Source organism: Dipodomys merriami, unplaced genomic scaffold (assembly GCF_024711535.1).
Source record: "Dipodomys merriami isolate MVZ:Mamm:240054 unplaced genomic scaffold, mDipMer1.0.p SCAF_9, whole genome shotgun sequence".
Lineage (NCBI taxonomy): Eukaryota > Metazoa > Chordata > Mammalia > Rodentia > Heteromyidae > Dipodomys > Dipodomys merriami.
The window spans coordinates 52,604,010-52,676,098 of record NW_027206512.1 but is presented as its reverse complement, the minus strand read 5'-3'; the positions used below and the strand labels follow the sequence as shown (position 1 = coordinate 52,676,098).

At 39.6% G+C, this 72,089-nt stretch overlaps 1 protein-coding gene across 1 annotated transcript; it reads right to left on the bottom strand.

Moving 5' to 3' along the window:
• Window positions 1-19,729: 19,729 nt before the first annotated feature.
• On the bottom strand, window positions 19,730-65,218 carry Dhx15 (DEAH-box helicase 15). The gene is made up of 14 exons (XM_070012699.1): window positions 64,961-65,218; window positions 57,855-58,290; window positions 53,348-53,541; window positions 45,164-45,323; window positions 43,575-43,793; window positions 37,644-37,811; window positions 31,790-31,876; window positions 30,765-30,914; window positions 30,096-30,204; window positions 29,425-29,616; window positions 26,564-26,686; window positions 24,324-24,514; window positions 21,739-21,908; window positions 19,730-20,892 (listed from the first exon to the last, which is right to left on the bottom strand). Exons 1-14 carry the CDS (start codon window positions 65,029-65,031, stop codon window positions 20,775-20,777), a joined length of 2,388 nt encoding a protein of 795 aa, XP_069868800.1. The 5' UTR covers window positions 65,032-65,218; the 3' UTR covers window positions 19,730-20,774.
• Window positions 65,219-72,089: the final 6,871 nt, after the last annotated feature.

Below are 72,089 nucleotides of genomic sequence, written 5' to 3'. Positions count from 1 at the left end.
TGACGTAGTATCACAGCCATGGGGGCCAATATTTGGTTCCCACCAGTCTTGGATCATGAGAGGATGATCAGAGCTAGATCTTGGCATGCAGTGTGCATTTGCTAGTGAACTTCCTGTGGCCACCATCACGAGTGTGTGTACGTGCACACATGGTCAAGATCGGCTTAGCCTGCTCTGTCCACACAGCTGCCAGCTCCGGTTCTGTGCGAGGTTAGCGAGGGTAACGGGACCAGCGGCTGGTCCACAGCTGGACAGGCCTCAGGGACCAGCCTGGAGTGGACACGCACCCGCTTTCAGTGCAGGAGCCCGCGGTTTATGCGGCCCCATGCCACCAGAGGGCAGACTGGAGAACAGCAGCAAGGAGGGGGCTACAGCCACCTAGAATCAAAGCTGACCCTCCCGACCAGAGACTAGCTAGGACATGGCTGCAAGAAGGACACCAGGAGGCTCTCTGAGGGCAGAGCACAGAAACACTGCAGCCCCTGTCGCTTGTCTCCTGGAATACTGAATCTTGAAATGAAGCCACTTCGGAGGGGAAAACCAGGAAGCCCTCAGGGGGTGACATGGGGCTGAGCTGAGCTCTAGCAACCCACGGCTCACCGAGCCACAGCAGCCATGCTCCCACATTCCCTGACACTGACCCCACATTCACGAAATAGCTATCAAGGCTGGGAAGGTGGCCTAGTGGTAGAGTGCTTGCCTAGCATGCATGAGGCCCTGGGATTGATTTCTCAGTATCACATAGACAGAAAAAGCCAGAAGTGGCGCTGTGACTCACGGAGTAGAGCACTAGCTTTGAGCAAAAGAAGCTCAGGGACAACGCCCAGGTCCTGAGTTCAAGACCCAGGACTCACAAAAAATTAAAAATAATGTTTAAAATAGCTATTAAATTGGAAGTCATTTGTTGTTCTTGTCGTTTTGTTTTTGTTTGTTTTGCCAGTCCTGGAGCTTGAATTCAGGGCCTGGGCACTGTCCTTGAACCTCTCTGTGCTTAAGGCTACCACTTGAGCCACAGCACCACTTCTGGCTTTTCCTCCTCCTCCCCCTCCCCCTCCCCCTCCCCCTCCTCCTCCTCCTCCTCCTCCTCCTCCTCCTCCTCCTCCTCCTCTTCCTCCTCCTCCATCTTCTTCTTCTTTTTTTGTGGTACTGAGGAATCGAAACCAGGGCTTCATGCATGCTAGGCAAGCACTCTACCACCAAGCCACATTCCCAGCCCCACTGGAAGTCATTTTGTTAAGCAGCAATAGACATCGGGTAGGCAGGCAGATTGAGGAAGGAGGGAGGGAAGAAGGGAGGGAGAAAAGGAGGTACCATCTTTGTATATGTCTGCCCTCTGCAGACATATACATATACATGGTAAGAGAACCAAGACTTAAGAGTTGAGTGTGGACAAATGAAGAAACTCATCCAGGCAGGTGCCAGTGGCACCTGTAATCCTAGCTACTCAGACTGAGATCATGGTTCAAAGCCAGCCTGGATAGGAAAGTCCATGAGACTCTTAGCTCCAGAAAACCACAAGTGAGTGGTGCTTGACTCAGAGTGGTAGAGTGCTAGCCTTGACCAGAAAAGCTCAGGGACAGCACCCAGGCCCTGAGTTCAAGCCCCACGACCCATCAAAAAGAAAAGAAACTCATCCAAAGTCACACAAGAACTCTGCCTATCTGTCACCAATATCACTGATGATAAAAGGAAGGAAAAACAAAGATCAACAAAAAAAGCTGAAGCTAAACCAGGCAGTAGGGCGACTGGAAGGTGGGGATATGAAAGAATGCATTCTGGCTTAAAATGTGCAATGAAAGAATTGAGAATGTTCAGTGGAAATGTGCTTTCCTGCCTTCAGTTGTGCCACTGCTATAGAGCTGAATAAAAAAAAGAAAGAGGAAATATTTTCACAACATTAAGACCCTTTTCCTGGATGATGGCAAGGCTCACGGGCCAGCTGAGCCCTTGACATTTGTCCTTCCTACTAAGTGCCAGGCATTGCTTTCGGTGGCCCACCTGTCAGCTAACCACAGGCCTGGCCCCTTGCATTTGTAAGGGCTTTTGAGTTGAGAAAGTGCACTCAGCCACGTGCTCTCACTTCATCATGAGAGCAGATGCTTTTCCCGGGGAGCAAACGAAGCTAAATTAATCAAGAAATGATTAATATTTATCAGGCATCACCTATGCGCTTCAGAAACATGAGTCTTCCCTGCTTCCCTCCCCACTTCCCTTTGCTTTCTCACTTACTAGTTCGTATAGAATGGTTTTTATCTATTTCGATCATGAGTCTACAAGCTTCCTTTGCTTTCCTAGTGCAGAGCTTGGGGCAGACCAGGTGAAAGATTCTGGGGAGATGGATGGATGGGATGGGTGGGGGAGTGCATTATGTATGTCCATTATGTAGGTATGTATAGGTAGATGGATGGGTGTGTAGGTGAATGGGTAGGCAGGTAGACTGGCAGAGGAACAGATGGTTGGATGGATGAAGGGTGAATAGAAAGATGGCTAAGTGAATAAGGTATAGATGGATTGATAGGCAGGTGGGTGAGTGGGTAAATGAATGGATGGTGCATGATTAGACAGGCTGGATAGGGAAGTGGATGGATGGGTGGATGTGAAGGTAGATTGACAGATGGAGGAATAGAGATGTGCTGTCTAGATGGATACATGGATGGGTGAACAGGTGGATAGATGAGTGCACAAGCACGGTGTGGATGGATGGATGAGGGTGAATAGATGCAGAGGCGATTGGTAACAGGTAGGGAAGTAGGCAAATGGATGGATGGATGGTAAGTAGATCAATGGATGGATAGATGGATGAAAGCAGTGAAGAGGAATTAAGTCCTCTGAAATCACCTAGTCCTTGTTACACTGACTCCCTGCTTATGGTGGAGACTTATTAGTTATTTCTGTCATGTTGCAGGATATGACCTGGCTTATGTAAAGGGGTGCTCACGTAGCAGACACAAGGTGACTGGAGTGGTAGGTACGAGGGATGCTGAAGAGCTGGAGGAGTGTGAAGATGAGAATGACGAAGGCAGCAAACACGAAGGAAGCAAAAGATGCTGTTAATAATCACTGGACACTCAAGGTGCCTGCAGCCTCCTTAGGAAGTCAATTGTGGACAACAAAGTCTGCCCTGTCTTTTGGTAGTCAGTATGTGGTGTGGTATGGATGCAGCAGGCAGGGAGAAAAGAAAGCTCTGGATGGAGATGGGCAGCTGGACTGGACCTGTTTGGGGGGGAGGGGGCGAGGGAGGCAGTGAGGAAGAGAGGGGGAAAGAGCACACCAGTCAGCCTGTTTGAGAGGGCTGGAGGGACTGGCAGGCCTGGCCTGAACCTAACACACAGTGAACCTTCACTCACTCAATTAAAAACAAAAATCCGAAGGGTTGAGTACTGGGGGGGGGGGGGGGGGGTGTCGTGGGAGGGGAGTGGTTATGCAAAGTGCTTGGTCTCTTCCTCTTCCACCATTTGAAGACACGGAGAGAAAGACATCCTCTAGAGACCAGAGCAGCCAGGCCTCGACTGGAGACTCATCAGCCTTCACACCAGTGGGGATTTCTAAACAGCCAGAGGCTCTATGGTATGTAATAGCACCCCAAACGGACTAAGGCACTCATTTTGCTACTTGGAGTGTGTACTGTTATTCTCATGTCATAGATGAAGGAAAGCAGACATGAGAGGAAAGCCCACCCACCTCCTGCCCCCTGCCCCCTGCCATCACTGAGAAACCATTGGTCAGCCATAGTTCCTTGGGGGGGATTACGAAGTGCACACAGATTCAACACAGGTTGAAAACCATCAGAACTGCCTCAAGGCAATGTGTAGGTACGCAGTGCAAAGTGGGGTGTCAGTTGCTGAGAAAGGAATGACCTAGGGTAGCCTCCTAGGAGGGAGATGATGGGTTTTATAGGGCAGAGAAGCAGCAGCTGAGAGATGTGCAGGACTTAACGCACGCTGGAAGGAAATGGCGTTGCATTGGATTGCAGAGGAAACGGCACAGGTAGGTACCTGGAGGCTAGCAGGATGGAATCTGCATAGCAGGCCCTCAGTGGTCAGCGTGAAGCTGAGCTGTTGTCCACTTTGGAGTCCCCAGCAGCAGAGCCTGAGACAAAAATTCAGGGCAAGTGTTTCGCTTGAGTAAGTGGGAAGCAACCTGTTAATGCGGGCCAGGGGAGCAGCAGACTGCCGGGGACTCCGTGGAACTCAATGGAGCTGAGGCGTCTCCACAGCCCCAGGCCCACAGAGTCCCACCAGAGCCACCATTTGCTGCTACTCCGTCACCCCCAAACCTGTGAGATGTCAACTGGGAAGTCTGGAGAAGAATCAAAGATGTTTATTCAACAGTGAACTTTTTCTTTCTTCTTCTGTCAGTCTTGGAGCTTGATCTGAGTTTCATGATCAAGGCTTAGCACTCTGCCACTTGAGTCATCTCTCCACTCCGGGCCTTTTGCTGGTTAAGTGAAGATAAGCTTTTCTCAGGTTTTGGTCAGTCCAGGCTGACTTTGAATAGAGAGCCTCAGATCTCAGCCTCCTGAATAGTTGGGATTGCAAATGTGAGAGCCACCAGTGCCTGGCTAGGAACTAATGTTTCAAAAGCTAGAGTGCAGGGTACTTTTCAGTGGTCATACCACAAAGGCAGAGAATGTCTTCAGATAATGTCAGCAGCTCATTCCCATCCTCAGGTGGAAAATTAGGATGCTACCTCTCGCACACAGTCCAACTCTGAGCCACTTGGAAAGCCAGAACCATTTGCTCAGAGCCTTTGGCTCCCCTTTGCCCTTTGCCCAACACAGTAGCTCAAACCCCTACTATTAAGTTTTAAAAGCAACTAGCCTTGAATCAGCAGTCGAACAAATAGCGATTTCTTGTTGACAACCTGCCGTGCGTTGGAGCATTCCATGATTTAAGCAGAGTGTCCTTGTTTTCTCTAAAGATTCAAGGAAGACATCCACCGGCAACCCCAAGCACACAGGTGAAGTGGGAACGTCACTTAGGAAGCGCTTAACTCAGAGGATCCTTACACGCAAGATCCTTCCTTCCTTCCTTCCTTCCTTCCCTCTTATGAGGGTTTAATGGGTCCCTACTTTGGGACTTTTGAGAGCCCCTGCTCTCATCTGTAAATAGGAACAGTTTTGTTACAATATGAGGCTAGGATCAGTGCCACAAAGAAAATTAAAGCAGAGAAATGGGTCCTCTGATGAGTTTTCCCTCAGACAGACATTTCTTAGTAGGAGACCCTGAAGCAGATGCTGAGAAGGGGATGGAGGGGGTCACGTGGGAGAGAAGGGCATTTCGGGAAGGCATCCTCATAGTGATTTGCAGCTTCTGCCCAGAGCAGGAAATGGGTCAAATCACCACAAACTCAGGAGGCTTAAACACCACAAACTTACTACCTTACAGCTCTGGAGGTCAGAGGCCCATTCCAGGCTAAACCATGTCATCAGACCTATGGTCCTCTAGTTTTTAGGGGGAAATGCTCCCTTGCCTTTTCCAGCTTCTAGAAGCTATTTGCACTCCTTGGATTGATCGTGGCTCCTTCCCTTAGCTCCCCTCCTGTTCTTCGGAAGACCTATTGGGACTGCTGAACAATCCAGGATAATTTTCATCTGAATATCCTTAATCACCTGCAAAATCCCTTTAGAATCCTTTAGGAATGGAAGACAATCTAACAAGCTTGGGACTGTATGACCTATAGTCACCCATAAACACACTCAGGTGGCCAGTGAGGGGAGAACTCATTCGTTAGTGACCAACAGGCAGAACTACAGTATGCATCAGGTGTGACTGACAGGTAGCTGACAAGTGGGAGGTCTGAAACAGGAAGACCAAAAAATGTGTCTATAGGTCAGAGCAAGGCATGTGGGAGACAAATATGCTAAGGAAATATGCAAATGGATGTGAAGGGTGACTGCCAATTGTTAGATTAACGGCATATTTTTAAAACGCCCCTATCAGCTGCAAACTAGGAAATGGTCAGGGGCTGTGGCTTTAAAACTTTCTTGTGACAACTAAGCAAGTCCAGGGATGGAAAGAGCTTTAATGAGACTGGCAGAGCATTCACCGTTAATATGGGGGTGCACACGTGTTAATTCACTATGGAATCCCTCTCCTTCCACACATTTGAAAAAATTTCATTGAAAAACCTGAAGTCTTTACCAGCTTAACAGAAGGAACCTGACTTTCATATTAGAAAACTTCTTATCTGCAAATAGTTTCAAGCTTATTAGTAACGACAGAAATGGAAATAAGGCCAATGAGCTATTAACTTGGCAAAAGAGAGACCATGTACTAACAGCAATTGCTGGCTGAGTAGCAGGGGCCAGCTACTGGGAAGAGCGACATTTGAACAGCCACCGTGTCACCTTGTGTACTGCCCAGAAAATATGCAAGAATGGACAGCCAGCCCTGAGCTGCTTTCAGGGCAAGGGAGAGTTGAAGAAAACGGTGTCCATCCCAGGAAATGGCTGGGAAGGATAGAGGGTGAACTGTGGACATGGAGTAGGTAGAAGAGCAGCCAAGCACCGGTGACCCTCCCTGTACTCCAGCTACTCAGAAGGCTGAGAAAAATGATCACCAAGTTCAAAGCCAGCTCAGGCAAGGAAGTCAGTAAGACTTTTGTTTCCAATTAACCAGCAAAAAGCTGAGTGGAGGTATGGTTCAAGTGACAGAGAGCACCAGCCTTGAGGGGAAAAGCCAAATGAGAATATGAGGCACTGACTTCAAGCTCTAATACCAGCAAAAAAAGAAAAATAATAACAAAGATGTACTTATAAAAGAATGAAACTTAAGGCATCAAGTTGAAGAAAATCGTTAAGTGCAAAACATGCAAAATGTTCATTTAGGACCCATAAACAGACACAAAACAGTTACCTGAGAACAAGCCAGCTTTCAGGCCAGAGCCCCATACCCATTTACCCTGTAAATAGCAGTTGACACGAACACAGCCAGGCCCATCTGCGTATGCACTGTCAGAGACACTGTATTTGAACAAATGACAGTATGCCATTTACTAAAGGCTATGTATGATTAAACCTCTATACCTGAAGTTAAAAAAAATAAGAAAATATAAGCTGCGTCATCAGACAGAGCCCTGGGAAGTCATGTTTCCTGTGTTCACAACCATTCAAATGAGCAGATAGCTTGGCAGTAGGTTGTAATCCTAACTACTCAGGAGGCTGAGATCTGAAATTTACTGTTCAAAGCCAGCCTGGGCAAGAAAACCTGCAAGACTCTTACTCAAAGTAGTAGAACACAACAGCTCAAGAGACCATGCCCAGGTCCTCAGTTTAAGTCCCAGGACCAACACACACACACACACACACACACACACACACTAAGTCCCAGGACCAACACATAACACACACACACACACACACACACACACACACACACACACACACACACACACACACACACACACACACACACACACACACACACACACACACACACACACACACACACACAGGTTTAAGCAACTGCTGATGTCTCATTCTATGTCTTCACACATAAATAAAGGTGGAGCCAGGTGCCAGTGGCTCAAGCCTGTAATCCAACTAGCTACTCAGGAAGTTGAGATCTGAGGGTTGTGGTTCAAAGCCAAGCCAGGCAGGAACGTCTGTTAGACTCTTATCTCCAGTTAACCACCAGAAAACCAGAAATGGAGTTGTGGCTCAAGTAGTAGAGCACTAGCCTTGAGCGCCCAGACTCAAGATCCACAATAACAACAACAACAACAAAAAAGTGGATTAATACAGCTACTAAAAAAATGAAGATGGACTTACAAGAGATATTCTAAAATGTGGTCAACTCTAGGCAATAATTTGTAGTAAATGCAAACATGTAATTGGCTTTCCTTTTTTTTCAATTTGAAAGGTGTAGTACTCTGACAACTCACTATTTTAGGCCAATGAGAGCTTCTTCTTTGTGGAGGGGACTCGGCCTGGGAGCTATCCTCAGTTGTTGTTCCCTGCTCCCCCCACCCCTTCGGTCAAAGATCCACTCCTGGGTGTCTGTGTGGGTGATTGGGGTTAAGAGTCTCATGGATTTCCTGCCCAAGCTGGTTCTTGCTCTATGATAGTCAGATCTCAACCTCCTCAGTAAATAGGATTCCAGCCACTGTACCCTGAGAGCTTTTTTTATCTTTCAGAAAAGACATTGTAATATAAATCAGGACAATGAGTCAAGCAATAAAGCAAAGAGCTCCCTCTGGTAAAATTAAGTCCAGCCAACACTTCCATACAACAGGACTGAGCTAACATCCAAACTGCTAAAAATAGGGTGACTACCCAGTTAGGACTTTATGATGAGACTGAGAGGAACAGGACGGTTTTGGAAGGTCAAAGTCACTGAGAAAGGTCAAGCAGAAACAAACTGCATCTTCTATTTTCCATACAGAAAGACTAATTATATGAGCAAGTAAACTGAAGCAGGGAACTACTCTAATCCAAGACCTGCATTTAAATAAAAATGAAGTAAGGTTTGTCATAGTACCAATGTGTATGTAGCGCGCGGAGAGCTCTCTGAATTTCTTATCTCTTATCAGCTGGCTGTGTAACCTGGGACATCCAGAACCTCCCAGCCTTTTTTTTGGGGGGGGGGAGGGATGTGGGGGGAAATCAATTGTGGGGCTTGAACTCAGGGCTTGGGTGCTGTCCCTAGTTTTTTGCTCAAGGCTAGCCCCTATCACTTTGAGCCACAGCACTACTTCTGGGTTTGGGGGGTTAGTTGGAGATAAGAGCCCTATGGACTTTGCTGCCCAGGCTAGCTTTGAACCAGGATCCTCAGATCTCAGTCTCCTGAGTAGCTAGGATTACAAGTGTGAGCCACCAGTGCCTGGCCAGTCCAACTTTCTATATCGTGCAGTAGGAACAATCCACAGGATTCTCCTCAATGAGCTCATGTGTATAGACAGGTCTCACCACAGGCCAGGGAACAGAGAAGGTACAAGCTAAATACATCACCACCTTTCACTACTACTGCTATTACTGAAAATCAAGCTCAACTCAAACATAACAAGGAAACATTCTGGCTTGGTTTTAAGAAATCTATTTCATTTTAAATACAATCCACAACTATATGTTCACCTTAAGCCACACTGCCATATCAGAGTTCTGTAATTATTCCCTGGGTGTCAGTCAGGACAAGCAGAGGTATATGGTAATAAAGAGCCCCAAACCTTAGATTTCTACAAGCTTGGTCGACTTCTTGATCATCTCCATCTTGATTCAGCTAGAAGCTCTGCTCTGTGGAATGTGACCTGTCAAAGGGCGAGGGGACATGGTGACTCAATACTTGGGCTCAGTCCTCATGGTGTCAACTACTCATCTGGTCACTCTAAACTTTTTAAGGGGTAAGTGTAAACCTATCATATGTTCAAAGCAGAACTACTTGAGGAATAGTAATTGTGTTCACCACGGGGATCATGGAGTTTACATAGCATTGGTCAGTGATTACCAAACTCACCCCTCACCAAACCAGAATGGAAATTAACTCATTACATGTGATCATTGGAATACATCAGCAAGCAAACAGAAAACCCAATACGAAGTTTGCACAACGCTGCACAGTACACTAACCCTAAACATGGATCTGCCAGCTCCCTGCAAACTTGAACATAAGGAACCAAAGGAAATAACATAACATAAATATAGCACCCCACTCCTGGGCTGGATACTTAACATCAGCACCTCATGCCCTTGGCTGGGCTCACTGTAGCACATGGATATTAACTATATGTCAGACAAATGTAGAGGTAAGACAAAATTTAAAGTGTTTTTCTCCCAGAGTCCTTGCCTTAAAGAAATGATGTTCAATTGAAAAAGCAAAAATAGGATTTTTTTCAGTATTAGAAACTAATCAAGTGATTAATCCATTAGCCAATGCCCTTAGCTAAGGTAACAGGAAAAGATGTTCTTTTGTAACTATTACCAAGGTTTATCTTGATAATCTTAAGCCACTGGCACAGTAAAAAACAAAACAAAACACAACAAAACAAAAAAGCAACAAAAACCAGTTGTTTGAGCGGATCTTGCCTGTAATCCTAGCTACTCAGGAAGCTAAGATCTTAAGATCTTGGTTGGAAGCCAGCCTTGGCAGGACCATCTGTGAGACTCTTATCTCCAATTAACCACCCCTCCCCCCTCAAAAAACAAAGCCCAAAGTGGAACTATGGTTCCAGTGGGTAGAGCACTAGCTTTGAACAAAAAAGCTCATCAGAACAGCTCCCAGGCCTTGAATTCAAGCACAAAATAAAAAGTTGTTTATTTGGAAAAATCAGAAAATCAACTGGGATTAATATAAAACAAATATCAGCGGGAATACGCTGCACAGGAAGAAGGCCTCGCTTGGAATAGGGAGACAAAAAACTGGGTGACCTTGAACAAAACTTGGGTTATCGCTGGGTCTTGGCTGTCTTTGAAAATGAGAGTTTGATTTTTTTTTTTTGGGGGGGGGGGTCCCAGTCGTGGGGCCTGAACTCGGCCTGGGCGCTGTCCCTCAGCTCTTCAGCTCAAGGCTAGCCCTTTACCATTGAGCCACAGCGCCACTTCCGGCTTTTTTTCTTTTTGCTTATGTGGTGCTGAGGAATTGAACCCAGGGCCTCATGCATGCAAGGCAAGCGCTCTACCACTGAGCCACCTTCCCAGCCCCTGAAAATGAGAGTTTGAAATCAATGACTCTGGAGATCTTTTCCCAGTGCTTTCTCTGATTTTATGATAGTTATTCCAATTGCAAAAAAAAAAAAAAAAAAAAACACAAAGTATCATTTTAAGAGTCAAGGAGTCAGATCCTTATTTTGAATTTTAAAGTGCCAGATGACCTCAAAGGTTAAAACTCTTCTCTTTCAAAATAAATAAATAAATAAATAAATAAATAAATAAAGTTGACTCATCAGAGGATAAAATCTATCACTACTGCAAACCAAAGTGGATTTTCAACCTACTAGAAAATCTGAATTGACAATGCATACAAAAATTAGCTCAAATGGCTGCAACCCTCCTCTGAGTACTATAGCAAATACTTAGTGGTTTGTTTATTGCTTATGCTGTGTAAGAGGCAACCAGGCTAAAAGCACCAATGTGATACAGCCAGAAACTAGAAGCCTCACTCAACAGGGCAAGTCATTTTCAAGTGAAACTAACTCAGCTAAAAAATAAATCCTTAACTGGAATCAGTTAACATACAAGATCTGGGAGGTGAATCATTCGGGAATAAATTAGCCTTCTGTCAATTAAGAATCTGCAAATTCCTATTGTTTTACAACCACTCCAGGGGAAATTTCTCCATGTATACATAAAGTGAGGCATTTTTCCAGTAACTTTTGATGTAGAGTGGAACTTCAGGGAAAAAATATCACTTATGAAATCCATCTTATATAATGGAAACACTTTAACTGTGGTACTCACATTTGACTGTGGATCCCTTCCACATGCTTATCTAAACAGAAGCAATGCAATTAAACTGCTTTCACTCAAAATGGTGTCAGAAGGCAACTGCCCTATTTACTAGCCACTGATAAGTTATGACAACACTATTTCACAGCCTGTCATTGGATTTCTTTTAACCCCCAGCGCCAGGTTCAGGATTTCCTCAACACCAAGGGCTTATCTCAAATGCTTTAATACTCAAACAGTGAAAAATCAGGGTTGCAATGCCATAGTCTGAAAGCAGATGACTTAGAAATGAGTGGAAGTGATGAACAGCCATTTAGCTGTTTTCCTTAGTTCCTGTTTTCTAATAAACAGTAACATCTGAAACACCCCCCACAAAGAAACCAGATAAAAAAAAATTCCTATAGGAAATCCAATCACTACGGGAAACAAATAGTAACATTTTAAAAACAGACCACAAAGAAATCAAACAGATAGGGGCTGGGAAGGTGGCTCAGTGGTAGAGCGCTTGCCTTGCATGACTGAGGCCCTGAGTTCGATTCCTCAGCACCACATAAGCAAAAAGAAAAAAGCCGGAAGTGGCGCTGTGGCTCAAGTGGCAGGGCGCTAGCCTTGAGCTGAAGAGCTGAGGGACAGCGCCCAGGCCCAGAGTTCAGGCCCCACGACCGGACCGAAAAAAAAAAAAAAAAAAAAAAAGAAATCAAACAGATAAAAAAATTCCTGTAGGGCCGGGCGCTGGTGGCTCACGCCTGTAATCCTAGCTACTCAGGAGGCTGAGATCTGAGGATCTCGGTTCAAAGCCAGCCCGGGCAAGAAAGACCGTGAGACTCCTATCTCCAATAAACCACAAGAAAACCGGAAGTGGCGCTGTAGCTCAAGTGGTAGAGCGCTCGCCTTGAGCTGAAGAGCTGAGGGACAACGCCCAGGCCCAGAGTTCAAGCCCCACGACCGACAAAAAAAAAAAAAATTCCTGTAGGAAATCCAATCACTATGGTAAACTTTTAGATTACTACTAGGTCTTTATATAATTACTAACTGGATAAAGAGTTGGCAGATGAAGCTTATTCCTAAAAATTATTCTCTAGATCTAATAGAAAAGCTGCACATTTTAATTGGAAGGACAGCAAACGAGGCACCTTATGTATGCCATTATTTCTTTCTTCCTTGGAACTTGGAAAAAGGATACTACAAAAGAAAAGTAATTGCTGTAAGCCAGAGTTTACCATCTGTCAGCTTAAGTACCTCCAGCTGATTTAGCTGTCCTGAAGCCCCCTCAGGAGACTACAAAGGAAGGTCAGAACAAATAAGTTTTGCCCTGGAATCCTAACTGAATCCTTAGAAAGTACACCATGTCTTAAGCTCTCCTTGCAGACAAACATTTCAGCTGTGTTTTTATAATCAGATACTGCCTTCAGTGCAGCAGTTACCTATAAACATGATCAGACAGCACATTCTATTCATAATGTGGATGTGATCAGCATCCTTACAAGCATGGCCTGCCCTGCAGGTGTCCACTCAGGGAAAGTGATTTCCTCCAATCATACTCATAGCAGTGTCCACACATAACCCTTTCCAGTCTTCAGCTAAGAATCTGAAGAGTTAGGGATTACTGTGACCTCTAGGAGTAAGCCACAATAAATGTTTCCAAGTTCACATAAAGACCTTTATTCAGGGTCCATGAGCTATCCATATTTAGTTCTATCTATTGGTAACAGTGGAAAAGTAAAAGCTGCCACTTACAGGTAACCCTCTAGAGACCAGATTATTGGTTGTGTAATACTTCATTCACTAAAGCCAACCACTTTGGCAATAACTATTAAAATCAATCATCTTTCTATTCAGTTCAGGAAGTCAAAACCTACCTTCTTTCTCACTGCTATATAGAGAGCTAGGTCTTAAAGCCCAGATTAGCTGGTCTACCTGTTATACTGAGAATAACATTTCATTATATGCACTTTTAGACAATCCAGTCTCTTGCTTAATGGTCTGCTTGTGTGTGTTTATGTGTGTGCGTGTGAGAGATCTATGAAGGTAAGTGTTGTCACCACTAGTAAGAGGACAGCTGTGAAAGCCAAGCACAAAATCGTAGCAATCAGATTTCAAAGAGACTTGCTGAAAAGTTACCATGTACTGGGCCTGCTGCTTTACTAGGGACCTTGCAAATGACATGGCCCCAATCCCAGTAAAAAAAAAAAAAAACAAAAAAAAAACAAACTCAGTCTAAAAAGAACCCCAAATATTTCTGACCAGATTCCAGTAGAGAGATGGGAAAATAGATCATCAAGACTGTTCCAAGTCAAAGGGTAAAAAGGCTTTAAGTAAGCAGAGAATATAAAGTTCACTCTGGAAAGGTTTCCAGCATACCAAATGAATTCCTTTTGGATGATGTTTTTAAAATACAAACCAGTGGTTCTACAAAGAACAACTGTACTGAAGCTGGGTGTGGTGGCACATACCTGTAATTCCAGCTACTCCAGAGGTAAGGCAGAGTACCCTGTTTTGAGTCACTCAAGAACAAAATACAAAAATGCCAGCTTAAGAGGTAGAGCACTTGCCTAGGGTACTCAACCTAACACAAAACACAACACAACACACAGGTTCACACAAAAAATGTACAATAAGAAAGCAGGCCACCACGAAAAAAGATCTGGTCAGACCCTTTCAGAGGTGGATCCAAGATACATGAAAATGTCTACACACTCATTTTCCTGGGACCATACCACCAGTGTCAGAAACAGCTGTACGTCCTTTCCCGTGATGAGGACTAGTGCAGCACCTGGGCACCAGCTTCCTGGAGCTAGCAGCTCAAGGCTCAGGTATCCAAGCTCCTCAGGTGACAGGCTAAGGGGACTTGGCAGCAGGTAGTTGAGAAGTCAGCGTTGAGAGCTGAGAGCAACGCCGACTGGCTTTCCCATTCAGTGCCCAGGGTGGGGTAGCTGGAATAACAGTGAGCGAGGGTGCTGGCAAACTGAAGAATTCCACTACAAGGTGTCCTGCTGAAATTCCAGCAGGTCTGTCCATGCCAGAATTATGTATTGTTTTGAAATCTTTATGTAAGCATGCTCCATTTTAAAATAATGGCTCCATTTGGCTTGCAATACCCCCCAAGGGCCATATAAAACACAGAGAGGCAGGTTGCACCTGGTGCTTGTGAATGCCTGCCCGTTACTTCTATCTTGAACCTCCATAGCTGGCTGACTAGAAACCCAAGAGCTAGATGCATGCAACTTCAAATTCACAACACTCTTGCTATGCTTCTCTGCAAGAACCTCCCTCACTGCCACTCTCCTCTCTGAGCAGCAACTGAGATGTCAGTAGATTCACCCATGTTAGGCATCACATGCACCTATAAACCAACTGTTTGAAGACCATTTTGCTCTGCATTGACGCCCTCCTCTTGGCAAGCTATCCTTTGTACTGAAAGCAAACCTATTCTTACCTACCATCATGGCCTCCCAGAGCTCTGCTCAAACCCAGTGCCCTCACCTGTCCTTATTCCTCACAGGATGGGGATCCAGCTCTAACCCCACCTGGGCCCCACTACCCTCTTAACACACCCTCAAAAGGAATCCTGATCCAAAAAGACAGGCCATCCAAGACAACACTCCTCCCTCCTGCCCCTCCCCCAAAAAGAACAGTAATAAAAAGAAACTATTGATAAAGTTGGAGTTGGCAGCAGTCTAGAAAAAACACTTGCAAAAACTATCTAGAGGGGCTGGGAAGGTGGCTCAGTGGTAGAGTGCTTGCCTTGGATGCTTGGGGCCCTGGGTTTGATTCCTCTGCACCACATAAGCAGAAAAAAAAAGCCGGAAGTGGCGCTGTGGCTCAAGTGGTAGAGTGCTAGCATTGAGCTGAAGAGCTGAGGGACAGTGCCCAGGCCCAGCGTTCAGGCCCCACAACCAGACACCCCCCCCCAAAAAAAACATCTAGAATACATTAAAAAAAAAGAACTCTTACATTCAACAATGACACAAGTTATAAAGTTAACTAACCAGTCACTTGACCTAAGAGAAACAAGCACATTCATTAGTTATTAGTGAAATGCAAACTGAAACCACAGTGATACACTAAAATATGAAATAAAAATAGGTAGCTATAAAATGCTGGCAAGAATGCAGCTGAAACCCTTCAATATTGCTGGTGTAGAACAAAATGGAACAGCACTCTGAAAATATGCTGGGCAGTTTTTATAAAGGTCATGCATGCATTTAACATGTAATCCAGAAATCCCAATTCAGTTACTGAAAGAAAAAAAAACAAAAAGACCAAAAAAAAAAAAAAAAAAAAAAACCAAACCCTACCTGCACACAAAAAGCTTTATTCCTAACCACCAAATTTAGAAAGTTTATTTCTAACTGGGAAATAAATGCATACATGTAGCATTTGGGCAACAGAATAGTACTTAGCAAGATTTAAACAGAGCATGTGTGGATCCCTGCAACACAGATCTTAAGAAATAACCCACTATACCTGGAAGATTTCATTTATTGTCACCTGGAAAAGGTAAAATTCAAAGAAAAATAGCAGTCCCAAAGTACCTAAGACTAGAGGAAAGGTAACTACCTATACAAAGAGATAGGTAGAGACGGTTTGAGTATACTCAAAATATTGTATTGTGATCATACAACTACTTACGCATATCAAACTGTCTATCTAAATTAGAACAGTTCACTCTATGTAAATTATATCCAATCAAGCAGGTCTTAAATTTCTAATAAGATCTGTTCTGATGGCTCATCTTGTGTGGGCAGCTTCAAGGTTGTGAGTTATCTCATCAGCACCTATCCTCCATTTCTGACTTCTGGTATGTTCTCTCTATTTTTCTGACCACTTCATCACACTTTACTTCAAACTACAGTTCTTTCTACACATCTTTTAAATCCTAACCTGACTGTAATTGGAAAAATCTATTTTTAAGAGCTGTCTTTTGTACAATGCCCTTCAGAGTTGGTGCTTTAAAAAAAAGAGTAATAACTTATACCACTAAAATTCTAAGCTCCACTAAGAAATTTTATCAAGTAAACTACTTATGGTATATGTCATTTTCCCATGTTATTTCTGATTCAAATTCAACTCTCCATGATCTATTTAACAAATGACCAGTCTTCAATACAAGCATCCTAAAAGGGAATAAATATCCCTGTAGCAATTTAAAAAGACAACTGCCGAACACTCAACTCTCAGGTTCAAGGTGGTCTTTGAACATAACTAATGGCAGAGGTGCCTACAAAGAGCTGACTTGCTACTCTGTCCTAAGTGAGCAATTATGCAAAGCTCAAAGTTTCCCTAAGCCAGCCAGCCAATGTTACCAACAGAATTAAGTCACTGACCACTTGTGCAACGCTTACCAATAGGTCGCTTTATTCATGGGTACAGTATAGACCAGTAAGAATTCCTGAAAAGAATCCCTTAGTATTAAAAAAAAAACAAAAGCCTGTAACTTTCACATTTACCAAACCTACCAGCTTTCCTTTCAAATCTAGTAAACAAAAGTTGCATCTGAATATGTAGTGTTTTACTATAATTCTAAGACTGTTCAAAAACATTTGCCTTTCTTAAAAATGTAAGCTAGGGCTGGGATGCAGCTCAGTGGCAAAGCGCTTGCCTAGCAAGTGCAACGTCCTGGGTTCGATCCCCAGTACCAAAAAAGAAAAGACAAAAAAAAATACAGTTAAAAAAAAAAAAAACCCAAACAAAAAATGTAAGCTAATGGGCTGGGAAGGTGGCTCAGTGGTAGAGTGCTTGCCTTGCATGCATGAGGCTCTGGGTTCAATTCCCCAGCACCACATAAGCAAAAAGAAAAAAGCCAGAAGTGGTGCTGTGGCTCAAGTGGTAGAGCGCTAGCCTTGAGCTGAAGAGCTGAGGGACAGCGCCCAGGCCCAGAGTTCAGGCCCCATGACCGGACCAAAAAAAAAAAAAAAAAAAAAAGTAAGCTAATCATCCATGGGCCATTTAAACTGTTGAAGTTCCCAAAGACCAACTAAGGTGCCTAAAGACTGCCAAGGCTCTTCCCGGTCTCCTCACAAGGCTTAAAACTCCTATGCATTAAGACGTCCTAGATTTATATAGGAAGATTAATACAGGTGCAGTGTGGTTGCTTGAAAGGTTAAAGTAATTTTATGTTGTATTGATAGAAGTGATGGCAGGCAACGAAAATGCTGGCAAGAATGTGGAAAAAGAGGAACCCTATTGCATTGCTGGTAAGAATGTACACTAATACACACACTAATACAATCATTTTGGAAAACAGTCTGGAGGTTACCTCAGAAAGCTTAATATATAGACCTCCCCCATGATCCAGCCATACCACTCCTAGGCATCCACACTGAACAACAGGAATAAGGATACATGGACACATGCACCTCCAAGTTCACTGTAGCACTATTCACAATAACTAAGATATGGAAACAACCCAATTGCCCCACTACAGATGAATGGATCCAAAAATTGTGGTGCCTACATACAATGGAACATTATGCAGCCATTAGAAAGGCCAAAATAATGGCATTTGCAGGGAAACGGAACTAGAAAAAATAATTTGGGGCAAGGTATGCCAATAGCACATGGTCTCCCTGATATGTGGATGTTAAATTCAAAATGCAAAGAGATAGATGAAGTAAATAGGACTCAAGAAACAAAGAACCTCTACTTAATTTGTTGTTGTATCATTTCTAAATGACTGCGTGTTCTTGACCACATGTACGGTACATATACGTGCACGTCTGAGGAAAGGTAGGAGGAGGGCACAGAATCAGAGGGCAACGGGAACATATACAACAGAGAGGCCCATCAGCTGCACTAGACATTGATGAAAATGAACTAAGCAACTCAAGGGCAGCAATGGGAGAGAGAGAATGAGAGGCAAAGAGGAAACAGCTGACACTAAGCAATAGGAAAGAAATGTACATGTGGAAGATGTGGAAGAAATAGTTGTATTGTCAAAGCTCATAGAATTCACAAACTTTATAGACCTTGATAATGACAATTTGCCTTTTATAGGTTAAAATGTGTTTGTGACTGTAAGTATCACTATCTCACTATACTGTGAAATTTGTATAATTTATGTAAAACTTATTGTCAAACAAAACTATTTTAAAAAAAGTGACGCAGGCATGGTCTTCGGGATATACAAGTCCAATTGCATTTGCTAGTGTAGACCACTACACTTTAGAGAACACCAGGCATGTAACGTTTATAACATCCACAATCCATGTTAGAGGAAGGGGAAGGAGGAAAGGAAACAGGCTACTCAGCCCAAATACAAACTACTGAGAACTAAATGGCAATTAGCAGCCTTATTTTATTATGTTCTAAAATAAAAATGGAGAATCAAGGCATCACAAATAGTTTTAGTTAGTATTTCCTATGGAGCTATGTGTGGCATTCTGCAGTTTTCCTAAAAACAAAAACAAAAAAAAAAACCCACCTGAGTAGAAGGACGATCACCCCAATTGTTTTTAAGTGCTTGTTAGTATCTTATAAACCTAAAATTCTAGGATCTCTGAGTTAAATACTCTACAAAAAAAAAAAGGTTGGGTATGGAATGCTTCCGGTTTGGGTTTGATTCTGGCTAAGCAGACTTACTGTAAGGTGTTTTATCTCACTTAACTCATCCCTCTTCATTTCCTCAACTTTCACAGGGTCATTGGTTCTACTTGCTGATGTCTCTTGTGGAACATGGAAGAAAGGGAAAGAACATGGGAGATCTAAGAGCTAAGGAAGGAGACCCTATCAGATTACCTTTGAAAAGACTTTGAGTGTCAGTGTTGAATGGAATATTAGAATGCAATTTTCTTATGCCACAAAAAGATTAATAAGTCATGGCTATATTCTCAAGGAAAACTGTAATTCTTACCCAATTTAGTGCCTAATCTCTAAGATAAAGGATTAGAAGACATACGTTTGTCAAAAACGTGCAAGAAATGCTCAAGGAAATGCCCAAGTTTGGTTGAGCATGGCCCTAGCCAATCTGGAAGCTATGTGGTGACACCACGGTGGGGAGCAGGAGCCTGGTTTGTTCAGCCACTTCCGGTCATCTATTCTCAATGTGAGAACAGTTATAAATAAAAAATAAAAACAGTACGTGAGTCCCAACAAATGACAAACCAGTATTTCAAAGGAACCTCAAGTTTTACCCTGGTATATAAATACTCCTATGGGAAGAAAATGAAGCCATGTACAAATGCAATGCTTTCAACCACGAGGAACACTAAAAAGCCTACATTGGCACTCTCTCCCTATGTCACATATGAAACTTTCCCAACAACACATATGTAACAAATTTCTTTTCGCATTAAATTTTTTAAAGAACAAAAGGGGAGGCTCGGACATTAAAAATTACAGTAGTTAGCCTTTAAATGGAAACAATTTATTATAGCATCTTAGATGGGCCACAAACATCTTGTCTTTTGGTTCCAAAGGGTCAATGCTTATTAAAGGAAATAAAGGTTAAATTCTCAGTTCAACACACTGTACAAATTACTTCATGTATTGCATAAAACTTCCAACACTGGAAATACAGTAAAACTGGTTAAGATCTAAAATACAACTGTGCCTTCCTATCTAATACAAATAAACATGTTCAGAGGTGAGTGCTTAAATTGTCCATCTGAGTATAAAACATGACAAAAATGTAACAAATCAGCCACATAAACTGAACTTTAAGACAAAGGGACAGCAACTCATTCATTATTCTGTTTTTTGAAATCCAATTTCAAAAAATATTACACATTTACCCCACTAGGTCACGTACTGATTAACAAAGTGCTACAATATGCTCTGAAATACGCTTTAATGACTACTTTATCTACAGAGTACTCCTTGGAAAAGATGCTAAATACATACTAACGGTATAATTATAATAAAAAAGGAAAAAGCCCCACACTTGGGAAGAGAACCAACTATATTCATGGAGACTGGAATAAAGATACCAAAGGGCTTTGGCCAAATTTAGTATAAATAGACTTTATTGAAGTCAGTGCCTCTGTACTGAGACAGAAGATGTGTCTACATAAGCACAAGTTGTAACATTTCACAACTTCTAAAAGGAATGTCAACAATTACAACGATCATGCATACCATGGTCGATAATCACATTTTAGAAGCATTTTCAACCATTTCTAAAGAAATGCTCATAACATTGTTATATATAGAACTACTTTCAATAAACTGCAAAACATTGATCGACTTTTCCAGTATGAGCTACAGTGTCAACACAAAAGGGAGGCATAAATGTTTAATTTATGAAATCAGAATGGAATATTTACTGTAAAGAAAAATTAAAAAGCTTTCAAATAAAGGCCATTATTGAACCAACATGAAGAGCACAACTTGAACTTTTGAGTTCACTCATCTTTTAAAGCTGTCCTCTGAATAACTTCAGTTCTAAGTATTGAGTTCAGTACTGTGAATATTCCTTGGATTGAAGTTTGGCAATAATGCGGTCCAACTGTCTCTTTGCTTCACACTGTGGGAAATTGCTCATGTCATAATATTGAGGGGCAATTTTCACCAACCTGTCCAGGAGGAGGGAATAAAACCACCAAGTTAACATTTAATTCAACTATTAAAGCTGCCAATAGGTTAGGCATTAATCAATACTATCCTGGTGAACAAAGGCCATCTATAATGATCAAAATTACAAATGCTGAATTTTCTGTTTAATTTACCATAAGTTTGAAGAACCTCAAAATATATTCTTTTAAAAATGTGAAGATGGCAACAAGCAAGGCTATTGATTTCACTTTAGCACAGTATCTTGACCTGACTGACTCTTCAAGGTTATGGTAATAAGACAAGAAGATTGCATCTTCTCATTTTCAATGTTTTAATGAATATGACTATAACTCTACATCCTGAAGAATATATGACCACAATCTTTTAGAAAGTTTAGCTATACAAGTTTTCTCAACAAAACATTTCAGATAAAATGGTAATGTTCTACACAATTTAACTGTCAAAAGTCATATATCAGCGTAGGAAAGACGCCAAATACTAAGCAAGCGACACCACCTGACATAAGTGCATCCAGTGCCATTTCCTATCCTGAGTTGCAGAATGGGTTCTGGCAAAACTAAAGACTCTGATGGGAGCACTACTTTGCCACAGTAACACTCCCACTGTCGTCTCACTACAGGAAAGACTGTATTACAAGATAATCATGCCATCAGGTATATGTGTGCATGTATATTTATGTGTGTGTATGTATGTACACACATATATATGCATATACACACTCATGTATCCATCCCTAACTGAGGAGAAAACCAAGTTATCCAGTTTGCAAAGAGAGGCCATGACTCAGGCTACAAAGCCAGATTCTATTCTGACCAAACACTAACAAAATCTGAAAGTGCACTTACCATTCTGGCTTGATATCTGTACATGTCCGGATGTAATTCTTTGTTGTTAGAACAAACTCATTATAAAGCACCCATTCAGGTTTGTGGTCAAGAACAGTAGAGGGATGCAACTGAACCACCTGGTTATCTTTCACAGTTAAGTAATGTCCTGTTCGTTCTAGATGTGCCACCTGAAATCAACACCAGGAAATTCAGCTTCATGTTTTGCTGTTTATTCTATGGCTATTCCTATTTCTCATCAATAAAACCAGAGATCAGCCTTGTATAATCTTTAGGCCAACTCAACTCACAGCCTGTATTTATAAGGTCTGTGAGCACATCATAGCTTATACATTTTTAAATGTTTAGAGGAAAAAATAATCAATAGAAACATTCTTGTTAAGTATAGAAACAAAGATCCATGACATTCATTTTCAGCACTCCTATGTTCTACTGGACACAAAGCATCTATTTGTCTCTGGATGCTGTTCCACTACTAGGCCACACAGAGCTGAGCAACTGAGACAAAGATCTACTATGTCTGCACAGCCTAATATTTACTATATGGTTTTTCTTGTGCCAAGAAGTAATAAATGAACAATGACCAGATTTATATGTAAGGTAAAGTAAAAAGAACAAAAGAAAACAGTAGCTCACGAAGAGAGTAAGAATGGAAGGAGAGAGGTGTTGTTACATGTTATCTTTGTGTGTGTGTGTGTGTGTGTGTGTGTGTGTGTTAGAACGTAGGACCTAGGCACTGTGTGTGTGTGTGTGTTAGAACGTAGGACCTAGGCACTGTCCCTTGCTCAAAGCTGGCAATCAACCACTTAAGCCAGATTTACTTTCAGCTTTTTGATGGCTAATTTGATAAAAGATTCTCATGGATTTTCCTGCTCTGGCTGGCTTTGAACCATGATCTCAAGATACTGACCTGCTGAATAGCTACAATTAGAAGCATGAGTCATGAGCACTTGGTCCTTCACGTGCTTCATAATCCAACATTTTGATGGGTGAGATCATTTAGCTAAATATAGCACCAGCCTAAGTTGGCCCTTTTCAATTTTACTACTTCATGTATGAACAAGTTCATGAGCCAGGTGCCAGTGGCTCATACCTGTAATCCTAGGTATTCAGGAGGTTGAAATTTGAGAATTGTGGTCCAAAGAAGACTGGGAAGCAAAGTCTGTTGAACTCTCCTCTCCAACTAACTATCAAAAAGCCAGAAGTCAAACTGTGCCTCAAGTGGTAGACTACTAACTGTGAAAAAATTTTGAAGAAGCTCAGGAGCAGTGTCCAGGTCCTGAGTTCAAGCCCTAGGACTGGTACCAAAAAAAAAAAAAAAAAAAAGCTGTTCATAAGTAGAACAAACTGGGGGGGGGGGGGGCGGGGGGGGGGGAGATGGGATGGGAAGGGGAGAAACAAAGGAGGAGGCAACAATGCTTGATAAGAAATGTACTCATATTACCCATGAACGGTACTTTCACAACAAAAAAATAAAAGTGGAACAAACTCAAAATCACACAATCATTCTGTAAACATTAGGCACTTACTAGGTGCTAGCTACTACAAAAACATTGTTTAGGACAGTTTTTCCTAAAAAGAGAATGACTATTAACATAAACTTGAATATTATTTTATCCAACTTTTTTCACATTAAAAATTAGAAGCATATAAAAAAACAACTAATATATGCTAGTACAGATTTAATAATAATTAAGAAAAAATTCAACTACATCATTCACCTAACTCTTTTATCGTGTTAAGTACTCTATGACTTTTGATTTACACATTTCACAGGATTTCTTTTGATTTTGGACTCTGGCATTTTAGGCATTTAGGTGCATTCTATATCCACTGAGCACAAGTGGCCATAAGACTTAACACATTGGTCAAAGATGGAGAATATGAACATGCAAGCAAGAGACAGGAGAAATAATTAAAAATCAACCCCACTTAAGCAATTATTGCCAGGAGACTGAGATTTTTTTTCAAACATTTGTTTTGTACTGCTTAAATGTACATGGTACTTACCTTTTATTTGTTATAACACACACTTTAAGAAAACAACACACTTCAAGAAAATAAAGCCTTTTCTGTCACCATCTTTATCTCAAAAACACATTTTTCTCTTATGTAGTAGCCCCAAGGGTCTTGGTTATTACTACCATCTATTTATTATTTTTATATAGAAATGCTCAATGGTACGGCACTAACTAGCCTTGAGCAAAAAAGTTTAGACAGCAGCCAGGCCCTGAGTTCAAATTCCAAAACTGGCGCACACATACACACAAAGTAAAGAGCTGAATTTACATTTGTATCTACCAAAGTTTCCATCTAGTATTTGGCATAACAAATATTATAATAATTTTTAAGGTAATTCTGAAAATTATTTCCAACCCAACTGGACAACTAACCTTGCCATCTACTACACTAATTTATTCTCTAGACATAGATTTCTGACTAATTTCTTTGAAGGGACTAGGGCTGACAAAATTTCTGATTTTTATAGGTGCTCTAAAATTTACTTTTAAGTGAACCAAAGGCCTTTAACAGAAATAAAATTATATACAAACATTTAATTATGCATTCCTAAATTGTCCACATACCTGCATAAAATAGCCAGTAACCAAAGCTTTTCTTATATTAATATAATAGTCCCTGCTTGTGAAGTCAGTACTTCGACGAGGCAAGTTAAATCTGTCCATAATTCGCGATAGCTGCTGGCGTACATTGTCTGCAGACATCAGGGACCTGTAGTTAATGAAGTTGTCATAACACCACTGAACCGATTCATGATCTAAAAAGTTGGAGGGGAGGAAAAGAGAGGGACAATGAATCATCCACACAGGACTATTTTCTAATTTAAGAGGAAAATTGTTAAGCTAAATAATCCAGAAAGGGAATTGCCCACATCATTTTCTTTTAAAAAATGAACTCTAATGTTACTAAATTTCTTAAAAAGCTGTATTGTAGCTCAAAATCAGAAACAGTACTAATGTGTTTTTGGGTATTGGATTGCAAAGTGATTATGTCTGAACCAACTTCTCTTATTTATCCATTAATATTCACACAGGTGTTTCCATCAGATGGCTTAATAGACAGGAAGACTGATAAAATGCCATGTCTTACAAGCTCATTTTCAGACAAATTACAGCCTTAAGATTAAGATAATCAATGTCATCATAAGGTTGTAAACATGAATTTCAAGTGACTATTGTTCTTTAATTATGCCCCAGTTACAGCGCCATAAGCCCAAAGAGACTAAATTTTGATATACTAGTGATACAAGTTTATAAAGATGCCTGGAACTTGTATCTATGTTTAATAAACAGGCCTATGGATAGCACTTCAAAGTAACTTCATTACATGTATTATCAAAGGACAGTATTTTCTACTGAAGAGTTCACAAATACACAACAACTGCTACCCATCAAAACTGTAGTGTCAAGAATAAGAAATTCTACAGTAAGACCTCTCTGAAAGACACTAGTGTTGGAAAACAGAATCATGTACACACATATCCTTTGACAAATAAAACCAAAAGGATTTACTAAAAGCGAAGGGGAAAGTAAGCATAAAATGTAGAACCATGTTACTCTTTCTCCAGCTTCTACAACATACACTAACATGGCATAGTATTCCTCCTTGGTCCTACCATTTTGTTATTGGATAAATAACCTTTGTCTTGATAGGTATGTAGAGAAACAATACACACAGGAAATTTTTTTGGTGCGAGTACTAAGTGTGAGGATTTATTGTTGTTGGTAACTCAACACTTGCTTTTTATAGAGACCATACACAAATACTTACTTAATGGGTCCTGGGTATGAATCATCCACTAAATACACTCCCACCCAGCCAAAGATTACTTTTCTTTGCCAGTTTTAACAGAATTAACACCTACAAACAGCAATGCTAGCAATGTTTTTGAGCCAACGGTAGAGTTAAACTGTTCCCCTTTAATGTCTACAGACCACTTGTGGTCTGAAAAAGAAATGTCATTTAAATCTGTCATTTACCGTGTATTTACAATACATGTGTATGTGTGTATGTACGTTATGAACACACACACACACACACACACACACACACACACACACACACACACACACACACACTTTTGATAGCTTTTGTGTAAAGTTATTTCTAGTAAAAATGTTAAAAATAGCCAAGTGACCATGGCCTGTATCTGTAATCCTAACTAGCCAGGCAACAAGCTGAGATATCAAGGACCATAATATGAGGCCGGGGCAGAGAACCTGGCTAGATTCCATCTCCAAAATAACTAGCAATTGAGTCTAACATTCATTTCCTGCAAGGGAATAAAAGGCATCTCATTCTCTCTATTTCTATTCTAACGCTATTATTTTAAAAGAAATCCTTGTTGAAACTTAAATAAGAACATCAGAAAGCAGAACTGGACGTGTGCTCAAATGGTAGTGCCAGATAAGCATGCACCAAGCAAAGTTCAAACCTCAGTGCCTCCCAAAGAGTATTATATTAGCAATACAGAACTATTCACTAAAAATATAAAATGTATCAAAATAAAAGTATTAAACCATTTGTATTTTATTATACAAATTATACAAAAGTTTATACAAATCTTTCAGTTTTTCATCACCTGCATTTTTCAGGTTTTTTCCTCCCTTGATTATAAACCTGAACATGTTTTTTAAAAGATTGACAATTTCTATTTTGAATGCTAGTCAGGAATTTTTATAAAGTACCACTGGGTTTCTAATGTAGAGTTGTCACTGATAATAAATGAAAGTGGGATGAGGAAACATCTTATGCGCTGGAAGTGACATTTAGACAAAAGAGTTCTTGCAATCCAATTTAGACTTACTTTGTTTAAAAGCGTGGTAGACATTCAGCAGTGTCAGATGATCTCCATCTATGTGGGCAAATCTCATCTTGGCCTCATCTGCAGCTTTCTTGGCCTCCGTGGGGCGAACAAAACACTGTGGGACTAAACAAGGTTGGTATGGGCCCAACACAAACGCCCATATCGATGAGTCACGCATTCACAGATAGAGGAACAAGGCCTAGCTAGGTCAGTTCACAGAGCATAGGGCAGGGCAGGATGGCCTCCAACTGCATCTTGGACTGTTTACTACCTTGATTTGGTACATCAACACCTAACCACATCTGTAAGACAAGAGGGTTTCAAAGCTACAGAGTACCTGATTATTTTAACTAGATCTAAAAGTAGGCATATCAAAACAGCTATTCTGAAGGCCATCAAGTTACTAGAAAGCTCAACTTATTTCAAAAACCAGTGCTGATAGCTCTACCAATAACCAGAATTATGGTGTCAACAGCCTGTTAATCGTAATTTTTTAGAAGGACATTCATTTAACCCACAGAATGGCCGTGAAAGACAGGAAGCAATACTTGCCCACTGCAGATCTACAACAACTATGCATTGTACTGCCACAATTCTATCAGATATTTTCCCTAATTCTGCGGCTATTACCAACTGGCGGGTATCACTATTAGCACCGGTGAGCAGAAGCATATGTGAACATAAAAAATATAAAATAATCTTGGGTTTGATGATAGCAGTAGTGGTGGAAGGTTAAACCGCCTTAAGAATTAAGAAAATCCCAAAGGCTGAGATATTCAGCCTATCATTGCAGCATTTTAATAAAAGGATCAACAAATGAAGCCCCCAAACCAAAAAAAGAGGTATGAATCCTCAAAAGCAAAACCCAGTATTTTAAAAAGTCGACAATTAGTCCAAAACAATCATTATTTCAAGGGTCAAAGTTTTAACTACAGTATTTGTTTAGATCCCCAGTATTAATTCACATAAATCTTTAAGTTGTTACAAAGTGTGCACTACATTTTTCAAATACAACTTTCCTTAATTAACTTTAGCAATTCCATAGTCATAAAAAGCAGTATGAAAAGAAATACTTAACAAGCTCGGGTCTTTGCAACACATTTTTAAAGTTCTTAAAACTTTTATCAATAAAAAAAATCAAAGTATCATTTCATAAGAGATAATGGGAGTAATCAACAAGGAGATCAAATACAGTATGAATTACTCTTTCCCATACAGTTTCCCCTTTAAAAAGATGTCAAGATAGCCAAATAAAGACAATGGAACATGATCACAGTGAATATGAAGTCTTGCTTACTGTAACTGAAGCAAGGTAATTCATAAAAATACAGAAACTTCTTACAACTGTGGGTATGAAGTGAATTCACCACTAGAATTAAGTGGGAGTGCATAAGTAGTGCCCTATAGGCTTCTGATTTGTGTCTCAAAACTTTAGAAACGAAGTGGCAAACAAAGCTTTACAAGCTCAGAAAATCGTTTTTGTTCCATGACTTCTCCCTAACAACATTTTCCAACAAATGGACTGTCTTAAAAAACACTGAACCTAAGTTCATATTGATGTTTTAAAACAACCAGTTAAACTTTTGTTTGCATCACTCCTATTACAAATAAGACGAAATTGTGCAGTTGGAAGGTTCAGATCTAATCACAAGACAAATTTAAAGGACTAAGATTCTAAACTCAAACAACAGTATTATAGTGGATATGTGATAAGAGAAACTAAATATAGCAATAAAACCCGAGCAGGTAACAGACAAGTATACAATCTGTTACTTCTTGCCCCATTCTTTCCCTATAAACTCAAATCTTGGGAGAAGTACAACTGGGAGAATCTGACAAAACATGTAAGAAAGGCAGACAACAACCTACCACCACCTCCGCAAGTAAGACTACAATTTAAGTAAAATGATTCAATACTGCCCTGCCCATCTGCTCTGAGTCTGATCAGTCATAACTCGGCAAGAAAACATTTGAGCTACTTAAGTAAAAGTCATACCGTTTGAATATATCATATAGCTAAACTGAACCATAATTTTATATTTAAAAAATTTTATCCTGTGATTCCATCAATCCAGAATTACTTGTGGCATTAAGTGATAAAGAATCATAAACCACTCTGCAATTAGAAGTCAGCTCTTTTCCAATATGGAAACTAGAAACATATAATTTTTGCTTGTCAGTAGTAACTTGTCCGGTTTTAGCCTTAAAAATCATCATTCATTTGTTAACAAGATTTCCTGTCCATTTTGGTAAGTCTTCCTAATTTGGTAATTCTATTCCTTTGTGAATTAAGCTTTCTGCTACTAAATATAGAACTCAGCTTACATTCTTATTTTCTTTAACGAACTATGCTTCTGTCACTGTGAGAGTAACAAAATCAGATTTGATGTTAATCCTAAATCTAAACTCCTATTTATTTGAAATTAAATTTAAAGTCATGTTCATCTGACTATCAGTGAAATACACACATATATGCATGTATAGAGGCTCAATCTAAATGTATCACAGGCTCACTGCAGAGTGCCAAGTACTAAAACAAAATTCTTGTAGTTTCAATAAACCTCTAAGTAGAGTCATAGACCTACCAAAGAATTCAGTTACAACTGTATTAAACTTATGCTTATTGCAATTTTATTTGCTCAAGAGAGCTAATGTTTCACTGTTTTGTGCACAAAGACTACTTTTGTAACTACTATTGGTATTTACGAAACTATTTACAAGGTATTTAGGAAACACAGTAAGTTCCTTAAGACCATCTGTAAAATCCACTATTTTACTAAATATTAAAAAACACAAACAAAAAAGAAGTCCACCCAAACTCTGAAGTGCTGGGCTTTTTTCAGTTCCTTTCCCTCTATTACCTGACAACATAGCAGTAATAGATAGGACCTCATTAGAACAGTTGTAGTCACAACTTGCAATAACCATTTTAGCGAGCTGTGGATCGAGGGGAAACTCTGCCATCATGGATCCCAATTCAGTCAGATCTCCATCATCATTTAGAGCAGCCAGATAATTCAAAAGTTCTAGGGCTCTCATCAGAGTTTCAGGAGCTAGGTGGAAAAGACAAGTTGCCTTAAGCAAACAAAAATGTGACAAAGTGCAAACTAAACACTCATTTTTCAGTGGACACAAGCCAAAACTCCAACTGTCATCTAATGCAGTTGTACAGATACAGCAAACACAATGATTCACACAAAATAGCAAAATACTGTTTTCATTCTAAAAATACTATGTAAATATTTTGCAATATTTTTTCCAACTATGTTCCCAACAAGACAACAGGGAAATGCCATCTCTCACAGTTTTGTTACCAAATGATAATTCAACTAACCTAGAATTATTTCTGAAGGGAAAAAAAGATGATTTCCTCATGTAATAGTTGGTATCCTTCTGAATATTATCACTTAAGACCTATCGCAATGCACACTTGAAGAAAACGATAAGGTATATTTAATACATATACTGAATTAGCTGCAAGGGAACGCTTTTGGCTTAAACATCTGATAAAATGTATTGTTAAGAGGCATACCTGGTGGATCCATAAAATCAAAATGCACCAAATCATCAATACCAAGTTTCTTCAATTGTAACACAACAGATCCTAAATTAGAACGCAGAATCTCAGGATAGGTGTTATCCTAGCAAACACAAAAAACATGTTTGTCAGAGAATCTGCAAGTTTGTGTTCTACACCCTGTAAGCTACATGTTTTGACATTGCTTCAACTTCATTGCCTGAGAAGTCACTGTGTAACTAGACTAGAGAAGGCAGACAGACACATTCTTCCTGCTGTCTTTGTTTTTTATTTTTTGGGTCCGGTCATGGGGCCTGAAGTCTGGGCCTGGGCGCTGTCCCTCAGCTCTTCAGCTCAAGGCTAGCGCTCTACCACTTGAGCCACAGCGCCACTTCCGGCTTTTTACTTACGTGGTGCTGAGGAATCGAACCCAGGGCCTCGAGCATGCAAGGCAAGTGCTCTACCACTGAGCCACCTTCCCAGCCCCCTGCTGTCTTTGTATCTCAGTGCCTTGTACACCTCAACTCAACACTGTATAAGCATTTTGAAGATTATACCACACAACCCCCACACAGGGAAAAACTAAGGATTTATGGTTCTAAAAGGGTGAAGCAAAGGAATTCAACTTTCTTCTGATTAATACTCAATCTACCAAACAATGTTAGGTACAGCAATATCCCTTACCTGCATTTCTGTTTTATAAGCTTTTTCTGTGTACAGTCTGAAGCATTTTCCGGGTCTGGTTCGTCCAGCTCGACCAGCCCTTTGTTGAGCTGAAGCTTTACTAATAGCTGTCACCAGCAGAGACTCAACCCTGATTCGAGGATTGTATACCTATTGGAATGTGGAAAAAGATTCTTTCTTCATCTAAATACAAAGGTGGATCAACAGAAACACCCAAACTCACGGTTGATGCTAAATAAACAAAGTGTATTGGTCACCATGAATCAGCCACCATAACAGAACTCACTATCTCAAGGAAGAGATTTTCTTCCAGGCATTCTCCTATCACCATTCCTAAGACTTAACATGAAAAGACAGCATGGAAGATAGCTTACATAATCTTTAATGCTCCTCATTTAAAAATAACTTCCTTTCTACCATGCTCGTTAGTGAGCAGTATCACCTAACAGAGCCTTCAATTTCAACATCTATGAGTGGACATCAAGAGAAACATTTGGAATTAAGACTGTATGTCAGCCAACTGCTTGCAATCTAATGAGAAAATTTCCAATCAATGACATAATATAACTACAAATGTAGTCAATTCATTTGAAAGATGTTTTGAGAAATAAAACATGCAAAATTTTGAGCAGCTACTTCTTTTGGCACAGTTCTTGGTGTCATCACTATTTTAAGAAGTAACATAGCATCTTCATTCAGTGTGTGTCAAAGTACATGGTTGGATAAGGTACTATCTGTGAGAAATATTGTATCATTTATATTGTATTATTATTTACTCTCTCAATATCGTTAAGTGAGCATATAGGTCAAGATACTAAAGAATTTCTAAAGGGGAAGGGAAAGTGAACATAGCCCAAGCTTAGGAGTAAGTATTAAACACTGTCTTAATGTCTGAACAACAGTCAGAACAAAGGGCTGATATGGTAGAACTCTAAAAATGAAAGGAAATAGAAAATAATTAAAAGAAATGAATGGTTGCTGACCTATGAACATAATGTATCTAACTAAAACACTAATATATGTACCTTTTGTTTGGCAAATCCAGGATCAATCACGAACACCACACCATCTATTGTCAAAGATGTCTCTGCAATGTTAGTTGACACAACTACCTGTTCAGAAACACAGTACAGATAACTTCAATATAAACCAAGGAAAAGAAGTACATGACATTCAGATTGCCATTAATTTACACTAAATAAGAACTTCTGAATCAATAAGGATTTATCTTCATTGGCTGTTTAGCAAGCAAACCAAAATTTTAAACTAAAAATTTCAATTTAGTTTACAATAGCAATTCCTTTCCTAGCAAAGTTATTACATTATAGATTATCACTGAACTACACATTATATTGATTATCCAAATGTAAGGTATCAAAATAAAAGTACTAATAAAGCAATGCAAACACACTTCACAGGATGTCCTAGATTGAATACTACTTAATATACAGACTTCACACACGTACATCAGATAAAATTTGCAAAGGAAAATTTCATTTTTTATGAACTCAACATTTTAAACAAAATGATACAATAGAGAAAAAATACACTCTAATAAGAATCAGCAGATCATCAGAATCAACTGTGTTTGAGAAAGTGCAGTCTCAGGGAGATAACAGACGATGGGAACCGGGAATCACATTATATACGATCTCTTTTAAAACAATGAAAAAAGGGTATTTCTTGTTAGTATTTTTGCCCAGAACACCTGATTTTCAGGAACAGATTACTGGCATTCAGTTGGAGATGATGTATATGCAAGCAGCTGACCTGATAAATTGGATAAGAGACAATATTTTCATAGTTTCACGGTATGTAAGGGAAAATTTGGCATGGACAGAGTATTAACAATATCAAGTGTGCTTTAAGACTGCAAAAGGGTGAAGGCTCCAGGGAAGAAATTTGTTTAGGAAAGCACTTGAAGGTAAAGAAAGATCTATTCACAAGGAAAGAACATAGCCATCCAAGAACCAGCCTAGTTAGCACAAATGTACATGAATGATTAAGAGCTAAAAGAATTTCATTTCTACTCTTTTACTTTTAAAAACGATACTAAGACAATATGAACGTTCATTTTTCTGATTTCAAACCTGATGTACAGAAGATTTCTGTAAGTAATGGCAGGAACTTGAACTCTTACTAATTGGCATTTCAAAATCACATGCATATCAAAAAGACAAGAAAACAGGTGATTTAAGGATATTCTGATTTTTTTTAAATATACAGATAGCACACTAAATCAATAGTAAAATGTAGCAAACATAAACAAGCCATGTAAGGTTGACAGAAGAACTTAAGAATAATCTGAATGTAATATTCTTCTAGAAAGTCAGGTTCATTATCTAAAAAGAACAATAACATGAGTATGTGGCAGAGCTACAATTCAAACTTGAGTAGCTAAGTAATAATGCCTGCTTTTAAAAACATCCTGTAACTTCTATTTGCTTTTAAAACTCTTTGCATTTTACTTACATATTACTGCCTCAGGGCAGTAGAGAATACAATTGATACTTGGCGTAGAAATGCCTCCAAAACTATATAGAATCTATATGCTTATAATTATATGAAGTATATAGAAGGTTCCTAATTTTCTGTAATGCTAAAAACCATAGATCTGAATGTATTTAGGAGACTGAATTACTTTTAGCAAAAAAATTAAGTTATTTATAGGAAAAACATTTCACTTCACTTTTCTAGAGCACAATATGATTAAACTTTCTGAAATGATAAACTCGAGTTATAGTAGTGACCAACCCACCTTTGCCATCTGTGGCAGATTCAAGATTCCCTATGTGTATGTTTTGAATGATTAGGAATAGAGCAATTGTAACAGTAGTTACTATAATATCACTAACACCTGTCACACCAGCATTTCCAAAGAACAAAACGAAGAACAAAAGCCTACAATAGAACTGCGAGCTTTACTACTCTTGCACTTTGAAACCATTAGGTGAAGAAACGGTTATTTGAACACAGCACTATGGTTGCTGTGACAGTCAATCTGATAACGAAGTAATAAACAACAGGCGCATATATGCACTCCAGACACAATGGAAAAAGAGATAATTCACATTCTGAGTAGGACGCAGTAAGAGTATAGGTACTCAATTTCATCAGGCCACTCAAAATAAAATGTAATTTAAATCTACAGATGATTTAGCTGTATAATTTTATATCTATTTTTGGACAGAGGTCGATAACTAAAACCAAGAAAAGTAAACTGCATTAAGGTAGAGGGTTTCTAAAACTGGCTAATTTGTATTCATAAAAAAATTTCATTTTGGGGGCTTGGAAGGTCGCTCGGTGGTAGAGCACTTGCCTTGCATGCATGAGGCCCTGGGTTCCATTCCTCAGCACCACATAAGCAAAAAGAAAAAAGCTGGAAGTGGCACTGTGGCTCAAGTGGTAGAGCGCTAGCTAGCCTTGAGCTGAAGAGCTGAGGGATAGCGCACAGGCCCAGAGTTCAGGCCCCATGACCGGACCCCCCCCCCCAAAAAAAATATTTCATTTGGCTCATGAATCTAGTTAGGAAGCTGAGGATCACAGTTCAAAGCCGGCCAGGGCAGGAAAGCTAGTAAGACTGTGGAGCTGTGGCTCAAGGGGTAGAGTACAAGCCTGGTGAAAAAAAGCTCAGAGACAGCACCCAGGCAGAGTTCAAGTCCCAGAACCAGCACCAGAGAAAAAGATACCCTAGGATGTGGAAAACACTCTAAACGTGGCTTTTAGTTTAGTCAAATACTTAAATATCAAAGTCTCAAAGTAAGTAAAATTTCTTCATAAGAATATTCTCAACCTTTTCTCAGATGTTAAAAATCTTAACATAGTATAAAGCATTAAAACCACGCATAAAGGAATACAGTATTTACAAAAGAAGGGTACTTAATTTCCGAATACCCATAAAACAACCAAGATAGCCCACTTTAAAAACCTTAATACACCACAAAGCTGTCCAGTTATTACCCTAAGTTATAGAATCTCTCTTACATAAACAAAGATAATTAAGACAATGTCTTATGGCAGGCACTCTCTATAAAACTATACTACTCCAATTTGATGGACTTTTCAGTTGTATTATATTTCTATTTAGAAACTTTCAACACTTTTTACTTTTTTATTCTAAGCTAGCTATTATCTTTGTATTCGAACAAAATAAACTTCACAAAAATTAGTTAATACTGTTTTAGACAGTAAGACACTTTTAGTGTTCCTAGGCATATTTAAATGAAGTCTGAGTATTATTAATGACAGTTAACACTTTTTTGGGGGGGTGGGGGGTCAGGTCAGTCGTGAGGCTTGAACTCTGGGCCTGGACGCTGTCCCTCAGCTCTTCAGCTCAAGGCTAGCACTCTACCACTAGAGCCACAGCGCCACTTCCAGCTTTTTCTGCTTATGTGGTGCCGAGGAACCGAACCCAGGACCTATGCATGCAAGGCAAGCACTCTACCACTAACCTACCTTCCCAGCCCCAACAGTTAACACTTTGGGTGTTTAATCCTAGAAACTGGTACAGTAATTGTTTAAACATTAATTACTAACAACTGTGGCCTTTACTCATTTATTTTCTAAAAGGAATCACAATACTATAATAGTGGCTACATCTTAAAAAAACAGAGACCGAGCTGAAATTGAATGGCATTCTTTCCCATACTAGCACTCAGTCATTAAACCAGTATGAACGTTTTTTTTTGGCCAGTCCTGGGGCTTGAACTCATGGCCTGGGCTCTGTCCTGGAGCCTCTTTGTGCTCAAGGATAGCACCCTACCACTTGAGCCATAGCACCACGTCTGAACATTAATTCTTATCCCTCACCTCTCTCCCTAAAATCCCAAGGGCTTGGTCCTCATCTGAATAGACTCTAAATGTACAAGCTGATCCTCTTTTATAAGCTAGACTTTTACAGAAGTTTTTAATTTGCACTAACCATTCTAGGCTTCAGTGTTTCCCTTCATTATAAAAGTAAATCACCCAAAGTCCGTCATCATTTCCTGAGATAGGAAGCAATGATGGTGGTCTTCTCAATCTAACAACTGAAACAGACTCTTGTCAAGTTTTCAGTATAAGCTGAATGAATCACCATGAATTGTGTTGTGGCCTTTACTTTTGAATTAAAAGCCCAGGAAAGGCTCCCAGAGTAAGCATCCAACTATTAATTCTTTTCTGCCAGATGTAATTCTTAACAACCTTAGGATTAACAACACAAATAAGAAGTCAAAAATAAAAAATCCTAACTGTAATCCACAGACATACACTGTAAAATCTAAAAAATTATACTGAGTTAAGATTGGCACCAAACAAATCAGAATTCTAATATACTCATAATTAAGACAGCTCAGGTATGAAAACTTTAAAGTGGTAGGCACATATGTGTCAATGAATATACACAGAAGAGAACTACATAAAAAGATCAACGAATCTTGCTGCATGCCAATGTTACTCAACTGTAAACTTTAAAATCATAAACATTAAAATTATATGCTAATGGGATGACCTAAAATGACAGGTCTTCTCCAAAGTCCAGCATATATACAAGGTAACACACATAGAACTAACATATTCTAGAAGTTATTCACACAGTTAAACATTATGAAGAAGTTAAAAACAAAGAAACTGATTTTTAATTTTCATTCGCCACTGAAAATATTAGCAAAAAAGGCTGGAAGCAGAAAAAGAAAAGACGTTCCCTTAGTCCCTTTGACAGAAAACAATACATTCCAAACCTAACAATTATGGGGCAATTTTCAGGTATGCCTTTTTTCCAACATTAACAAAACTGAAGAAATTTTTAGCAGTGACCAGGGTCTACTTCAGTCATGAATTCCTTTACAACAAGGTTACCCACTGACAATCATCAACCAATGTGATTAAGAATCTTAACAAAACTCATATGGAGATGTATTATGTGACAGATTCAAAAGTAAATGTTATGAGAGTTCTAGTTTTCAAACCAATAAAACCACTATAATCTTTCCTGCTCTGTTTCAACCTAGCACTCGATTCATTTCAACAAAGTGCCTCACAGGGTCAGAGTACTACCTACCAAAAGAAACTAGACATAATTTCTGCTTTCACAAAGCCCATATACTTATGTAGTGATTAATGCTGATTAGAGTTCTGTAAAAGAGCCAACATTCCACACATATAGACAAAAATTTAACACTATCAACTTAGTTGCAGCACAAGGTTTTCCCACATGCATACAATGTAACTTCATCAGATGCATTCCTTCCCATCATTCTCCCTTCCTATACCTATCTCAACAGCTTCACTGTTAAGATTTTCACACACACACGAAGTGTTACGCCCATATTCCTCCCTCTTCACCCTTTCAATTCATTTTCCTGCCTCCCAATAGTATCCAGAGCCCATATAGAACTTGTTTTACATTCTCGTCTATCATTTTTTCAGTGTGTGTTAATTTTAAATTGGCTTCACTGTGGCATTTTCACATGTACATACAGTACTTTAACCAGGTTGCTTCTCTCATTCTTACTTTCTCTATCCCCGATATCCCTGTTTCTTTCTTAAAGAAAATCTTAGGAAGAAATCAAAAGCAAGGGAAGAAGTATTTCGTTTTTGGCAATGGCTATAACAGGACAAAGATGGCAGTTGGCCAGCATCCCCTTTTTTTGACCCACTTTAACCTATCTTCCACTTGCTAAGGAAGAACTGCATTTGTAAGAATCAGCAGTACATTCTTCAGATACATAGTCAAAAGGTTTGAATAACCTAAACACATTTTTACTTACAATGAAGACTTTTGTTGTATATAATACAGATCACAATCACCCACAGCTTCTCTATAATTGAATATACTTTGGCATCTCACAATGCTTTTAGTATTAATAGAAGCTTTGCCTTTTAGTAAATTTCTAGTATTACCTTTCTTCCAATTGCTCCATTCTGTTTTTTTGGAGGCGGAGGCTCAAAAATGCGTTGCTGCTGCTGGGGTGGAAGCGTAGAGTACAGTGGAATGATTTTAATGTCACCAACTTCAGGGCCCAAATCATCAACTTCACGCTTTATTCTCTTACAGGCCTCATCAATTTCCTAGAAAATTTAAAGTTTTGAGTCTGAAAATAAAAATACTGAAAAATGAAGCACGTATCACAATCTTACTCCTATGCAGTTTACATTACGTGTGCAACCTGCTTTCATTTTATGGATACCCTAATTAGTTACCAAACTTAATTTAGTCACCAAACTTAACTTCCTAAATTTTAGGAAATTCCCAAATCCTTAATCAGTTTTCAACTGAATATGTAACTGTCTTATTTACATTCCACACTCTTTTCCTGGAATAGTCAGATCTCCTAATTCTCAAATAGAGTGACTTCTCACCTATCAAGAGTTATGTTCAGAGACCCCCACGATAGGTGAAAATCCACAAACCATCAGCATTACATTGTTGTCCCTTCCTATATCGAGGTTCACTTATTGGCACTTTGAGGATTTTCACTTACTGAAGTCTCTGGAATACAGTTCCCGTGATAGGTGAGGGATCACTACTTTTTTTTTTAAATACATGATACAGTGAAGCTGCAATAATGAACCACTATAATATAGTGTGGGATGACTGTTACACTAAAAATGAAATTTCTCACCCAGGAATAATTAACTTCACTTATGACCCTTTCCATTTCTCACAATCTTAGAGAAACTGACATCCTACATATTTTAAATGTCAATCAGGCTTTATTGTCACATATCACTAATGCAATTACACAATCATACAGAAAATTTGCTTCATTGTGCCTGAGAATATCATATAGTCATCAACATAGATCCTCAAGAACTAGTCCAAATATCTAATGGTAATGTGGTAGGGAATACCATAAACACCTATTCCAATGATCTACGTTCAATTCAATGTTTCAAGAGGATATATTAAGATAGAGGGAGTGGTGACAGCTGGAAAATGATAGGATTAAGGCTGAAAAAATGGCAAGAAAAGGAGCTTGATGGGTAATATCTTCTAAATTTTACTAGGTAATTGAATTAAAGTTGAAGTATCTAAGTATATCAAATAACATGTTATATATACCAGACAATCTCTCCAGTGACCCAGTCAGCAATCAGCCTAACCAACAAATACTCTTTTATCTTTGGATAAAAAATTGCCTTTTGAGGCAGAATGTTACAACAGAGGGGAAGAACTTTAGGTAAATGAGTTCTGTACCACATTAACATTATTTTCCTCAAAAGTATTTTAAATCAAAATGCAACTGTTTCTGTGTTAAAGGATATGAAGTTCTTAGACAAAGACATCTTACTTCAATTCAAAAGTTTAAAATTTTCTTAAATAGCATAAATGTTCTTGGGTCTTGAAAACTCCAAAACCAGCAAAGTTCTACTAACAAGTGAATGTTGGGTCAGGGTGATGGTTCTCAAATGTAATCTGAGTTATGTGGGAAATAGAGACCTCTAGAACCACAGTTTGAGGTCAAGTTTAAAGCTAGCTAGGTCAAAAAGTTATCAAGACAACTATCTCAAACAACTCGGTTACATAGTAGATAATAGGCAATCCCAGCTATGAGGGATGCATAGGTAAGACTGTGATCCAAGGCTGGCCACAGGCAAGAAAAAATTAAGACCTTCTTCAAAAAGGAACTAAAGCAAAAAGGAGTTGGCACATGGCTTAATCTGAGATAGGGCACAGCCTAGGAGGTGGTTCAAATTCCAGAAAAATTTAGAGTCTACTTAAATTTCTAAAAGATAAAAGTAGAATGCTATCTACCAAACAAAAAAAATATTAACAAACGAAATAAGTAGAAAAAATGCTTTTTAACATGCTGCATCTAAGATTAGATTTGCTGGCACTCAAATTCAAAATTAAGATTTTTAAGGAAGTTAAACAAGCTTTAAACATAGACTCAAATTTCTGATATAAATGATCTCCATCTAACCATAATCTCTATTTTACCAGAAATTTGACCATATAATGGGAACATGGTTAAATGCCACCTACCTTCCAGGTTTCAAATATTATTTCATAAGTGCCAAATTATACATTTAAGGTAGTATTTTAAGATAATTATTATTTACTTAGATTATCTGTTAGGAATGTTTGAAAATGAAGAAATAAGCCACAATCTTAGCCAATAGTCTTAGCTTCTTTAAGTAACCTCTTATACACAATTTGCATTTCAAATCATTTCTTTTTCTAATTCCTGTAACCACTCTAAGGTCTTCTACCTTTAATTTAAATCAAGGATCTGTCTTTTTATGCCCTAAAACCAATTCCAACCTTTTCTCATTTTCAGTTGGTCTTCCCTTTCAAATCAAATTAATTGATCAACAGGGACCCCATTGTTTTAAGTGATCAAATTGGTAATGTGTTTAAAAAAATCAACTTTCAGCCAGGCACTGGTGGCTCACGCCTGTAATTCTAGCTACTCAGGAGGCTGAGATCTGAGGATTGCGGTTCAAAGCCAGCCCGGGCAGGAAAGTCGGTGAGACTCTTCTCTCCAATAAAACCACCAGAAAACCGAAAGTGGCACTATAGCTCAAGTGGTAGAGCGCTTGCCTTGAGCTGAAGAGCTGAGGGACAGCACCCAGGCCAAAAGTTCAAGCCCCACGACACACACACACACACACACACACACACACACACACACACACACACACACACACACACACACACACACACACACACACACACACACACACACACACACACACACACACACACACACACACACACAAAAAGAAAGCCAACTTTCAAATTTGATGTCAGTACTAAAGTTCAGAGGCTATTCAAATGTACAAAAAGTACTGGTTCCTAGAATCTAAGCTTATCAAGTAATTGTTAAGTTTCATCAAGGGGAGAGAAGAGTAAGATTTTATTTACCTTTTGGTCAATAAGCACAATTTAAATTCAAGATTAGGTAGATCCCTAAAGAGAACTTAAAAATGTTATGATATATATACAAACAATGTTTCGTGAAAAACATACTCCAGCAACACATCTGAAAACCATGGGACTTACCTGTCTTCCCAGCTATGTGATTTACAGATGCCAAAATACAAACTGCACTAAGTTGGCTCAGAGAAAAGCTTCTCAGAATCTTGCCACAAGGCTAACTAATGAGTGTGTTCAAATATAGTTGGTTATCTAAGCAAAATTACTTTTACTAGTTGTTTAAGGAAAGAAAGTACACTAAACCTGCAGGAAGTAAGAAATTACACAACAGACATGAGGACAAAATGAGTACCTCACAGCTTGAACACTTGAGTTGGAACATAAATTATTTTTTTTATATTCCATCAAAAAAGCACTAGCTACTCAGGAGGCTGAGATTTGATGGTCATGATTCAAAGCCAGCAAAAGCAGGAAAGTCCTTGAGACTCTCATCTCCAATTAAATAGCAAAAATAAAATAAAATGAACTGAAATAAGCTGGAAGAGGAGCTGTGCCTCAAGCACTAACTAGCCTTGGGCAAAAAAGCTCAGGGACAGCACTCAGGCCTTGAATTCAAGCAAGCACACACACAACACACATACATATCACTTGATACTCTTAAAAATTGAATTACACACCTTTCACTCTCCACCCTCCAAAACAAGTCCTTATCCTCTACAGGGAAAGAAGACTTCATTCACAACTCCCACCAAGGGCATTTGGCAATGTCTTCTGCAAACATCTTTGGTTATTGTAATTGACAAAGTGTCTATTGGGTCTAATGGCTAGAAATTATGTCAGTCCTATAATAACAGGTATTCTCCGACAAACAACCACAACATAAACATTGCTAGGCTGAAAACCCTGCACTAGAGAGGGAGATCATGTATGGCCAGTGGGTTAAACCTGTAAATCCTAACGATAATACAAACCCCAAAAATTCTAAGGTTAAAAAAAAACAACTAGCACTCAACATATCTAGCTCATAACTCAACAGCATCTGATCAAATATTATCAAACACCTCTGTAGAAATTGAACACAAATCACCTAGCAGACCTTTGATATCTACCAGAGCCAATTACCCACAACAATCTTATGTACCATTAATATGCTGAAGAAATCACTTTGGTAAATTACTCCCCCAAAGGAGAGACCCTTAAATCATAGATGTAAAATGGGCCAAGGAATGAATAGAAAACTCAGCTATGTTGTACCCCCAAATTTCACCATTACAACAATTATGGAAGAGATAAAGAATTTGCCAGCAGGTAGGCAATCCATCCATTGTTCAAGAGAGAGGTGTGAAAGATATCCAAGTATGTTCCATCTACCTGCCATCTCAAATGTATCATCTTTTTTTTTTTTTTTGTCGGTTGTGGGGCTTGAACTCTGGGCCTGGGCGTTGTCCCTCAGCTCTTCAGCTCAAGGAGAGCGCTCTACCACTTGAGCTACAGCGCCACTTCCGGTTTTCTGGTGGTTTATTGGAGATAGGAGTCTCACGGTCTTTCTTGCCCGGGCTGGCTTTGAATCGCGATCCTCAGATCTCAGCCTCCTGAGTAGCTAGGATTACAGGCGTGAGCCACCAGCGCCCAGCTTGTATCATCTTTTCTAAAGTATAACCTAACCAGCCGAGCACTAGTAGCTCATGCTGTAATAATAACTACTCAGGAGACTGAGATCTGAGAATCATGGTTCAAAGCCAGCTCAGGCAGGAAAGTCTGTAAGATTCTTTTTTTTTTTGTCGGTCATGGGGCTTGAACTCTGGGCTTGAGCACTGTCCCTTAGCTCTTCAGCTCAAGGTGAGCACTCTACCACTTGAGCTACAGGGCCACTTCCAAGTCTGTAAGATTCTTATCTCCAATTAACTATCAGAAAACCAGAAGTTGAGCTGTGGTTCCAAGTGGTAGAGCACTAGCCTTGAGCAAGAGTTCAGGGACAGTAGTCAGGCTCTGAGTTCAAGTCCCACAACCAACAAAAAGAGAAAAAAACGTAAAACCAATTCTTAACCACTGGGCAACACAAAAACAGATAGGTAAGCACCTATAGCTAGGCTATAAAATTAAAATTTAGTCCCTCTTCATACTAGTCACCTTTCAATGTTCAAGTCCTAATGTTTCTTAGCGGCTGTCACAGTGAAGAGCACAGGGAAATGACTGAATCCTGATACTCAACCCTAGAGAAACATGGACATTGCTAGAATGCTTATTAGAAAGTCAGGATAACTCATGATCCACCTTTACCTACTGGATCAGATTCTCCAAGTTTTTCAAATGATCTTCACATACAGCAGTTTAAGAAGCATATTCTAGAAAAAAAGTCCATGAGAGCCAAAAAAAAAAAAAAAAGGTGCTTTAAGAAACTATTCACTGCTTGGTTTTTCCAAAACCTTATTTTATCCAAATGTTCTCACAACATACCTATAAAAGCCCTGTTGGAAAAGTTTACAGAATGTTATTAAGAATAATATTAGTATCTAAAATTAAATTTGAATTCAGACATCTACAGTGAGTACATACATGGAAGACAAACATGAATGTTTTGATGATAAGACAGATGGGCACCCAAGTTCACTCACAAGCTATTAACTAATGAGGACTGCCTGATTTTAGAGCAGCTGTGATGCAAATTTATGCCTTAGTTAAAATACCACTAACAACCTGGGCCTCTGCGAAAGTTGAGACTATAAACAGCTAAATCTTGAAATTCTAAAAATATATAACACCCAGGCTAATTAACTATAACATACTCTATGGTTTATAAGACAGTTGGCTAAGAATTTTACATAATAGTACTAACAGTGAATAAAAACAAACCACTGAGAAAAGTTGGTTAATGTGTCAAGTTCATAAGTTTAAAGTTGTTTAGTAGAAATAAAGTAACAAAAGCTGAACAATGGAACAAATAATTATACCTCTTGACCAGTTAAAAAAAGGAGGAGATCTCCTTCTTCTTCTTCACACATATGTATCTGGATCACTGTTCGAATTGCTGCCTCAAGATAATCTCTTTCAGGTTCTGGAGTATAAAAGATCTCAACAGGATGTGTACGTCCAGGAATAGTTAAAAGAGGACAGTTGTCGAAATAAATCTGGAATTTTCCTGCATCTAGAGTAGCACTCATAACTATAACCTGTAAAAAATAGCAAATAATTTCAAAATTGCCTTAAGAGTTCATAGTCTCAAGGGGGAGAGTGGGGGAGGGACAGAAAAAGATAATAAATAAGTGAACTATAGTATGTCTCTGTGACACAATACCGTAAAAACTAAAGTTTTCTAGAAATAAGTGGCAGGATTGGTAGACAACATTAATACGGAATGATTCCTTCTGCTTTAATTAAAACTTTCCAAAGGGGAAAAACAAGGGCAAAATGCACAAAGTGGCCAGAAAACTACATGTACATCATTTCTTTTTTACATCATTATTAATGAACGTAACTTTAAATAAAAAAAAAACTGCAAGCAAGAGTTACAAAAAGTTAAAATGGAAAAGGCACTGATTTATGCCACTTCTTTCTTTAGGTAAACCATATACTAAAGAGTCTCAAATTTTACCTTAAAGGAAGCTATTCCTCAAAACCTTGATAGCTCTATAATGACAGTATTCATTTTGGTACTTCTTTTAAAACACTTACCAACAAGTGGTAAGTCTTAATTTCCAAAGAATGATACACACACAAAGCATAAAGAGGAACTTGAGAGACAAAAACACCAGAAAATAGTCTTATACAGTAACACTGGCAAAAGTACACCAGGGAAGGAGAAAATGCAAGATAGTAAGCAATGTATTTGTCATGCGCTTACTGTCCTGGGTATAGTTTTCCTACTCTCAGGTGTTTCTGTTTTAGGACAAAGTTAAGAATCTAAGGAACAAAGATGGGTATTATACTTAATGAAGGGTACACTGAGCAGCCCAGCCACTAAAAATTACGGTATTAAGATTATAAAAAAACTACTTTCCAGCTGGGCGCCAGTGGCTCATGCCTGTAATCCTAGCTGCTCAGGAGGCTGAGATCTGAGGATCAGGGTTCAAAGCCAGCCCAGGCAGGAAAGTCCATAAGACTCTTATCACCAATAAACCACTCAGAAAACCGGAAGTGGCACTGTGGCTCAAGTGGTAGAGGACTTACCTTGAGCTGAATCGCTGAGGGACAGCACCCAGACCAAGTTCAAGCCCCCCGACCAACCAAAAGAAAAAAAAAGTACTTTCTAGTAGAAGACTTCTAGGAAGAAATCTTAAGTGAAGTCCCAGAAAGTACGCTAAATACAAATAATGTAAAGACTTGGAGATTCAATTCAGTGGTAGCACTTGTTTAACAAAAGTGCAAGGGTCTGGGTTTGATCCCCAGCACTCCACCTCTCCTCCTTCCAAACTTCAGAATACCAGGAAACAAATAACTTAGGTACTTGAGTGCTTTTGTTACAGATGATTAGTGATCAGTGTTCCCTTACTTTTATTGATACACACACCAATAAACGAATCAAATGGATAAACTACTTCACCTTTAAGTCTGATCTCTGTCTTACAACCTCCTTTAGGACACCCATCAGAATATCTGTAGCAAGTGTTCTTTCATGAGCTTCATCAAGAATTATTACACCATAGCGCTCCAGGAGGGGATCATTCATGGCTTCACGAAGTAGCATTCCATCAGTCATATACCTATATTCACAATAAACACGTTGGTCAAAGTTCATTTAAGTCATTATAAAATTAAACTCCATTGCATAAAAAAAGAACGGTAAAGAAATTAGGTGAGCAAAAAGCAAAATTCTGCCCAAGGTAAATGTGTTAATATCATAATCAATGGCAAAATTAAGCTTCAGGACATTTTATACCAACCATACACCAAATAAATTACACATCATAAAATTTCATCGAACATTACGATTTGCTGAGACTTTTTTTTTTATGTCAGTCCTGAGATCTACTTCTGGCTTTTGTAATCCTAGCTACTCAGGAGGCTGAGATCTGAGGATCACAGTTCAAAGCCACGGTGACTCTTACCTCCAATTAACCCCAAAAAGTAGAGCTGTGGCTCAAGTGGTAAAAGCTCAGGGACAGCACCCAGACCAAAGTTCAAAGCCAAGGATTGGCAAGACAAACAAACTGAATCATAAAATCTCTGGCACTCAAGTACAGGATCTACATCTAAATGCAGTTTAAAAATAGCTTAAGAGGCTGGGGGGTGGGCTCAGGTGGTAGTGTTTCTGCCTAGCAAAATCTAGGCCTTAGTTCAAACCACTGCATCACCACTACCTCCTCCCCACACCAAAGGCAGCTTAAAGAAGACAGTTAATAGAGAATCCAGTCTTCACATGAGTAATTAGCTAGTCAGTATCAGATTAAGGGTGGTTTGCAGACCTGTTTATGGGTCAGCCATCTCCTGTCCATTCTACTCTGACTAATGCTATTACTAATACAGGACAACTGTTGTCAAGTTTGGCATCTGGACAAGACAGAAACAGTATGCCTTCAAATGCTGAAGTTACAATTCAGTTAAATATTAAGTCCATTTTATTTTATACAGATTTTAAAGTAGAATGGGGAATCACATCATTTCTTTTTTTTTTATTTTTTATTTAAAAAAATTTTTTTTATTGTGAAAATACCATACAGTGGAGTTACAATTACATGGGCAAGATGAGTACATTTCTTTTTTCTTTTTTTTTTGGGTGGGGGGTCCGGACGTGGGGCCTGAACTTTGGGCTTGGGTGCTGTCCCTCAGCTCTTCAGCTCAAGGCTAGCGCTCTACCACTTGAGCCACAGAACCACTTCCGGCTTTTTTCTGTTTGCTTATGTGGTGCTGAGGAATTGAACCCAGGGCCTCAGGCATGCAAGGCAAGCGCTCTACCACTGAGCCACATTCCCAGCCCGGAATCACATCATTTCTTAAGACTTCATCGTTTCAGTTCTTCACCAATATTAGTCTAACAATCTTTTTGGGACTAGTCTGGTATTTTTGTAGTTAATGACATCTGTCGAGCAAACTGAGAGTACACAAAGAACTCACCCAAATTTAGTTATAATTTAATACAATTTTTGGTAGACAAGTCTACTTTCCATTTGTATACCTTTATCTCTTTTAGTTTTATTTTAAAAATTAAACAACCATCACTTCTGAAATGGACAACATCATCAGCTGCAAGATTATGTTACGTAAAACCACGAAAGAAAAGCACTGCCAATTATTATACCATGACTCAACACCCTAACAGTCCATCCAGCATAGTGCATGAATCAGTGACACCACCACCTCCAATGCTTTGGAATTTCTTTGATCTATTTTAGAGCACTTGGCACTTTGCCTTCAGAGATGCTTTACTGACGTATCTCAGCAGCAAAACATAATTCACTTGTGACTAATTTCCTTGACTTCAACAGAACTTCGTGATTTTGCAGGACATAATCATAAATACCAAGGAGCCACTGAAAAGAATGAACAAACTTGGTATTTTAGAACAATCTCCATGGTACAGAGTGAGTGAAAATACCCCAAACGGAGAAAACATCTGTTCTAAAATAAAATTTAAAAAAAATCCTAGCTAGGCTGTGCTGTTCCAATACTGTTAAAAGGTTTGCTATCTTCTACTGTACAGGCTTTCCCTTGGCCTAACCAAATATACAGCTATATCCTATCTGTAGTTTGGAGTCTACTTGAAAGGCTAGTATTTCCTGGCACTCATGTTTATTGCTCTTATCTCCTAAGAAAAGTACTACAAATACTTAAAGAAACTACATGGAATCACTAGTAAGGATAAAGAGTAATTAAATACACAGCAATTAAAAGAACATGTACTTTGTTATAGGACAAACCCAGTCTAGGGGTCCACTTTTCTATTACAATAGAAATAACTGTTGGATTAAAGCTTCTACTGGGGCTTTAGAAAAGCTCTGGAAGCCAGGCATGATGGCAGGCACTAGTAATTCAGTATTAGCAATTAGAAATGCAGGATTCAAAGGGAGGCCTATCTTTTATCACAGAAGAAAGGGAAAAGAGGATAGAAAGTTTGGGGTCTGGAACTGCAGAATTTAAGGACTTAACATTAACAAATGTATTTTTCATAGTATTTCAAGCTTAAAATCCACCTTAAGAATTATATTTTAGGTGGGGGGGGGAGAATGGGATGGGAAGGGGAAACAAAGGAGGGGGCTACAATGCTTGATAAATGTACTCATTATCTTGCCCATGTAATTGAAACCCCTCTGTACAGTATTTTCACAAAAAAAAAAAAAGAATTATATTTTAGCAAGATGCAGTTGGCTCACACCTCTAATCCTAGCTACTCAGGAGGCTGAGATCCAAGAATCACAATTTAAAATCAGCCCAGGCAGGAAAGTCCTTGATTCTTATCACCAATCAACCAACAAAAGCTGAAAGTGAAGCTGTGGCTCAAGTGGTAGAGTGCCAGCTTTGAGTTAAAAGCTAAGGGACAGTGCATAGGCCCCGAGTTCAAGAAATGGACCACCAGTCCTCTACCCAGGTTTTTTAGTAACAAAATGGAACTGCTTTAAGAGTTGACAATCAATAGAATAGTGTTGTCCCAATAATAACTGACCAATGTAGAAGTTTTACACTATACTATTTAAGACATGTAGAGGAAGTGAAATTGTGGCTCAAAATGGTACAGCACTAGCCTTGAGTGAGAGCTCAAAGACAATGCCCAGGCCTTGAGTTCAAGCCCCACAACCAACAACAAAAAAAGGAAACACATAGAAATATGCCTCTACTACAGAAAAGCTTATACAGATTAACATGCCTACATTTAACAAGTTTGTGTTTAGTAATTTCCTTAAGGTTATATTGAATCAACACTTCTGAAAGAAGTACAGTTGTTCCTCAGCAAACTTCCAAGAACCTAAGTTGTACGCCCTTTGGCAGATTCCAAAATCTGTGGACACTCAAGTCTCAGTCTATGCATATCTTTCCATATATTTAAAAACTTACATTATACCTAATTCAATACAAACACAATGTAATACTTAATACCTAATATAATGAAAATCCTATAGAAATAATTACAATGAATTCTTTAATGAGAAAATGCAGTGTTGGGTATAAGTAACAATGTCCTAACAAAACTAAGCAACAACAAAAAAACCACCAAACCAAATTTGTAATATCCAAATTCAATGTAGCTAAAATGATTAAGAAGCCAAACATACAGCTTTGTTATGGCAAAGGCGCTGAAATATATTTGGTGTGTTTTCTGATTAAAAAAAAAGTACCTAACAAACGAAGCCAACAAAACCATTTTTGTTCCAAAACACGTTACCCTGGATCCTGCAATTTTAGCAAGGTTTGAACAAAATACTCTTTCACCTCACAACAGTCTTTAAAGAAAGCTAGGATGAACATATAGGATATTTAAGATTTTCTAAAATGCTGGCACAGTCTTCTCTATTTCATTCTCTGCAACTATTTAAGTAGAAAAGTGAAATAAATAAAAAATCCACTACTAGTACTATGACCTGAAAGCTGGTTATTACACTAACAGCAGCAAGAATCATTAACACTGACTGAAATACTTAATCTGACAGAGCTAGGACACCAGCACTGACTCCAAAGGCTTTGCTTCAATAACTGGTCTTTTTTCCATCTTTTCTTGAGCCACCTACTTTTAAATGATGGTGCCTGTGGGACAGGCAACTTCATTGCTTTGTCTGTTGTTTCCAGGAACCTGCTATGTCGGTCCTCCAGCATCAACCTTTTTTTTTTTTTTTGGTTGGTCATGGGGCTTGAACTCTGGGCTTGGGCGCTGTCCCTCAGCTCTTCAGCTCAAGGCAAGCGCTCTACAGCTTGAGCCATAGCGCCACTTCTGGTTTTCTAGTGGTTTATTGGAGATATGAGTTTCACGGACTTGCCTGCCCAGGCTGGCTTTGAACCGAGATCCTCAGATCTCAGCCTCCTGAGTAGCTAGGATTACAGAGGCATGAGCCACCAGTGCCCAACACAACCTTAAAGGTTCTACACTACTCACCTATCTCCTTAGTGTCACAGTATTTGTATAATGCTTATATTTGTTAAATACTTTTGTATTTTTTTCATTGTCTTGCCTATGGAAATTCCCTACCCTTTGGAGATTAAGGAAACAATTCTACAGCTGTATGATCCAGATATGAAAGTACCCCTCGGCTGGTTTGTTCAAAATTTATTTCACTCAAGCTTTACAAAGGGAGATTTATCACACTATGAAATCCAAGATTGTTCATTTCTCCCAGTCACTTACAGATTTCAACCACATCCTCATCTTTGCCTTTTCTTGGCTTTCAATTAGCTTAAATACCAAACGAACATCTTAGGTCAGCACATAGTCTTATACATAAACTAGTCCCAGATTGGGTCTTGGCCTTGTACAATATCCAAATAGAAACAAATTAATGACTCCAAAGAAAAGGATTCAAAATAAAAAGTACCCTATGTACCCTAATACTATATCCTGCTCAACCAGAAGTCTTATAAAACGTCTTTTCATTAATTATCTATCCCCTCCCCTTTTTTAAATAATTATGCGAAAGATCCATCCAAATAGACTGGATGGTAGGGACAAACCACTCATATTATTGCTGTAATACCACCACAAAGGTTCTGTATACAAAGCAAATACACAGATACAGACACAAATCCTGTTCCCAAAAGACTTTCTGGCCTAGTTAGGGAATGCAGATAAAAAAGGACTTCTCTGATCCATAAACTAGTCCATTAACATCTTAAAATAGATTGCTGGCTTAAGCCAGTCAGATGTTTAGAGAATTCATAAAACTACAGTTACCTTCTCAAGTTGTAAATTTTCTCTTCAGATTAAGAAACAAAGCTATCTGGGCTGGGAATATAGCTTAGTGGTAGAGTGCTTGTCTAGCATGCATGAAGCCCTGGGTTTGATTCCTCAGTACCACATAAACAGAAAAGGCTAGAAGTAGGGTTGTGGCTCAAGTGGTAGAGCGCTAGCCTTGAGCAAAAGCAGCTCAGGGACAGTACCTAGGCCCTGAGTTCAAGCCCAAGCACTGGGGGGGGGGGGGGGAGCAGGAGGGGGGAGGGGGAGAGGGAGAGGAAAGAGAAGGAGGAGGAGGAGGAAGAGAAGAAAAAGAGACAGTAGTAGTAGTAGTAGTAGTAGTAGTGGTGGTGAAGGAGGAGGAGGAAGAACAAGAAAAACTATCTGCCTGTAACATTCTCATTCAGCAACCCAGCACTCCAATCTTTCTACCTAGGGCCTTCAATTCAGGCATTTACTTAAATTCTAACTTACCCTGAATTAAATTCTTAAGTTTTCTTTCATATAAACCAAATATTGTTTCACATGTGTAATCTCAATTTGAGTTAGATTTATGTTTTTAGTTGGTTGGGGGGGGGGGGGGTCAAGACCAGGGCTACTTTTCATTACCGTATCTAGCACTGCCTAACAAATACACCCAGCTAACTGAATTCCTAAGTATTACTTCAAACTCATTATCTCTCAGAAAACCAAAAGAGCAAATTGTTAAAATTTGTTAAACTTCAACTATAAACTGCTTTTGAAAATCTGCAAATATGTTGGATGTCATCAATTACCCTCTCCTTTACATCCCTGTCTTTTACTGACAGTTCGGTTCTTCAATTGCCTTATTGGTGTGGATTTATTTTTTCATAATTCGCACTTGAAATGGCACAATACCAAACCTAGAATTTATTCACAGATATCCCAAACACCGAAACTACCTTTTCACCCTTACTGTATAAAATACATTAATTTGCTAAAGTACATTCAAACTGCTAAATTCTGAGTCCTTCAATTAGAACATTCAGTTAAAACTTTGCTAGTTTTCCACAGTATAAATTAAAAGTTCCCATAACAATACAATCCATACATAAGCATTTTATTTTCATATTTAAAAGTTAGCACTTATATGCCTTCTTCTTGCCCTACTATACACTATGATCTTAAGTTAAAGCCTTACTTTTAGTATTTGAGTTTCTCAATATATCTTAATATACAAAATAACAGAAGCATCCCAAACACTGCACTTAATGAAGCCTTCCTATCAGTTAAAACTACCACTCCCTTACTTCTTATTAAATAGGAAAGCTTTACATTTGAAACTCCTTTTTTCTTTTAAGGTAATCTCCAGTACTAATTTCATTTGAAAAATAGCACTAGGTTTTATTTTTACCTTAAGTAAATTCTGGAAACAACACTAATAAACTTATCTTAACCCAGATTGTTTAACAACAACAATTATTAGTAATGGCTTCTGAGAACTGCTCCAGATCATCACAATGCCCAAAATACATTAGCTCTGGGCTAACATATCCATTTATGTTGTCATCACTTATTAAGTGAACCAAAGTCTCTCAAGAGCATGCATCTTTTTAGTCTGGCCTCTATTTCCTACTAACAATAATGTACACGCTTCTCTCCAATAATGCACATACCTTTCTTACATCTCAGTTTCCAAACTGTCTCTATTCAGCTGTAACTTACCAAGAAAAATGCTGTGATCATAAATCAAATGTCAGAAATATATTGCTACTAAGTAAAAATTTTCCTTTGTTTTTCTTAAGTCCTTGACATCATCTGCATTTTAAAGTAGCAAAAACATGAGATACGATTTTCTTGTAATTATTTTGTTAATTACACGGTAATTACAAGTGATCGATAATGCAGTATTATCTCAAGATTTATTCAATAAAGACTAAGGTTTAAGCCAAAAAATATGCCTCATAAAGGTAAATTGATGGAAGTATTTTGAAGTACAACTGCTGTTAAATGAGACTAAAATGTGATGGTCAAATTAAACAATATGTATCAAACAAGTAGGAAAACACCTAACACACTAGATTTTTTGATTAAAGAATCTTCGTTCATACTACTCTTCTATAAAAATCTAATCAGAAGACTTATTTATCCTATTACACTACACATATCTGTATTCAAAGAATTGGGTCATTACCCAGATAACTTACTTCCAAAATGTCTTGTAAAATAGCCTTAAGGATTAGGGGTATGGTTCAAGCGGCAGATCACCTGACCTTAAAGAGGGAGGCCTATATTCTTTCAGTACCTTCCCCCACCACCAAAAACCTCAAAAAAAAAAAAAATCAAAGAAAACAAAATAGAAAAACCTTAGGAATAATGTATCATGACAGATTAAATAAAAGAAGTTCAATGTCCTATACAGATACGGAGCAACAAGAACAAGATTTTTTTGGAAGAATGACCATTAGGCAATGTGCATCACTACTTATACAGAACACAACTGTTAAGATGAAGATAAAAAATACTAGGAAATGTTAAAAAGGTTAGAAAGCAGCTCATTCTGGCCACAAAGAGGAACTAAGACAGTGAGGTCCTGATAATTTACACTAGCAGTAACATTCCACTTAAGAATCAGCACCAATAAACTATACTAAGAAGCTATATACAATTATTAACAAGAAAAAGCCATCTGGGGGCTGGGAAGGTGGCTCAGTGGTAGAGTGTTTGCCTTGCATGCATGAGGCCCTGGACTCGATTCCTCAGCACCACATAAGCAGAAAAAAGCCAGAAGTGGCACTGTGGCTCAAGTGGTACAGTGCAGCCTTGAGCTTCAGACTTATTCTGTTCTAAATTTGGGTAACTTCAGCCTCTACTAACTAAGTTCTTACTTAACTAGTAGCTGAAAGCTACAATCAGAGAAAGTATTCATTTTTAAAGACTTAGTAAACTTACTTAAGAATGGTTTTTGCACTACTGCAGTCTTCAAATCGAATGGAGTAACCAACTTCCTGGCCCAGCATTACATCCATTTCATCAGCAACTCTCTGAGCCACACTCATTGCAGCCACTCTCCTGGGTTGGGTACAGGCAACTCCTCTCTTGGGTCCTGGTAATGATCGCATGTATTCCACACACCACTGAGGAATCTACAGAGTAAGATCACATTTAAGTTATTATACTCTAAGCATCAAGTATATTTAACATAAAATACTTTTCATCTCATTCAATAATTTAAAACAAAATTCAATTAAGCAAATAAGGAGAAATATTTATGAGACTGAGATCTGGGCTCTGTATACCAAGGTGTTATATCTAACACTGACTCAGGAAATGATTTTTTTGGGGGGAGGGGGAGAACGTCTGGGTCTACTGAGGCTGTTCTCAATGAAGTCTGATCACTTCTCTTTATGCAATAAAAAAGGATCCAAGTTATCAACAAATTATACTTAACGAATGTCCATTTCCAAATATATCCTAATAAAGTCTTTGACACTGCTATACAATCTCAATTACAAAATGTAGCTTTAAAGTAATTTCATTTTTTTGTAACTGCTATAAACTGTATCTTTGGTTCAATTCAAATTTGGGTTGAAGGTTAACAGAACCAAATTCCACTACCTTTTCCTCCTACAAATAGTATTCCCAATGGCAATTTAGCTATCATCCAAAAAGTCAACTTCTAACTGCTCACATTCAATAGAACTTTGTTTCAGATTCAACAGGACCTAATGTAATAGCACTTCACATAAGAGTAGCCAGGGAGAAAATGGAAAGTAAAAATCTAAGCGTTGGTATTGGTAACATTCACCCTGTTCCATTTTAGAGACACATGGATTCTCTCACTTTGGGTCCTACACCAAACACTCAACCAGAAAAGAACTATGAGAAAAATATAAATGTCTATCACACATTACACAGGAATCTAGTGCAACAAGGCACGTATTTGTTTCTATCAAAGCTTCCAAAAGCCTCTCAAGCTCCAATGCCCCAGAATACATGGTTTATTTGGTACAATAGTTGAACAATGACATCTGGTAAAAAATAGTGGTTGCTGAACATTTTAAGTGAGGTAACCTCTGCAAAATGGGGATAACTCGTTACCAACCACGGAAAGCACAACTAATCCACTGCTTTTCTGTGAACAAATCTTTACAAGGTTAAAATGAACCAACAGTACACTAAAACATTGTCCCCCTCGTTCTATAAACTAACAAAATCATGGTTTACAGCTTTTTAGTAAGGCTTCATCATTTCATCAATCCTCCTCCAAAAGCACAATGTATTTTAATGGACACTATGTGGCAAATTAAATGTATTTAAAATTCAGAATTTTTTTTTTGGGGGGGGGGGTCTGATCGTGGGGCCTGAACTCTGCGCCTGGGCGCTGTCCCTCAGCTCTTCAACGCAAGGCTAGCACTCTACCACTTGAGCCAGAGTGCCACTTCCAGCTTTTTTCTTTTTGCTTATGTGGTGCTGAGGAATGGAACCCAGGGCCTCATGCATGCAAGGCAAGCACTCTACTACTGAGCCACCTTCCCAGCCCCTAAAATTCAGAATTCTTTTTTTTTTTGTCGGTCGTGGGGCTTGAACTCTGGGCCTGGCCGCTGTCCCTCAGCTCTTCAGCTCAAGGCAAGCGCTCTACCACTTGAGCTACAGCGCCACTTCCGGTTTTCTGGTGGTTTTATTGGAGATAGGAGTCTCACGGTCTCTCCTGCCCGGGCTGGCTTTGAACTGCGATCCTCAGATCTCAGCCTCCTGAGTAGCTAGGATTACAGGCGTGAGCCACCAGCGCCCGGCTAAATTCAGAATTCTTAATACAATGTTCCTAGATTAATTTCCTAAAGCTCACTCTAGTGAAATGGATAACTCACCCTTATTTTGAAAACAAAATATCTATAGTTAGTTTAGCCGTTCTCAAACTTTTAGGACTTCTTTATACTCTGAAATTAACTGAGCATGCCAACCTAACGAATCCATTAAGTTAGAAAAGTGAAAATCTGCTAAATGTTTCATCAATTCCTAGCTGAACTAGCTTCAATTTCTCCTATCATGTGCTCACAGAGTAATGCAAAATACCTTTACTGTGGATCTGTCAAAGTTGCTCATTACTTTAGATTTCATTTGGATGATCTCATTTTCTCACTGGCACAGAGATGACCAAAACTATGGTTGACATTTGAGTAGGTTTTTAATAAGCATATGAATTCACTTTTCAAACTGTATGATTTTTTCCCTTCAAACCCTACAATCTTAAGTAATCACATCTCAATTACCCCACAAAAGACATCTTTTTTTTTTTTTTTGTAAGTACTGGGGTTAGAACTCAGTCTTGTGCTTTGTAAGCTGCCAAGCTACACCTTCAGCCCTATTTTTCACTCATTATGTTCAGGACAGAGTGACTGAGCCACAATCCAACTACTTTAGGCTTCCTATCTTCACTATTACAAGTAAACCTCATCACCATATCCAGCCTCTCTCAGTGGAGACAATGCCTTGTAGACTTTTCTGCTCAGGCTGACTTGGAATCATGATTTTCCCAGCCTCTTACATGTTTGAAATGACAAGCAAACTTGTTCTGCCTAGGGTATCCTGGTACCTCAATTCTCCAGTTCTCACTCCATTCTCAGCCTCCAAAGTATCTAGAATTATAGGCATGAGTCACTGGGGCTGGTGTTAATCAAAATAATAACAAACCTCTTCTTTTGAGTTTATTAGACTTTCCAACTTTCCACTATATGATCTGCTAATAAACTAATGAGAAATAAGGCTGACCGAATCCTATAACAGCTGTATGAAATATAAACTTAGTTATATACAGACAAAACTTTAATAATACTGAGGCAACCTAAATCCATAACCAAGGACAACTCATCAACCTCTCTGTTAAATTTCTCATACATCTAAGCCTCATTCTGCTCATCTGTAAAATGTGAACATTACTCTCACTGAACATTTATAGAAAAACTTAAAATGAGTGGTAATACACAAAAAGCCAGTACCTGACTTTACTTAATTTTAAAAATAAATGTTATTAACACTCAACTGGTAACATATTTGAAATAATTACTTAAAATACTGTGACATTGACAGTTTTAGAGTTATAGTCATAAATATGTGGTCATTCCAATAGGTGAGTAAAAACCCAACATTCTCTGTATTTCACATCTACATTAAGTGTTCTGGTACTTTTCCTACTTTAGTTGATAAGTTTTCAAAATGTCTCCATGAAATACTCAAAATTGATTCATTACACATCAGTCCCCCCACCCCCGCCAATAAACACTAACAAGAAAAAACAAACCCTAAGCTTGGTACCTATAATCCCAGCACTTGGGAGGCTGAGGCAAGAGGATTCAGTTCAAGGCTAGCTGGTCTGGACTACAGAGAACCACCCCCCCCCCCCAAAAAAAATCCTCAACTCTCTGTACAGTGTGCTCTAACTATGTACCTTTGACAGAGGTATTAACTACCATCTCTGCATACTAAGATAGGCAATTATTAAATTCATTTCAACACTTTCCTCAATTTCCCAAACTTTCTACAATGGCAACTTCTGTAATCAAAAGATAAATTAAAAAACATGTGTGTATGTGTACATATAGATATGTGTGTCTGTGTGTGCATGTGTGTGTATATACATGTACCAATGGTTCAGGCTCAAACATGAAAAGATGTTATTAATCAGCAAAAAAATTGCAGAAATACCATTTTTTACCTACCAGATTAGAAAAATTCAAGTTTGGTAATATAATCTAACAGCCTCCTGGACATGCTTAAGTGGTAATGTTTCCAGTGGGGGAAAAAAAACTATTTGGCTATATTTATTACAAGCAATACCCTGCCTCAACGTAACATATTTCCCCATAAAACCCTTAAAAACACTCCAGATGTCTATTCACAGGGGCCTAGTAAAAATGCCATATCTGCACTTGAAAATTTCTAGGTGCCTTATGAACAAGTCATCTTCAACACTGTTTAGTGGGGTTGGGAAGAACCAAATGGAGGTGTGAGTAGGCTTTACTGTAAGCTTTTTAGAGCTTCTACTTTTTGAACTACTTAATATTCACCCAGTTCAACAAATTACTTCAAAACAAAACAAAAACAAAACCACCACTTCGTGGCTCAGATCTCACCACCTAGCACAAGAACAGGAACTTTATGCCTCTAATTATATACCAAACCCCAGAGTCAAAGTGGGTTGGAGATTATCACCTCCACACCTAAGGTAACAAAACTGGAGAAAAAAGCCCTGCAATTTTCCTGAAAAGACTTGGAGAGTATATGACTCCCTACAGTATTCTCCCTCTGAAAGTCTACAGCAAGTACTAATCATCACAGCAGCTATTCTTGAAGGTGTTCTACAAAACAAACAATGGAAATGATCACTCAGATCAAATAAACAACATGTGGTAAGTTTTAACATTAGTAAAAATATGTACCATACTCCACAATAACTCACCTGTGTTGTTTTACCAGACCCAGTCTCACCAACCAGTACAAACGACTGATGTCTAACAAGAATATCTGTAAACCTATCCTTGTATTCCCATACAGGGAGTTGAAGACGTTTCTTTAGAATGTCATAGTATCGAGGGGTATGGGGTAAGTTGGTGAATGGATTAATGCACTGTGGCAGTGATGTGTGTCCTGCATGTCCAGTGTGAGCTGAGTGAGCAGAATGTGTAGAATGTGTTGAATGAGCTGAGTGGGCTGAATGAGCTGAATGAGACGCTTTTAAAGGTGGCAATCCAGCACTGATAAGCATAGCATTAGTTGAAGCTCGCAACTCCTTCTCCTTTTCTTTCTCCCTCTCTCGTTCTCTGTCTCCTCTATCACGTTCTCGATCTCGATCTTTGGAACGATCTTCACGGTCCCGGTCCCGATCTCGATCTTTCCTAGAAATAAAAATTTTATATTCAGATTCTGAGTTATACAAAAACCATGTTCATGGTAGCATGGTCAAAGAGTATAAATTTCAGTAGCTATCTGATTGAAATAATGACCAATTGCCCACAATCCATCATAAACATCTTTATTCTCTTTCAAGAACTTTTAACAAGACAACACAAGAACTGCGCCTCTTGCAAATAAAAAGCCTGACTTATTTTAGCAAGTCAGGAGGCTGAGGATAGAGTAAGAAAAAGGTCAAATTGTAAAGGTGACATCACAATCTTTCCTAGAAAGTTTTGTGCAAAATTATTTTTTGCAGTTTCATGTTGTACTGCTAAGTGAAGAACAGTTTAATGTTATACATAGTATCAAAAGTATATACAACTTTATAAGAAAAACAAAATAAAACTTTATTCCATAGCTTTAACTACATTTTCACCTTAAAAGTAACAGCCACATACTTTCAGTCAATATAACCAATTTAAAAACAAGTTTCACTGAACATTGTTCACTGGAGTTGTTTCTAAAATGTTAATTTTTTTCAGGTAATTCTTTTAGCTAAAAGTTAGCCAATTTTAAGGAATACTAATTCTGGTATCCACTTCTAGTTACCAGAGATAAACCCTAATACAATGATGACCTATGCTAGGAAATCCAACAAGTAGCATGGCCCTGAGATGTACCTGAAAGTTACCAGATAGTTGAAATATAATGATCTGCCAGGCACCGGTGGCTCACGCCTGTAATCCTAGCTACTCAAGAGGTTGACATCTGAGGATCGCGGTTCAAAGCCAGCCTGGGCAGGAAAGTCCATGAGACTCCTATCTCCAAAAAAAATACTAGAAAACCAGAAGTGGCGCTGTGGCTCAAGCAGTAGAGCACTAGCCTTCAGCTGAAGAGTGCAGGGACAGTGCCCAAGCCCAGAGTTCAAGCCCCAGGCTGACCCCCCCAAAAGAAAGAAAGGAAGGGAGGGAGAGAGGGAGGGAGGGAGGGAAAAGAAATATAATGATCTGTGCTTATTCATTTTACTAATCCAGTTTATGCCAGACCAACTCTTACTCTGGACAAACCCATAACAAGATGTTGGAATCCAAACTAAAACAGTGAGCCAACATGCCATAAGACAGTCCCTGTGTCATTTTTGTTCCTTATTCTCAATTGTTTCCTGTGACTGAAGGGATCAGTAGCAGAGTAAAAAAGAGCATTTACTCTCCATAATGTGCATGTAGGTATATACACATCTTACCTAGGCAAAAACAACTCTATTCACACAAAATACAGCTAAAATGCAAAACCTAGCATTCAGTTAGACTAGTCCTACCACAGAAATGGTAAACTAGCCAACTATATCTGAGCCTGTCCTACTTAAAATTTTTATAGGGGAGAAAAGCCTTATTTTATAAAGTTCACTGAATTAAATGACATAAAAGCTAGAACTGAATAAAGACAGCCATCCTACCCAAAACATATATACAAATATATAATCTCAAAGGTAAAGGCTAAAAGATAATTTAATAAACATAAAACAATGAAGTCTCACAATTCAAAACTTGAAATTCCTAGACTATTTTTGAATGTTATCGACCATCTGCTTTCTTTATTCTCTCATTGTGACTCTAAGTCTAATGTATTCACAAATAAGCATAAGCACTTTTATTGCCCAAAAATGTGAGTGGGGAGTAATGTATAAACGGCAAGCAATAATATGCCTAGCAAAGTAAGAAATACTATGGTTACAAATGGCTTAAACTAGAGATAATACTTAAAATATCTAATCTAGGTTCACACCTGCAATCCTAGCTATGATCTTCCTGAAAGTGGAGATAATCAGGTTCAAGGCTAGCCTGGGAGGTGGGACAAGTTAGAAAAACCCTGTTTTAACCAATAAACTACATGTAAGTGACATGCACTTGTCATCTCAGCTATACGGAAAGGCACGCACAAGTATTTTTGCCCTAGCTGACCTGGCAAAAACTAAAAACAACCAAATCAAAAAGAGTGGAAGGGCATGGCCTAAGTGGTAGAGCCACCACTCAACAGCTGGTATTAGAAGGATTTGTTTCTAATCATTGATTCATCATGGAATGGACCAAAATGTTTAACGGACTTCTCAAATATTTCCAGCACAGTACCAGGTACTTAAAAAGAGACGGACCTGTCCTTTCCAGTTATAAAATGTGGACAGTGAGTTATGATAAGAAAACTAGACCAATGCTCTGCTTTGGTAAAAATCTATGCTTAACAATAGTTTTCAAGGATCCACTTCATTCACAGCTTTACCCTCCTCTCCCCGCCAAAAACACAAAAATACAAAGAAGGCATAAGCCTTACCAAGTGAAAAACTTTAATAAAAAGTTATCAGGTTAAATAAAGCAATTGAAAGGATATAAAAACTAATTCAACCAACTGAAACTTTCCTACAGTTCATACTGTTTTTCAGTAAGAATTAAAAATCTGTTTAGTAGGGACCCAAGCCCTCTGCTTCACAAATACAAAAATTTGTGCATATTTTCTTTTTTGAACAGGCACCTCTAGTACAAAAGCCAAACTTAAAATTTTACTAAGTTGTAATGCTTTTTTAAAAACATCAAAACTGTGCTTTCACCTAAGTCATACTATCATAACACTGGCAGTTACCAAGTGCATGGCTCTATTTCTCAGTTCAATTCCAGTTCAGCATGTAAGCTGATCACAGTATTTGTTCCTCACCTGTAAACTGTGGCAATTAAAGTTTTGTGCGATTGAAATGTGCATAAAATATGGCCTGGCATACTGGAAATGCCTAAGAAATATTGGTGATCATTTTTTAAATTAGATAGAAAAACTCCCTAAAAATGGAATAGACACTGAAATACTAGTGAGGATGCAAATTCATCATCACAATCAATACTTTAATGAAACATAACCTCCCGCCCTCCCCCCCCCCACAGAGGTAATCGTACTTTCAGGAATATCTAAGCACATTTGTTGAATGTCAATGTGTATATTTTAAAATGTTCACCATAATTTTCATCTACAAACCACTTAAAAAAGTATCAACAAGCAGGACACTAGTTGAGTTACTATGCATCTTTTACAACCGGAAACTATGCAACCAATGAAAAGGATAACTTATCTACAGCTAATAACACTTGAGAGAAAAGTCAAAGCACACATTGACATATATTATAAGATCTCATTGCCTATAATTAAATATTAATATCAGGGCCCAAAAACTGTTCATAGAATGTTCTCCAAAGATGCAGAGCAATGTTTCAGAGAATCTACTGCCTTCTTCTAAATACCTTCGGGTATGGACATTTCTATGTTCCACTAGAGCAAGTTACTTAACCTCACCTACCACAAGGGATTATAGTGAAAACGTGTTCAAGTGACAAAGCATGTAGAATAGTGTCAGGTATGCAGCACATCCCCTATTTGTATTATATTAATGTGTCTACTTTTCAATTAACAGGAAAAGCTCTTATAATGAAGTAATACAGCCAGATCACCATTAGAATAAAAATGTTTCTAAGTTTAAAAAGTTTCTTCCATATTTCACATTTCCTGTCATTTGGTAATTTCATATTGAAGACTGTGGGTTTATGAAAAAAAGGAAAAAGATGTCTGAATACATAGCAGACACCTATAACTTTTCCACCTCATGCCAACATCTAAGTATGCCAGGAATAATCCCTTCTCAGTAAGGAGTGTGAAATTACCTGCTGAATTAAGTCCCTACTAATTACTCCCCTAGTTAGTACTGGAGAAGACACCAGATTTTTGACAGTCAAATTCGTAAGACCAATAAACCTAAAATGCTCTCAAACCAATACAGCCATCAGTAGGGAGGGAAGAATGCATTAGTAATAATAATAATAATAATAATAATAATAATAATAATAATAATAATAACAAAAAAGATCTGGCTCAAATGGAAGAGTACAAAATCAAACCCCAACGCTTACAATGAAAATTTAAAAAAAATACAAAGGATCATTTGCTAGTCAACAAATGACTTTAAAAGCAACTCTTTAAGCACTAAGAAATATTGCCAAGCCCATTGTTAAAAAAAATCAGTTCTTGGAAAAAAAAAAGAGGGAAAGGCTACCCCTGGTTCAAAAAGAATTGTACTCATTACCTTATATACAAAACCCCTCAGTACATCACCTTTACAAAAAAAAATTTTTTAAGAAAAAAATCAGTTCTATGAGAAAAGTCAAAGGATATAAACTAATGTAAAAATCACTTCTCCAGGCAAGGGATAGGTGGCTCATGCCTGTAATCTGGCTATTCAGGAGGTTGTGAAGATCATAGTTTGAACTCAGCCAGTAAGTCCTTTTGAGAATCTTATCTCCAACCAAGCAGCAAAAAGCCCTAAGTGGACCTGTGGCTCACATAACACAGTGCAAGTCTTGAGCAAAAAGAAGCCCAGGGACAGTTCTGAGGCCCTGAGTTCAAGCCCCAGGACTGGCAAAAAAAAAAAAAAAAAAAAAAAAAAAAAGTAAAAGCTCAGGGACAGCACCCAAGCCCTGAGTTCAAGACACAGAAGAGGCACACACATACAAAAAATTGCTCTTCAGATTTTCTCTAGAATTTAAGCACATTCTACAGATTAACTCTCCATTAATGACAGGCAAATACCAAGTTAACACCCACAGTCATCACTATGATGGTACTATACCATCACCCAAAACTGTTATTTTTATCAAGGGTTTGTGCTTTCCAAAAGAATGTCAAAAGCCACAAATACATTATGACGAACCCATTAATGTCAAGGAATGCATTTTAAATAGTGCACAAATGTAGAAATACAATCAATTCTATCCCAATATACCTTTTTTTCCAATCTGACCTCATACATCAGTTGTATAGCTAGCCAAAAAACAAGCACTTTTTGGTTCAGAAGAATGAAGAACCAAGTCTTCCTTCTCTTTACAAACTCATGATTAATATGTCATTAAAACTACAGCATCACACAGTACTTTTATCATGAAAATGAGAAGGAATCTTCTAGACCCTACTAAGAACTATGTGCTTGCCCAAAACCTCTTAGCTCTGCTCTCCATGTCTCATTCTGTGAGTGGAGCAGAGGAGACTCTCTTGAAGGTTGAAGCTCCAAGGTAAGGATCTGTAAAGAGCTCACAAGCACTACTATCTTATGCCTTTTGTTTTAAACAGCCTTAGAGGCTTGTTTTATGGTGTTACTTCATTACACAATGTCTAGTATTGTAAGCTTTAAAAACACACAAAATTAAAATGTGAAGGGCATCAAAAAGTACATCCAAACCTGGTATTTATTTCATATCCTAGATTCCTAAGAATCAACCTCCTCAAAATGGTAGTGAACAAAACTTCACAGAAGTTACCAAGATGTCCATACTAATCGGTGTCCCAAACACACACTTCTCACGGTGGTGAAGCTTCTGGTTTTAAATACCTAAGAAATCACTGTATGTAAAACGTACACTGGATAAGACTACTCTGACACACTGCTTAAGTAAAATACTGAATGCCTCTGCATGCTTAGGGAAAGGCTAGAGAAAAGTAAACGAACACCACGAGCCTGCACAGGAACTTGGAAACCTCAGCAGGGCCTACTATACTTTGCCACAAACAATAACCACACTTTTTGTTTTTAAGCATCTTAAAAATGCTAAAAGGCCAAGGATATTTCAGATAACCAAGACTATGTGTGTGTTTTCCAAGAGGAACACAAATACATGTACTTCATGGACCCACGAAGGCCGAGGAACGCATTCTTTAAATGGTGCACCAAGTACCGTCACTATCTTTTGGATTTCAAAAGTAACTTAGGAAGGGAAGGAGGAGAAATCGTGGGAAAGGAAAAAAGAAAAAAGGGGGAGGTGCTGCCTGCCCACTCCTACCCCAGGGATGCCCAAGCCACCAGTTTTGGACCCGAGCAGGAAATAAAAAAGGAGATGGCGGGAGAGGAGGCAGAGAGCGGAAGTTTTGTCTTCCCATCTCCTCATCAAGTCCTTGAATGGGCCCAGGCTCGCTCTCTCCCGCCAAACGTAAAACTCGACGGCTCCCCAACCAGAATCCGTCCATCTACCCACCATCATCCACCCACGAGGTACACCCCACGTTTTCCTTCCTCCCAGCAGGCCCGCCACAGTCCCTCCACCCACCACGAACTCCCCCGGCCGCCGGCCTCGCGGGTCCCCCCCCCCCGCCCCCGACACCCCATGAGGGCCTGCCCCAGGACCCGCGCGCTCGCCCCTTCCCCAGCGCCCAGACGCCACCCCCCCCCACCCCGGCCGCCGGGCCCCACCCGGGCCTTCGGCCCGGCAAGATCGGGTGTCCTTGGCCGAGGGCTCTCCGCCGCCCTCCCCCGCCCCCTGCCCGGCTCCAGGCCTCACTCGGGAGCCGGGGCCACGAGGCCCGCGCTGCCCTCCCGCCCGACTGCAGCCACGGGGCCTCTGGGCGGGGGGCCGGGCGCGGAGGAGCGCGGGGAGGACGGGGAGCCGCCGCCCTCGTGGCCGCCACAGGCCTCTCCGCCCTCCACACAAGGCCGGGCGGCGGCCCCGCCACACGCATCCCGGCGCCCTTGCGGGCCGATCGGGCGCCGCTCCAACTCGAACCCCAAAACAAACAAAGGCCCGGCCGGCGGGACCCCGCCGGGACCCCCAGGCCGAGCCCGAGCCGCCGCCTCGCGCCCCGGGCCTGGCTTACCCATCGGTCCCCGCACGCTTCTTGCCGGAGGGGTAATCCTCCCCGAGATCCAACCGGTGCCGCTTGGACATCTTCGCCCTCGCCCCGCAGGAGGAATTAACACGAGATAAAGCGGACGGCTTTATCCGCCCAGTCGAGGGCAGCGACTTAACTCTTGGGGGGAAATCTCCACCCCTCCCGCTACAACAGCCCACACCGAGCGGCCCGAACCAGGAGCTAAAATGGCGGCGGCGACGAGGGCTGGGCCTGCGCGCGCGCGCTTCCGCAGCGTGCGTGCTGTGCGTGCGAACGTGGGGCGCGCGCACGCCGCCCAGAGGCGGGACCTCCAGTGCGGCCCTGCTACTCGATTGGCTGGACCTTTCGGCGCCGGATGTGTCTCCTCCCTCCACCCGGAGCTACGAGCGGGTCTGAGTTGCTGCTTGGGCGGGCGGGAGTCTCTGGCCTTCCCACGCTTTCTGCCTCACCTGGTGCCTCTCATTTTTAACCGAAAAGAAAAGAAAAAAAAAATCTAGTCGTGGCTAGGAAACCCTATCTACTTCGTATTGATGTGGCTTTAAAGGAGCCTAAGACTTGGAGACGTTTAGTAGCAGATGATAGAGCTGATTAATGGCAGTGCCAGAATTGGAACCCAGCACAACCTGGAACCTGTAGCCAGCGCACCTCACTATGGCCGTGAAAGAAAGGTTAACTTGCCCCGGTCCCAGTTTGCACGGATCCAGCACGGATAACATGTTCTCACGTTATCAATGATTGCGAGGATGGAGTAGAGAAAATTGGCCGCAAGGGCACCATTCACTTTGTTTTGCTTGTTTGGTGTCCTCTGTTATACACACATCGTTTCAGTGTTAGCCCGGCCTCTGACTTCATTCTTACAGTAAGCTCTACAAGGCGTTGTATAGATGTACATGCTAAGGCCCAGAGAGGTTAAAAAACTGCATACCCATTAAGACTGCATCTAACATCAAAGCAAATTGGTGGGAGCAGTGATCTTTATAGATCTTCCTGTCTGATTGCTGTTTTGCATTTATTCTAAAAACCGATCAAGGACAGGGCCCAAGCCCTGAGTTCAGGACAGGCACAAAAAAAAAAAAAAAAGGACAAAGGTCCCACTGTTGGGATATTCACACTCCAGGAGGAGTTCTAGAGAAACCATCCTTGATTTTTTTTTTTTTTTAGACATAACTATTGCTATAGTAGAGATCATCACCAGTCTTCCACATCTGGCTGGAGTATTTCCAGGAAATACTCTATTTCCTTTACTCTGACTCTTGGCTTCTAGCTAACCATCAGATCCAGTATTTGCTTGATAGTATGAATTCAGTCATCTGGAGGAAATAGCTTATGCCACTAACAAGCTCCCATTTTCAAGCCAAAGGTGTCTCCCAATCTAAATGAATGGAAAATAGTGATAACAGCAAATATATATATATATTTTATACTTTATATATATATTTTATACTTTATATATATGTATATATATAAAGGGCTTATCACAAACAAGTATTTAAACCTATCACTATGGAAACTTGGAGTCTGACTTGTTTGCAGGTGAGGGAAAAGGCTAAGACATGCACAAAGAGGCTAAGAATGGAGGCCAGAAAATGGTTCTGGGATTCAGGCCAGACTGTATGTGCACCTAACTGCTATGCTGAACTGCTGCTGATAAACAGATTCTCATTCCACATGATTCTCCTAGGCTGGAAGTTATTGATTACATCAATTTGAACCGACAAATTTCTCTATTGTTCAACTGGGAAACTAATTTACAGGACATTCCATAGACAAGTCAAGGTTTGAACACAATTCAGGATTTGAACCCAGGTCCACACCATTAATCTCTATAGTGTATGGTTGTTATCATCACTTTATTTGTTCACTCAACATTTTTTTGTTGTTGATACATCACCATGCTAAACAAGCATTATAACCACTGGATGCCATGCTAACACCTGTGCCTCTAGCTATTTATTTATTGTTATTGTAGAGTTGGTATTCAGAGGGGTTATAGTTACATGCATCAGATCCAGTTCTTTTGTCTTGTGTGAGTGTCCTGCTTTTTGTCTGTCTGTGCCAGTACTAGGGCTTGAACTCAGGACCTGGGTGCTGTTCCTTAGCTTTATTATTCAAGACTAGATCTCTACCACTTAAGCCACAGCTCCACTTTGAGCTTTTTGCTAGTTAATTAGAAATTAAAAGTCTCTTGGACTTTACTGTCTGAGTTGGCTTAAAACTGTAATCTTCAGGGGCTGGGAAGGTGGCTCAGTGGTAGAGCGCTTGCCTTGCATGCCTGAGGCCCTGGGTTTGATTCCTCAGCACCACATAAGCAAAAAGAAAAAAGCCGGAAGTGGCTCTGTGGCTCAAGTGGTAGAGCGCTAGCCTTGAGCTGAAGAGCTGAGGGATAGCACCCAGGCCCAGAATTCAGGCCCCATGACTGGACCAAAAAAAAAAAAAAAAACTGTTATCTTCAGATCTCAGCCTCCTGAGATGTTAGGATCACTGGAGTGAGCCACCAGCACTTAGCCTGACTTGTTTGATGAGACAGTCATCTCATCAACTTTCTTTTCCTTACCTGTCTCTTTGCCTCCCAAGTAGCTGGGCTTAAAGACAGGAGCCATCATGCTTGGCCCTCACCAAATGTATATTTTTTAACCCCAGAGTCAGATACCAAGTTAATTACTAAAGAAAAAAGAAAGGACAATGTAACTGTAATCCCTGCCTTCAAAATATTTATTGGAAAGTGAATGATATTAAACAGCTAAACACATGAGTAACTATACTGATAGAGCTTTACTAAAAAAAAAAAAGTCGTCTAGAGAGGACAGGAACTATGACAGCATATAACAAGTAGTCTTGTTCTAGATTGAAGGAAAGGAGATTTCTCTGAAAAAAAAAAAAAAAGACCTTTAGACAAAGATCCAAAGCAAGAATAGAGATTGGCCAAGCAGAAAGGGAGCAAGGCATTTCAAGGAGAGGTCTGAAAAGTAAATTGTGAATTGGTACAAGAGGTGAGGAAGGAACAGGAGGATTCCTCCAAATACAAAGAGAGGCCTCACCCCTGGCTCTGCCTTGCATGGGCCCAGGACTCCCGCTATGGATGTAGGACTTCATCCTTTTCAAAAGCGTAGGAAGACAACAAAAAGATCTAAGTGAGAAACAATATGTTCAATCATGAGGATTTTTCTCAAGAGTCCTCAGTCTACCCATCTCTGTCTTTGGATCGTCTTTAGCTACAAAATGCTTACAAATTTGTGTTTAATCACTTTATTCCCTCTATGGTTTAAGGGACAGAAATAATTACAAAGTCTAATGTGTGCTACTAGATTTCCACTTCTAGAATGAACCATCCCTCTGCTCCCCAAGAATACTCCCCACAGACACCCCGCAGCTGTCAGCTCTCTTCAGAAACTTCCCTGACCTAAAGAGAGCTGCACTGCCCAAGGGCAGCAGAATACATGGTATATATAAAGTCTGCCTCTCCCCACTCAGGACAGTCTAGTTTGTAGAGCCTGCCATTTCCCCGAGGATCAGCTAAGTCCTTTGTTAAGATAACATCTTTAGACCAAGGGGCAATTTGGTTCCTAACCATTTGTTTCCTCAGCCCTCACAAGTAAAAGGCAGAGTCCCAGTAAGACTGAAGAATCCCTCATACCAAAACCCATCTGCTAGTTGGGGAACCACAGGGCCATTACACTTTGCCCAACTGGCTACAAATATCAAGGTTCCTACACCACCTCTCCCCCATATTTGATCATTTGTTTTTTTTTGTTGTTTGTTTGTTTGTTTGTTTTTTGGTCGGCCATGGGGCTTGAACTCTGGGCCTGGGCGCTGTCCCTCAGCTCTTCAGCTCAAGGCGAGCGCTCTACCACTTGAGCTACAGCGCCACTTCCGGTTTTCTGGTGGTTTATTGGAGATAGGAGTCTCACGGTCTCTCCTGCCCGGGCTGGCTTTGAACCGCGATCCTCAGATCTCAGCCTCCTGAGTAGCTAGGATTACAGGCGTGAGCCACCAGCGCCCGGCTGATCATTTGTTAAAAGGACTCAAAGAACTCAGGAAAGCAGTCAACTTATTGTTGTGATTTTATTATTAAAAGCTGTACTACACATCTGAGCCTCTGAGTCCTTTCCCTTGGAAAGGATATGCTTGTCCTGAATACAGGTGTTCTCGCAAATCAGAACTCTCCAGACACCTATCTGGAATTATTTTGGCCGGAGTTTTGTTATATAGCTATGATTGCTGAAACCTCTAGCCACAAGATTGAACTCTATTTACAGCCCCAACCCCAACTAAAAAGCCAAGGTGCTTGGGCTGGGATATGGCTTGAAACTTAAATACTTTATGCCAGGCACTAGTGGCTCACATCTGTAATCCTAGCTACTCAGGAGACTGAGACCTGAGGATCATGAGTCAGAGCCAGACCAGGCAGAAAAGTCCAAGAGACTCTTACCTCCAATTAACCAGTAGAAAACAGGAAGTAGAGCTGTTGCTCAAAGCGGTAGAGCACTGGCCTTGAACAGAATAGCTCAAGGATAGCACCCAGGCCCTGAATTGAAGTCCCAGGGCTAACAAAACAAAAACTAATGTACTGTAACCCTGTCATCTCATAGTTGCTTTTGGGGGGGGGTTGATTAGTACCCCAACCCCATCCTGTGTGTCTGGGGGACAGGTTGAAAAACCCACCATAAATAACAAAGCTATCCCTATTACTTATAAAAAACCCCATGAGTTTGTAAGTTACCTCCTAGGTGCTGTGAATGAAGGCCAAACTCTTCATTACACAACAGCATTCCTGCCACCCCTTTGATTCAGAGTTTACTCTTCTTGGAAACTAACCTCAAAGATTTGATGTGAGGCATGGCCCAAGGAAGGAGCTACCATGATTCAATTTTGGAGTAGGTCAGCTGCTGCTGGCCAGCAGTGATGTGGGATGGAATGTAACATACCATAAGGAAGCCAGGAAATTGCTAAATCTCTTACATGCAGGAAAAAAGCAGATGACATCCAGCAAAAAGAGCATACATTGTTCTCAGGTATGGAGAGACAGTGACTACAAGAACATTGGAGTTGATACTATTGATAAGTAGTAGCATTTGTACTTTGGAGGAAAGATAATGAAAGGCTAAGTGTGATCAACCTGCCATTCACAGCTGGGTAAGAGAACAAAATGCTCTCCTGAGGAGCATCTAAAAAAGTCTTTTTTCTTTTGCAGTGGGAAGGCAGGAAACACTGAGGACCAATCTAAGGGTGTACACATAATAGTAGCAGAAGGCCAAGTGGGACCTTTTGAAGAAAACTAAGCAATCTTAAAACCATGGAAAATCTGGCTAACCACACTAGCTTTGTGTTTGGTTACATGACCTTCAAGCTCACTAATTTGAAGGACATGTAACTGAGCCATAAAGAATGAGTCACCAGCTAGTTTTTCTAGAGATAATACTTCTGTCAAGTGGGTTATGCTGATAACAACCAGCTAGTTTACTTCTCAGAGATGCAAAACTGTTGGCTGTTCATTTGCTCCTACACTGGTATCTGACGGATGCCCTCTGACACTAGGAGGCAAAAACAAAAACAACAAGAAAATAATAACCTCAGACCTTGCTAACACCATCACTTTCTGAGTATGTACCCCATAAAGGGCTGTGAGATTGCTTTCACAGCCACAAAACATTAACTATTTTTCCTCTAGCTATTTTCCCCATCCCCCGTAGTACCCTGCTTCTTACCAGATAATTATCCTCATACCCTGACCTCAGGGAAACAGATTTCAGAGTTGGATCTCCTATCTCATCATGCTTCATTACACATTACCTTTTGACGGACTAAACTCTCACCTGGGCTACTGAGGGAGACTGTTTCAAAACAAACAAAAACAAACAAAATGAGTACCAGTGGCTCCTGCTTGTCATGCTACACAGGAAGCTAAGATCTAAAGGATCACGGTTCAAAACTAGCCTGGACAGAAAGGACTGTGAGTCTCTATGTCCAAGAAAATCGGCAAAAAAGCTGGGCTGGAGATTTGGTTCAAGTGGCAGAGCACCAGCCACACAGGCAACTAGAGAGAGAGGCCCTGAGTTCAGACCCCAATAACACCACATATACAAAACAGAAACAAAATAAGCTGCTATGACATCTGTTTTGCCTGTCCATACCCTTCATGAGAAAGGACCTTACCTTTTCCTACTCTGTCACATAGCTGTTATAGTCAACTGTCTTTTTATAAACCAGTAACTCTAAATTACTATATTATTTTGTCTTATCACTAAAAAAATCTCAGGATATAAGCCTCAAGACCATTCTGTCTATATGTATGCTAATCTTTTTTTTTTCCTTTGGGCAATACTAAGGTTTGAACTCAGGGCCTTATACTTAACAGGCAGGTGCTCTATCATTGAGCCTCTACCTCTTTTTTGCACTGGTTATTTTGAGATATTTTTGCCTGAGTGTGTGGTTGGATCAAGATTGCCCTCTTCTAATCATTCCTTCATAGCTAGAATGACAGGCACATGCCACCACGCCTGGCTTCTTTCATTAAGATGGGTCTTACGAACTTTCCTTACCTAGTCTGGCCTAGAACCATGATCCTCCCAATCTCAGCTTTCCACAGGTTGAGAGATCACATCTAATGTCTAGCAATTGCTTGAAAATGCCCATGCAGACCTCAAGCCAAAATCCTCCTTATCTCAGCCTCCCAACTAGCTTAAGATCACTGTCATGAGCCATTGATGCTGGCTACTTGTGTTAACAGTTTATATATGTCATATGCTGTTATAATTGGCTCACAGGTAAACCATAACTGTTAAATCCACTCAGATGCTTTTTAGTTCACACTGGTTTAGTAACATGCCAAAGATCAGGACCTTAGTTGGGAAAGAGTGGAACTCTGACCTGAAATGGGGACATATGGGTTGATGTTTCTGAAAACCTTTTTACTTTCTAGATTATCCTCTATCTGCTGAGCTTGCTCAAAGGTCTCATTTCTCCTCCTTCTTTGCAAGATGATGTAATTAATGGTCTCTGGTCTGAAGAATAACATTCAGGGGCTGGGAAGGTGGCTCAGTGGTAGAGCGCTTGCCTTGCATGCATGAGGCCCTGGGTTCGATTCCTCAGCACCACATAAGCAGAAAAAGCCAGA

Excerpts from the sequence above, each read along its gene's own strand:
- Dhx15 (XM_070012699.1), bottom strand. The coding sequence starts at position 65,031 with ATGTCCAAGCGGCACCGGTTGGATCTCGGGGAGGATTACCCCTCCGGC. Across the intron at positions 30,915-31,789 it reads CTGGATTTGCCAAACAAAAG|GTATACAATCCTCGAATCAG; the intron begins GTACATATATTA and ends ACATTCCAATAG. Across the intron at positions 26,687-29,424 it reads TATTACTGCTATGTTGTCAG|TCCCACAGTGTTTTGTTCGC; the intron begins GTAATAGAGGGA and ends AACCTTGTTTAG.